The following is a 72089-nucleotide window of genomic DNA, read 5'->3' on the forward strand; positions in this document are numbered from 1 at the left end:
TCAGCCTGCTCGACAGCTGTCTCAGCTCTTAACTAACTCCATTCCAGGTTCCTCTTTTAACAGCCACTTGGCCTTATATAACAAATGGAAAAATAAGAATTGGAAATGTGAGGCTGGTTGCTTTAGGCTTTATGGAAACCCATTTATAATCGACAGGCTTTTATATTCAGTGATTATGACAAATTGACAGTCCCAATGAATTCTGTCCACCCTACCACTATTTGTCAATCTATATTTGTTTTTCACTTCGGTAACATGGGCCTGATTGCATTAAATACTTTGCCAACTTGTTATATTGATATTGGCGTGAGGATTGACTCTTCATACAGAATTACTGTGGTGTAACGGAATCGTGTAAGTAGTTTAGTTTCCCGTCAGGTGTATTTGTCTTTAGTCAATACAAAGCTACTAAACAAGTTTAGACTGAGGAAATCCTCTGTGAAAAAGACTTAACGATTCTAGGGTTTTCCTAATCAACTTCAGCATTTGTTGAGTACGAGCATATGGAAGTTGATGTTGTTTCTCTACATGGTACGATTGCAGGTGTCTGGATGTCCTCGGAAACAAAACCACTGTTTGTGTTCCAAATAGCACCCTCTCCCTTAGTGCGTTCTTTTCACCCCATTGGGCTCCGGTCAAAAGTAGGGCCGGGACGATACCAGTACCGCAATATTTTTTCCATCGCAAAAATGTAAACACAAAGCTCTTTAATACCTAATAAAGCCTGCTGTATGTAAAACAATATGTGCTATAGCTTAGACAATAAGTAAATGTGACTCAATAATTAATTATGTTTGTTTTCAACATTAGCGCTGTTTTCCTAAAGAAGTTCCTTGCCACGGCCCTAGTCAAAAGTAGTGCACTATGTAGGGAATATAGTGCCATTTGGGATGAAGACACTATCCTTTGTTCTCAACTACAGAACTATCTGATATGAGACGACACAATGTTTTTGGTTTCACCTCAAAGTGCACCACCTGTACACCTGTTAGTTACACCAGTTACCTTCCTAGTCTCTGATCCACTCTATCGGATCTATTGGACAGTAAGCTGACATTGATAGAAAGGCCAATACCATTAGGATTCGTTGTCCAATCAGTTATATGGCATTTTTTTTAACATAATCATTTTTGTAATTGACTTAAGACCTAATAAAAGGGCACAATCAGATTAAACATGCAATATTTGAATTACATTGCCTTCAGAAAGTATTCACCCCCCTTTTCCCACATTTTGTGGTGTTACATGGTGCGATTAAAAACAATCTACACAAAATACTCTGCCATAGACAAAATGTATGAAAAATATACAGTACCAGTCAAAAGTTTGGACACACCTACTCATTCCAGAGTTTTTCTTTATTTATACTATTTTCTACATTGTGAACAAATCCAAATATATTTTATATTTGCGATTCTTCAAAGTAGCCACCCTTTGCCTTGATGACAGCTTTGCTCACTCTTGGCATTCTGTCAACCAGCTTGATGAGGTAGTCACCTGGAATGCATTTAAATTAACAGGTGTGCCTTGATAAATAGTGGAATTTATTTCCTTAATGCATTTGAGCCAATCAGTTGTATTGGGACAAGGTGGGGATGGTATACTGAAGATATCTCTATTTGGTTTAAGACCAAGTCCATATTATGGCAAGAACAGCTCAAATAAGCAAAGAGAAACAACAGTCCATCATTACTTTAAGACATGAAGGTCAGTCAATCTGGAAAATTTCAAGAACTTTTATAGTTTCTTCAAGTGCTGTCGCGAAAACCATCAAGCCCTATGATGAAACTGACACTCATGAGGACCGCCACAGGAAAGACCCAGAGTTACCTCTGCTGCAGAGGTTATGATCATTAGAGTTACCAGCCTCCAAAATTGCAGCCCAAATAAATGCTTTAAAAAAAATCAAAATAAACTCTCTGCCATATATTCAATGTATACCATTAACTTTGGCTTCAACAAATCAAATCAAATCAAATCAAATTTTATTTGTCACATACACATGGTTAGCAGATGTTAATGCGAGTGTAGCGAAATGCTTGTGCTTCTAGTTCCGACAATGCAGTAATAACCAACAAGTAATCTAGCTAACAATTCCAAAACTACTACCTTATAGACACAAGTGTAAAGGGATAAAGAATATGTACATAAATATATATGAATGAGTGATGGTACAGAGCAGCATAGGCAAGATACAGTAGATGGTATTGAGTACAGTATATACATATGAGATGAGTATGTAAACAAAGTGGCATAGTTAAAGTGGCTGGTGATACATGTATTACGTAAAGATGCAGTAGATGATATAGAGTACAGTATATACGTATACATATGAGATGAATAATGTAGGGTATGTAAACATTATATTAGGTAGCATTGTTTAAAGTGGCTAGTGATATATTGTGTATATAGTGAAGCTTGTTGAGAGAATGCCACGAGTGTGCAAAGCTGTCATCAAGGCAGAGGGTGGCTACTTTGAAAAATCTAAAATATATTTAGATTTGTTTAACACTTTTTTTGGTTAGTACATGACTCCATATATGTTATTTCATAGTGTTGATGTCTTCACTATTTTTCTACAATGTAGATAATAGTAAGAATAAAGAAAAACCAATGAATGAGTAGGTGTGTCCAAACCTTTGACTGGTACTGTATGTTGATTATATAAATATTCACAACCCTGAGTCAATACATGTTAGAATCACCTTTGGCAGCGATTACAGCTGTGAGTCTTTCTGGGTAAGTCTGTAAGAGCTTTGCACACCTAGATTGTACAATGTTTGCACATTATTCCTTTTAAAATTCTTTAAGCTTCAAGTCAAGTTGGTTTCTAGACAGCCATTTTCAAGTTTTTCAAGACGATTTAAGTCAAAACTGGAACTAGGCCACTCAGGAACATTCAATGTCATCTTGGTATGCAACTCCGGTGTATATTTGTCCTTGTGTTTAAGGTTATTGTCCTGCTGAAAGGTGAATTTGTATCCCAGTGCCTGTTGGAAAGCGGACTGAACCAGGATTTCCTCTATGATTTTGCCTGTGCTAAGCTCTATTCCGTTTATTTGTATAAAAAATAACTCCCAAGTCCTTGCTAATGACAAACATACCCATAACATGATGCAGCTACCAGCGTACTTCAAAATATGAAGAGTTGTACTCAGTGATGTGTAGTGTTGGATTTGTTCCAAACATAACACTTTGTTTTGCAGTTTTACTTCAGTGCCTTATTACAAACAGGATGTTCTGTACAGGCTTCCTTTTTTTCACTGTCATTTAGGTTAGTATGTGTAGTAACTCAAATGTTGTTGATCCATCCTCAGTTTTCTCAAATCACAGCCATTAAACTCTAACTTTTAAAGTCACCATGGGATTTTCAATGTCTGCTTTTGTTATTTTAACCCATCTACCAATAGGTGCCATGGAAAACCACCCTGGTCTTTGTGGTTGAATCTGTGTTTTAAATTCACTGCTCAACTGAGGGACCTTACAGATAATTGTATATGTGGGGTACAGAGATGAGGTCATTCAAAAATCATGTTAAACACTATTATTGCAACTTATTATGTGACTTGTTAAGCACATTTTTACTCCTGAATTTATTCAGGGTTGCCATAAGATAGGGGTTGAATACTTATTGACTCAAGACATTTCACCTTTTCGTTTTTAATTAATTTGTAAAAAATGTCTAATAGCATAATTTCACTTTGACATTATGGGGTATTGTGTATAGGCCAGTGGCACAAAATCTCAATTGAATCCATTTTAAATTTAGGCTGTAATCTCCCCCTTTGGCTAGTGGCCTGAGAAGTGGTAGCAGGATCTGTCCTGGCATATCCGGCTTGCCCATGATGGATGGCTAGGTACGACTGAAGGCGTGTTTCTGGGTGTTGTATCAGACTAAGTACAGTGGAAAGAGATCAAATAATACAATACTGTATCAGTACACAGACATATGTACAATTCAGATGATGTGCTACTGTACTTTTGTATCCGCCCTTGGAACTGTCATTAAGAGGTTAGAGAGGTGATTGCCAATCTAGTTTATACTGTACACCTGCTAAAGCAGAGCAGAAGCCAAAGGTTTGCTCTGTTTAAGTCTACACAAATGAAGGACACTTCCTTATTGTGTTGTTGTTGTTGTGTAGTCGCAGTGCGTGATTATCACTTTATCACTCACACACACCGTCACCAATCTCTATCTACTTCCGATCTGTTGAGATCTGGCCACGGCTCTATGTCCGCACACCACAGGGCACCCAGCCTAGGGTTGAGAGAGGTGAGAGGTCTGAACTGCTATTACAAACCATTTTAAATTGATATCTGATTTTGAATACAGTACATGTATCATGATATGGAAAAAGTGGTACAGCTGGAACACACACTGCTGCGGTCACCATTTAGAGCGAGAGAAAAGCCATTGGCATTTTCTTATTATATTGTTCTGGAAGTGCATTTTTTTAACGAAAGCAGTTTGCTGTGAATGTGCGTGTCTGCGTTCTGTCTGCCGTGACTGGTTATCCCCTGAATCATCACCTCGCCCAGACAGACAGCTATCAACGTGATCATACAGAAGCCTGGAGGCTGGCACCTCTGGTGACCCACACTGCATGCCCCGTCTGACCCCTCCTCCGCCACACACACACACACCCAGCCCAACACCCCTCCTCCCACTCAGTGGAACAGAAACGCTGTTAATTTCCTGATTCCATAATTATATAAGCAGGTTGTTTGTGCCATCAGTAGATTTGCAGCCATTGTCTGGACTGTGTGTGTTTGTGTGAGATGAGTGCCTCTGATACACAGTCCCCGGCTCCGTGCTGATGGCACTATCTCAACCATCAGAGATTAGAGCCTTGCTCAATACACGCTCTCTCTCTCACACACACACAAACGAGGATACTCACCTCCAAAACACATCCACTCAAAAGACTAAGACACAGACTCCACACATAACACAAACTCACACTGCACACTCTTAGAACCAAAGCCTTCAAATAGATCCGTGTCTTTTCACAGTTACACACTACCTTTCCTCCTCTGAACTTTTATGGCCCTGAATTCAGATAAGGGTCTGTTAGTGTGGTAGGCATGGTAACGTTGTTGCTTAGGTTGTTGTCTCCCGTGTAAGCTGGGCGGAAGCGATGTTATTGCAGCGGGCGGATGTTTTCCAAAGCCAGAGGACAGAGATGCTATCCTGCCCATTAGCTGTAATTGTACTCGTTTGGGGAGGAGTGGGGTTGACAGGAAGAAGGCAGTGGAAAGGGAGGTGTCGTCCTCTCACATCAGAGATGGGGGGCTGTGACGGGAGCGGAGGAGGTGTGGCGGGAGAGTTGTGGTGAGGAGTGAATCGTCTGTAAGGAGGAAGTAGATGGGGGGGGGGGGGGTAATTTGGTTGGGGAAGGAGTGAGATTGAGATGATGAGCTGTGTTACCCTGGCACACCCTTCCCTTCCTGGGCCTTCCTGACGATGGTAATCGTCTGATTTGTCCAGGATTAAACGACAGACTCTAAACAAACACTTGGCATGATAAAGGGCAGGCGACTGAGGTGACTGGGACACTAAAGTGAGGGTCAGTGAGGCTGTTGGAAGGGCCCGTCACATAGTGGCTGAGGACTGAGAACCAACACACACACACACACACACACTCACAATACATGCGCATAAACACCCACACACAAAAGGAAAGGACACAAACACAGAAGTCTACACAAACAGACACACATCTACAATACACCCATTCACTGACCACACACAGACCAGTACTACAAAGACTCAGATACACACATGTACAACCAGTCAGTGACTGTTATCTCCCACATTGAGCTTTTAAAGCACCTTAAGCAGACACGTGTCGACATGTCAGCCTGAAGCAAAAACCACTGGGAACGTTGCCTTGTCTTGCCAGCAATATGTCTGCCAACATTCACATGCCCTACTTGACCTCATTGGCATAGCGGTCATTCCTTCAGAACGTCACACAGATAAGAGACTTGTTCATCTCTGTACCACTCAGAGCTTGGGCCTGTGTGACTTTGTATGTATTCACTTCAGACTCAGGTCTTCCCTTTGGCTTCTAGTCTACCATTTAGATCTTTGGCTTCTAGTCTACCACTTAGATCTTTGGCTTCTAGTCTACCATTTAGATCTTTGGCTTCTGGTCTACCATTTAGATCTTTGGCTTCTAGTCTACCATTTAGATCTTTGGCTTCTAGTCTACCATTTAGATCTTTGGCTTCTAGTCTACCATTTAGATCTTTGGCTTCTAGTCTACCACTTAGATCTTTGGCTTCTAGTCTACCACTTAGATCTTTGGCTTCTAGTCTACCACTTAGATCTTTGGCCTGGATGAGTTTGTATGCATTCTGTTTTGCACCAATCAGAGCTTGGGTCTATGTGAGTTTGTATGTGTTCCCTTTGGCACCTCCTCTGCACCACTCCTCTCTATGGTATGACTGACTGACTCTCTATCTCTGCTTCATCTGTGGCTCATCATTCAGCCATGCCACTTTAAGGTGGTGACTCACGCGTCCACCCCCGGATTAACACACTCATCTTGATCTTCATCTTGAGTGTATCTATGGATCACGCCACATGTTTTTCTCCCCAGAGGATACGCTTGTAACTAGGCTGCTAATCAGATTCTACAGCAATATAACTTTTTTTCAGTCAATAAACGTTTCCTCAATGCACTGAATAAATCAGCATTCCCTCACATAAAATGTTATTAGATTCTGATGAGAATTCTCATCACAACGACAAAGACTGTGTTTCGACCCATACATGGACTGCGACACACCCACGCCTCCAGTGTATCCTGGCCTGACCTGAGGCTTCCTAGCTGGGCAGTGTTAAGCAGACAGCTGCTTTGATTGAGGGGCCACCACAATGTCACGTCAGTTCAGGTCCTTCTGGCCTAAACCCAGAGGGGATGAGCTGCAAACCACCTGCTAAAAGTCTTTGCAGCCCAAGCTGAGGCCTTTAGATCCCTACGTTTGCTTTCCGACCTGGACTTACCTTTTTTTACCTGGGTTTAGGGCACTCAGTGTGTGGCCGTTTGGCAGGGTACAGGACTGTTTGTCAGGAAGCAGGGCCGAAGAGGATAGGATACCTGGAAAAGCCACCTGGTTCTGTCACACCTGTCCTGAAAACACCTGCAACCCAATTGTGACACCACAGGGAGTTTCAAGTTTTAATGTCACGTGCAGGGAAATGCCTTTCTTGTGAGTGTTTGTTTCTTGTTATTTGGCACCAGGTTAGTTATTCCTACCTGGAAATGTATATTTGTTGATTCTGCTGAACTTGAATAAGAGCAGCAGTAATTCCATGAGTAGCAAACCTAGGTTGCCCATGTGAATTGAGCTACCAGGTAACACTCACAAGTGGACGTGGCAGCTGAGTCGCTTATCCCATCTGCTTACATTTTATTTTTGTCTTAATTGGCTTTGTCCAATTTAAGTATGCAAAATGACAAACAAGGTTGCTGTGTGCTTCTCTCAGTCAGGGTTTTTCTTTAGGCACGTAATCACCTTGAGGAGGCTTGCTTCTCCTTTAGCTAACCTGCCAATCACCGGCAGGCCTGGCGATCCCTGATAAGCCGTATTTGTCAAACTAAACACTTGATCTGGAGCGGCGCTTCGGGATGAAGCTGAAGCTCTAAGGAGCCAGCCCACAGGGTTCAGGCAGAGACTTTAAAGAGGACAAAAGTTTTAGCTGGAGATTTGCAGATGCTTTTCTGGAGCTAATCCCCAGATCTCCCCCTGCCTCCGGAGATGCTCTGTGAGGCCTGGACCACTTGGCCTGGTCTGGGCTTAGTGCAGCTAAAGTGGCTCCAGGGGGCAACTGTCTGGCTTCCTCCAAAATGGCACCTTGTTCCCTATATAGTGCACTACTTTTGACCACAGGTCCCTGGTCAAAAGTAGTGCACTGTAAGGAATTAGGGTGCCATTTGGAATGCAGACAGTCTTGCAGACGAACTGTAGCCCACGGGTGCTGAGCTGTGTCAGGGGAATTAGTTGACTCTTTCTTGGAAATGTTTTTGTTTTGGTTTGCACTTCAATGACACATTCAATGATTTTCCTGTGATTTATAGTCACTGAGTATACAAAACATTATGAACACCTGCTCTTTCCATGACAGAGTGACCAGGTGAATCCAAGTGAAAGCTATGATCCCTTATTGATGTCACTTGTTAAATCCACTTCAACCAGTGTAGATGAAGGGGAGGAGATCAGTTAAAGAAGGATTTTTAATTATTGAGACATGGATTGTGTATGTGTGCCATTCAGAGGATGAATGGGCAAGACAAAAGATTGAAGTGACTTTGAACAGGGCATGGTAGTAGATGCCAGGCACACCGGTTTGTGTCAAGAACTGCAGCGCTGCTGGGTTTTTCACGCTCAACAGCTTCCCGCGTGTATCAAGAATTGTCCACCACACAAAGGACATCCAGTCAACTTGACACAACTGTGGGAGTCAACATGGGCCAGCATCCCTGTGGGACGCTTGAACAGTAGGAAGGTGTTCCTAATGTTTGGTTTCCCCCGTGTATATTTCTGTACTGTGAATTTGGAATAATACTGTTGATGACGATAATACCCTTTTAGGGTAAGAGCTGAAATTTCAGATGGAGTTTTGGCTTGTCTGGTGACATCACCCGGCAGTAATTTAGTTGGTAGACCAATAATGAAGAGAGTTCCAGGACTTCCGAGAGGTGCAGCGGTCTAAGGCATCGCAGTGCCAGAGGCGTCACTATGGACCTGGGTTTGATCCCAGGCTGTATCACAACTGGCCCAGCGTCGTGAGGGTTTGGCCGGGGGGGGGGGGCTTTACTTGGCTCATCACACTCTAACAACTCCTTGTGGCGGGCCGGGCGCCTGCAGGCTAACTTTCAAGTTAAGCGGGCGGGTGTTAAGAAGTGTGGTTTGGCGGGTCATGTTTCGCAGGACCCATTGGGGAGTTGCGGCAACGAGACCAGATTTTTTTTTACAAAAAAAAGACATTTCCAAACCTCTCTGCCAATAATCAGTTACTTTTTACTTTCCCCCTCTCCACTCAGACCACCAAGAAGCAATTTTTGTTTGTCTTTGATCATTTCAATTGAAAACAATCACAGTAAGGGACATAATTGTTACATAAATGATTTGATGTTGAGGTAAAAAAAAATTGTCTGCATTGGACCTTTAAACAAGTGCACAATCGGATAGTTACTGTATCTGATGCTACATTAAATTGGACCAGCAGTCCACTTACTTTATGACCAGTTCAAGCTAGTGCATACAGCCTAGTCGTGCATCCCCTTTCCCCATACTCATCTAGGGGGTGTTTAAGCCAAGATGACCATGTGTTAAACCTTGATGGTGTATGACAAAACACTAAAGGCAATCTCATTTTGTATTATCTGTGCACACAATTGCTGAGCACTCCATCGCTCTCCTCCTCAGCTCTTAGTTAAGCACACACTTATCATGCAATATGCCTGCACAGCAAACCAAAAATGCTTCTGTGAGAGTTCCCAGAACATTCGTTGAGTTGCGGCAAATGTTCTCATAACACAAAAACAGTTGAGTCATAGTGATGATTACAGAATGTCTGTATACAAAACATTCTGATGTTGCAAGAATGTTCCTAGAACACATTTCATCTGTTCTTTAAAGTGTCTCAGCATGTTTCATTAGGAAAGGGAAAGGGGATACCTAGGTTGTGGGAACTGTCTTGTGTGAACAAGAAGGGGACAAAATATTTGTTACCAAAACACAATGTGTCCATTTGTACAGATACATACAATGTTTCTGTTAGGGTGCAAAAAAACATTCACCTGATGTTATAATAAAGTCCCCAGAACACGTTTAATCTGTTCTTTAAAGGTTCCCAGACTGTTTCATTAGGTTGTGTGAACAGTCTGGTGAGAACATTGTGGGGACATCACAAAAAATAGGTTCCCAAAACACAAAAACTGTCATGTTGTGCAGATGATTCTACAATGTTTCTTTTAAGGTGTAAAAAACATTCACCTGATGTTACAACTACGTTCCTGGAACACATTACGTCTGTTCTTTAAAGGTTTCCAGAATGTTTCATTAGGTTTTGGGAAGATTGTATGGACATGACGATATCTTCCCAAAGCACTCAACTGTCCAGTTGTTCTGATTATTACAATGTTTCTATTGGGTTGCAAAAAAACACAGGCTCAGATATACTCTACTAAAAGAGGGAATCTCTTTATTTTGTCAAGATTCATAGATCCAGTCAGAAATGCATAATGGGTGATGGTGAATAGCCCAGTTAACAGTATTTCCCTGGGTTAATTATGTCTAAGACGGCTAAAAACGAAGAATGGATTTCCTGATTGACTATACTGCCATGGTTATATACTCAAAAAATAAGCCATAAGAGAGCTTCCCTGGTAGCGCAGAGGATGAAGGACCTGGCTTGGAAACCAAACATTCCAGGTTCAAACCCAACATGTGCAGATTGTCAACATATAAAGTGTATTAAAAAAATGTGGTTGTGTTTGTATGATTAAATGCTGTTCAAATGTCCTATAATTTAAATTAAAATGCCACGTGGCTCTGTGTCACTTACAATATAGTCCTCAAATGAGAATTGCTATTAAATCTGGAGAGAAACATAATGGAGATGTATTTGAATCTGCTTTAATTTGCATGCTGGGAATGGGGTAAAACCTAAATATAATATTTTCTAAATATTCTTAATGTACTGAGGTACTCCAAGACAATACATATTATGTGAACATCAATGCAATATCACGTTAAACCTAAAACACATATGCTATGAACATCATACAAACGTACTTATTTCATTCCTACAATATTAAGAGAATATCCTTTGCAACCTCGTTTAAACATTGTATGAATGTCATCACAACTGTATTTCTTGTAATGTACCCACACTGTTCCCACAACTAAATGACATGTTCTGGGAACCTTTAAAGAACTCTGAAAGGATGTTCTGCCAACATTCTTGCAACATCAAATGAATGTTTTGTGCAACAGGATACAAACATTATCTGAATGTCAGCACCACTGGAACTGTTTTGTGTTTTGGGAACATGTTTTGGGAACAGCACGATCATTACAAAGGTACACCTTGTGCAGGGGACAATAAAAGGCCACTCTAAAATGTGCAGTTTTGTCACAACACAATGCCACAGATGTTTCAAGTTTTGAAGGAGCGTGCAATTGGCATGTTGATTGCAGGAATGATGCATATGCATATCTGTATTCCCAGTCATGTGAGATCCGTAGATTAGGGCCTAATTAATTTATTTAAATTGACTGATTTCCTTCTATGAACTAACTCGGTTAAATGTTTAAAATTGTTGCATGTTGCGTTTATATTTTTGTTCAGTATAGAACTTAATGGGAATCTTAGCTAATGTTCTGGGAATGTTCCTAGTTTGCTGGGTTGTCAGCTGCTCTCTGGAATTGTCTATTACTGCCTACACATGGCATTTTTTCCTCAAGGATGTCCTGAACTCCAGTCTTTATCAGAGTTTTAGATACTTTTTAAAGAGCAAAGCATGTTTCCCACGTTAGAGAATGGAAACTACTGTGATCGTTCAGTTACCTCCCCTGACCAGTAGAGGGGATAGGCACTCCAAGTGTGGCTGTCCAGGCTGCTCGGTTCATTGTCTCACTGCGCAAGGTTGTCATTGTTCCTCCTCCCCATATCTAACAGCCCATCTGTATGTGGATTGATGTCACGCCTCATCACAACACAGCAGCAGGAGAGGAGTTGGCCATTTTGAACCGAACCAGCCTTCTCCCTCCAGTGTGTCTCTGTCAGCTGGTGCCAGTTCATTTGTCTCTGAATTAGATAAACAGAAACCTGGCAGTATTTGAGATGGATCTGTCTCCCTATTCACGGGTCAGCATCAACAGAGACCCACAGGGAAAACAGAGAAGCATAATCCCTTTAAAGGGGTGGTGGTGGTGACTGTATTGTTCCACAGTCTGTGTCCTAAAGGGCACCCTATTCCCTATATATTGCACTACTTTTGACCTGAGTCCTATTGGCCCTTTGTGCCATTTAGGACTCAGCCACAGATTACCAGGGAGTCTGTCGGGAGGAATTTCCTCATTGGCTCCCAGTGGCTTACACACACAGCGGAGCACATAATGGCAATCTTGTCACCAAGCTGCAGTGAACCTGAAGAGGGGAAAGGTGAAGGAAGGAGGCGGTAAGATGGTTGGAGCCATGGTGCTTGCCTTGGCCGGCCAGACATCAAATAGGCTCTGGCTTGAGGTGGCAATGGGCTTAGCTGGTGGGGGCTGGTCGGCAGTATGGGTATGGGGGGTGATGCGAGTGGCTAGTTATAGGATGTGGCTAGCGGAGTGTCATGGCGGGGTGAGGGGGCTGGCCCTGCCCTTACCAGACCTCCGTCATGGGTCGGCAGGTAGCCTAGTGGTTAGTGTTGGACTTGTAACCGAAAGGTTGCAAGATTGAATCCCTGAGCTGTCGTTTTGCCCCCTGTTCCAAGGCCGTCATTGTAAATAAGAATTTGTTCTTATCTGACTTGCCTAGTTAAATAAAGGTTAAATCACAAAAAATAAAAATCAGTGACGAGAGTAACCCTCATGTTTATATGCTTGTCTGGCGTGGCTTAGACCAAATGGCCTTAGTGTGTCACTGTGATATTGAAGCCGAAGTTAATGGTATACATTGAATATATGGCAGATAGCTTATCCCAGGGGAGAACAACTGCCTCCTCTTATTGAAGCCAAAGTTAATGGTATACATTGAATATATGGCAGATAGCTTATCCCAGGGGAGAACAACTGCCTCCTCTTATTGAAGCCAAAGTTAATGGTATACATTGAATATATGGCAGATAGCTTATCCCAGGGGAGATCAACTGCCTCCTCTTATTGAAGCCAAAGTTAATGGTATACATTGAATATATGGCAGATAGCTTATCCCAGGGGAGAACAACTGCCTCCTCTTATTGAAGCCACTGAAGTTCAAGGCCGACCGTAGTACTGCATGCATTGTTAGCAAAAAAACAGGATCCCCTTTATAGTGAACGGACAAATGTCAATTTTCCTGGTCAATCTTTGTATTCTAAACATTTGTTTCTATTTACACAATCATGTTACCAATAATTGCTTGTAATACACAAGATAAATGTTATAGAACCGATCATTAAAAAATAGCACACAGAAGTTAAGGACAATTTGGTTGCTAATGGCAGCCTGCAGTACCCTGATCGGCCTTCAACTTGAGTTACTCAGAGAGGGCAGCACTGGGCTAGCCTGCAACATCACTTCCTGGAGTTGCTCAAACGGTCTCCATGAGCAGGGACGGATTAAGAAATCATGTTTCCATTGCTTCTACGGACAGATTAGTCTTTTCCTTTCAGCAGTAGGCATTTGTTTTCCAAACTGTACGTTTTCCCCGCGATTGTATTTTGAAATCTGCAAAAGACAAAGTGACAGCTGCAACCAACCATAGCTGCAACCAACCACACCCTTTTAAGACACTTTATATTGGTGTTTCCTTACTTTTGTCAGATACTTGTATGTGCTTGTGATAAAACTTATGGAATCATGTGGTAACCAAAAAAGTGTTAAACAAATCAAATTAAATGTATCTTTGCGATTCTTCAAAGTAGCCACCCTTTGCCTTGATGACAGCTTTGCCCACTCTTGGCATTCTCTCAACCAGCTTTGAGAGAAGCACACAGCCAAAACAACACAGGAGTGGCTTCGGGACAAGTCTCTGAATGTCCTTGAGTGGCCCAGCCAGAGTCCGGAATTGAACCTAATCAAACGTCTCTGGAGAGACCTGAAAATAGCTGTGCAGCGACATTCCCCATCCAACCTGACAGAGCTTGAGAGGATCTGCAGAGAAGAATGGGAGAAACTCCCCAAATACAGATGTGTGAAGGTTGTAGAGTCATACCCAAGAAGACTGTAATCACTGCCAAAGGTGCTTCAACAAAGTACTGAGTAAAGGTTCTGAATACTTATGTAAATGTAATATTTCAGTTTATTTTTCATAAATTTAAAAAAAATGTAAAACCGTTTTTGCTCTGTCATTATGGGGTTTTGTGTGTAGATTAATGAGGGGAAAAACTATTTTTAATCCATTTTAGAATAAAGCTGTAATGTAATATTTTTTTTTTAAGTCAAGGGGTCAGAATACTTTCAGAATGCACTGTACACAGTCATTATCTTATCCGCATAGAACATCCTATTTTTCTTCTCTATTCTAATGATCACCGTTTTGTGTTGTTACTTTTAACCTCTTCTGCACCAATAAGGAACAACCTACGCTACCGTTCAAAAGTTTGGGGTCACTTAGAAATGACCTTGTTTTTGAAAGAAAAGCACATTTTTGGTCCATTTAAAATAACATCAAATTGATCAGAAATACAGTGTAGACATTGTTAACGTTTATATGACTATTGTAGCTGGAAATGGCAGATTTTTTAATGGAATATCTACATAGGCGTACAGAGGCCCATCATCCGCAACCACCACTCCTGTGTTCCAGGAGTTGTGTTAGCTAATCCAAGTTTATAATTTTAAAAGGCTAATTGATCATTAGAAGACCCTTTTGCAATTATGTTAGCACAGCTGAAAATGGTTGTACTGATTAAAGAAGCAATAAAACTGGCCTTCTTTAGACTAGTTGAGTATTTGGAGCATCAACATAAGTGGGTTCGATTACAGGCTCAAAATGGCCTGAAACAAAAAACTTTCTTCTGAAACTCATCAGTCTATTCTTGTTCTGAAGGCTATTCCATGGCCAAGAAACTGAAGATCTCGTAGAACGATGTGTAATACTTCCTTCACAGAACAGCGCAAACTGTCTCTAACCAAAATAGAAGGATGAGTGGGAGGCCCTGGTGCACAACTGAGCAAGAGGACAAGTACATTAGTGTCTAGTTTGAGAAACAGACGTCCTCAACTGGCAGCTTCATTAAATAGTACATGCAATACACCAGTCTCAACATCAACAGTGAAGAGGCAGAGTTGCAAAGAAAAAGCCATATCTCAGACTAGCCAATAAAAAGTAAAGATTAAGATGGCCAATAGAACACAGACACTGGGCAGAACACAGACACTTTTTTGGGAAAAGGTGTTATGGACAGACAAATCTAAATTTGAGCTGTTCGGAACACAAAGAAGAACATTCGTGAGATGCAGAAAAAAATGAAAGATGCTGGAGGAGTGCTTGACACCATCTGTGAAGCATGGTGGAGGCAATGTGATGGTCTGGGGGGTACTTTGGTGGTGGTAAAGTGGGAGATTTGTACAGGGTAAAAGGGATCTTGAAGAAGGAAGGCTATCACTCCATTTTGCAACGCCATACCCTACCCTGTGGACGGTGCTTAATTGGAGCCAATTTCCTCCTTCAACAGGACAATGACCCAAAGCACAGCTCCAAACTATGCAATAACTATTTTGAGAAGAAGCAGTTAGCTGGTACTCTATCTATAAAGGAGTGGCCAGCACAGTCACCGGATCTCAACTCTATTGAACTGTTGTGGGAGCAGCTTGACCGTAGGGTATGTAAGAAGTGCCCATCAAGCCAATCCAACTTGTGGGAGGTGCTTCAGGAAGCATGGGGTGAAATCTCTTCAGATTACCTCAACAAATTGACAACTAGAATGCCAAAGTTCTGCAAGGCTGTAAATGCTGCAAATGGAGGATTCTTTGACGAAAGCAAAGTTTGAAGGACACAGTTATTATTTCAATAACAATCATTATTTATAACCTTGTCAACGTCTTGACCATATTTCCTATTCATTTTGCAACTCATTTCATGTATGTTTTCATGGAAAACAAGGACATTTCTAAGTGACCCCAAACTTTTGAACGGAAGTGTATGTGTCCCTCAAGTTGGGGGTACTTGTGTAGGTTTTTTTCTGGGAATGTATTATTGTTTTGTGTAGTGATGGGGGGGGAAATCGATACAGTTACATATCGGGATATTATTTTTGGATGATATTATATTCTTATTGATATTATACCACCCACCACTGCGACCTGTATGCTCTAGTCGGCTGGCCCTCGCTACATATTCGTCGCCAGACCCACTGGCTCAAAGTCACCTAAGTCTATGCTAGGGAAAGCTCCGCCTTATCTCAGTTCACAGGTCACGATAACAACACCCACCTGTAGCACACGTTCCAGCAGGTATGCCTCACTTATCATCCCCAAAGCCAACACCTCATTTGGCTGCCTTTCCTTCCAGTTCTCTGCTGCCAGTGACTGGAATGAATTTCAAAAATCACTGAAGTTGGAGACTTCTATTTCCCTCACCAACTTTAAACATCAACTATCTGAGCAGCTAACCGATCGCTGCAGCTGTACATAGTCCATCTGTAAATAGCCCACCCAATCTACCTACCTCGTCCCCATTTTGTTTTTATTTTATTTACTTTTCTGCTCTTTTGCACAACAATATCTCTACTTGCACATCATCATCTGCTCATTTATCACTCCAGTGTTAATCTGCTAAATTGTAATTATTTGCTCCTATGGCCTATTTATTGCCTTACCTCCTCATGCCTTTTGCACACACTGTATATAGACTTTCTTTTTTCTACTGTGTCATTGACTTGTTTATTGTGTTATTGGCTTGTTTATTGTTTACTCCATGTGTAACTCCGTGTTGTTGTCTGTGTCACACTGCTTTGCTTTATCTTGGCCAGGTCGCAGTTGCAAATGAGAACTTGTTCTCAACTAGCCTACCTGGTTAATTAAATAAAGGTGAAATAAATACAAAATAAGTAAAAATATTTGATTTCAAGTAAACCCTTTTTTTGCAACTGTAGGTAGCGTTAGCTAGCGCTAATCGGCTGTACCTGACCCAAAAGCTTGTTCTCCATCTTCTTTTTCAAATAGTGCGGCAACAGGTTTTCAGCACTTATTTCCCAGACTGTCCGAAACGCGTTCTCATGCTCTCTCTTGTCCACCTGCAGCAGACATATAGTAAGCAATCTGTTTGGAACATCAAATCGCATTTAATTCACAGTATCAGATTGCAATACATATAGAATTGTGAGAATCGCAATACATATCATATCTTCACCTAAGTATAGGGATAATATTGTATCGTGAGGTCCCTGGCAATTCCCACCTCTACTTTGTGTGTGTGGTATGTGAGTGTGTGTGTGTGTGTGCGTGCATTTGTGAGAGAGAGAACTATAGACTTGGACACTGTCATTGGGCATGTTTGTTGTTTTCCTTGTGCCCACTGCTCAGGCTCAGGGACATTGCTGTTTTCGTGGCTGGAGCAGGGATAGAGGAGGAGGGAGGAGAGGGTAGGGAGACAATAAGAGAGGTGCTGATTGGCTAAGGAGACTCAGCCTTGGCAAAAAAAAACGGGAGGAGGGAGGAGGAGAAGAATGCTGGACACGCAAACCTCTGAAAATGAATGTCTCACCCACACAGTGTATACTCGTGCAACATCACACACATATTCCAACACACACACAATACATTCACTTCGATAAACACTGGCTTTAATCAGAGCTATGCGGAGAAAGATGAGGTCATTTTCAGACCATGCATCTGCATCATCAAAGCAGTTCAGAGCCTCCTTCCACCACAACAGCCCATAATGAGATCCTGTTCTGTTTGCTCCCTCCAACAACGTGCATATTTCGCTGAGCTGAGGTAACTATGGATTTGGATGGCAACCCGCTTCTACCACGTTATAAGTGCTGTGCTCTGATTGGTTTTAGGGCCAATTAGATTGAGCCGTAATGCTAAAGCAGAGGGTTTCAATCTTAGTTCTTAAAAGTTCTAGAGCTTGTTTGTTCTGTGTTCCACTGCCATCACCATCATTCTACTCACGTTGCACAGCGACGACTCAGCGATCGCAACAAAGCTCGTGGAACTCTTACTTAATCTGCTGGATACAACACTTAATCCACACCCCCCATTTCATCCCTAACGCCCTAATCCAGGGAGCACTCACAATATAATTGTTCATTTTTACTGATGCTTTTATCCAAAGCCACTTATTAAAGTGGGAGCCCAGTTTCATACAGTGGGGTTTAGTGGAGCCCACCAGATGTAGGCTCTACCTTTGATCAAGAGACACCGCCACAGTTAAGTGTCCCACCACCGGAGAGTTGAACCCACCGCAGGCCCCGCCCCCCCCCCATCAGCACACACACATCACATACATACATACACTCCCAAAACACCTATACACACCCTTCAGAAGGAAGAATTCAGAGTTCCTAGGGTTCCCTCTATGTGGTGTATTAGGTTGACCTCAAGATGGGTAGCTAGATGAGTTAGAGGAGGATGTGGGACGATGCACCAACGCCACCACTCTACTGGCCTCCTACATCTTCTACCTGCCTACCCTACCTGGTGCTCAGGGCAGGGAAATCTCTGTCTCACCCCACCAGCTCCAACGTCAGTGGCTTGAGGGAAACACGCCAAACCATGCTGCACACACACTCCTCCCACCGTCCTCTTCTCTCCTCCCTCCTCCCCCACAGCGGATCTCTCTGCATGTGGATCAAATCAGAATCATCCACTAATTGACTATTTACAGGGCACCAGAAAGGCCGTAATGGACTTGTTATTAAATCCCCCCTCCACAATTTAAAGCGTGTTTTCAGAGTGCCTGGGCTGGGCTGAAGGAGAGAAGGAGTCAGAGATTTTTTACAAGGCAGCCCAGTTAAGCCCATCAGAGTGGGTACCACCCAGCCCAGGTGTGTGTTCAAAATAGCACCCTATTCCCTATGAAGTGCCCTACTTTTGACCAGGGCCCATATGGCTCTAGTCAAAAGTAGGGCACTATATAGGGAATCGGGTGCCATTTGGAACATACCACCAGGCAGCTCTGAAATGGGATTATGGGACGACAGCGGTATGGGAAAGAAAGGGCAGTGTGGAGTGTAGAGAGGCAGGGGAAAGAGGCACCGGCACAGCCAGATCTCAGAACCAATGAGTTCCAGATGGAACCCTAGGCCCCCTGTCAGGTTCTCACAGATAGGTTGCATCCCAAATTACTTTTGAAAGGTAGTGCACTATAATGGGAATAGGATTCCATTTGGGACGGAGACATGCAAAAAAAGAAATGTCCTCTCACTGTCAACTGCGTTTATTTTCAGAAAACTTAACATGTGTAAATATTTGTATGAACATAACAAGATTCAACCACTGAGACATAAACTGAACAAGTTCCACAGGCATGTGACTAACAGAATGGGAATAATGTGTCCCTGAACAAAGGGGGGGGGGTCAAAATCAAAAGTAACAGTCAGTATCCGGTGTGGCCACCAGCTGCATTAAGTACTGCAGTGCATCTCCTCCTCATGGACTGCACCAGATTTGCCAGTTATTACTGTGAGATGATACCCCACTCTTCCACCAAGGCACCTGCAAGTTCCCGGACATTTCTGGGGGGAATGTCCCTAGCTCTCACCCTCCGATCCAACAGGTCCCAGACGTGCTCAATGGGATTGAGATCCGGGCTCTTCGCAGGCCATGGCAGAAGATTGACATTCCTGCCTTGCAGCATTGTCATGCTGGAGGGACATGTCAAGATGAGCTTGCAGGTAGGGTACTACATGAGGGAGGAGGATGTCTTCCCGGTAACGCACAGCGTTGAGATTGTCTGCAATGACAACAAGCTCAGTCCGACACACCGCCCCAGACCATGACGGAACCTCCAACTCCAAATCGATCCCACTCCAGAGTACAGGCCTAGGTGTAATGCTCATTCCTTCGACGATAAACGCGAATCCGATCATCACCCCTGGTGAGACAAAACCGCGACTCATCAGTGAAGAGCACTTTTTGCCAGTCCTGTCTGGTCCAGCGACTGTGGGTTTGTGCCCATAGGCGACGTTGTTGCCGGTGATGTCTGGTGAAGACCTGCTTTACAACAGGCCTACAAGCCCTCAGTCCAGCCTCTCTCAGCCTATTGCGGACATTCTGAGCACTGATGGAGGGATTGTGCGTTTCTGGTGTAACTCGGGCAGTTGTACCTGTCCCGCAGGTGTGATGTTCGGATGTAGCGATCCTGTGCAGGTGTTGTTACACGTGGTCTGGGTCTGCCACTGCGAGGACGATCAGCTGTCCATCCTGTCTCCCTGTAGCGCTGTCTTAGGCCTCTCACAGTACAGACATTGCAATTTATTGCCCTGGCCACATTTGCAGTCCTCATGCCTCCTTGCAGTATGCCTAAGGCACGTTCACGCAGAAGAGCAGGGACCCTGGGCATCTTTCTTTTTGAGTTTTTCAGTGTCAGTAGAAAGGGCTCTTTAGTGTCCTAAGTTTTCATAACTGTGACCTTAATTGCCTACCGTCTGTAAGCTGTTAGTGTCTTAAAGGCCGTTCCCCAGATGCATGTCCATTAATTGTTTATGGTTCATTGAACAAGCATGGGAAACCGTGTTTAAACACGTTACAATGAAGATCTGTGAAGTTATTTAGATTTTTACTAATTATCTTTGAAATAAAGGGTCCTGAAAAAGGGACGTTTCTTTTTTTGCTGAGTTTAGATACACTGCCGTACCTCCGCAGCTCTAGAGTGGGGATACACTGTGCTCTGCAAGTGGCTTAAACTTGGCTTCTTTATAACAGAGATAAAACACAGTCTATGTGGAAAGTTAGTATAAATGTAGGTCTACTGCTACGTCTGTCTTTTTATGCTCTATTCGAGCTACAGCCGAAAAAAGGTCATCATAAATTTAAGAATGAGAATTAAACTTTTTTCCCAGCAGGTTCTTAAGAGTGGCTTTTGGTTGTTTCCTGTTTTACAGAAGTTTTTTGTTCAAACCACATGATGCTTTTATTTATTTGTCCTCACCTCTCACACCATAGCACGGTTTCTGTTAGCCATCGTTGGCCTCTCAGCCATCGTAGGACAATCAAATCAATTATTTTGTAGTCAAATAACTCTTGACTTAGTCTGAATTACTTAGTTTTCTGATTATAACATCGTCAAATTCTGCTCAATACTCCAGACCTATTGTCCCTCCCAGTAGAACCACCTGTGTTCAGTTGGACATCCTCCATAGACACATGGAGGTCAGTCTAACTCCTCAGCTTCACAACCACCATACCCTTCACACATACACGGCCATCCTAACCATATTTCCTCCTGGTGTGCACATGTGAGAAGAACACACTTGTGTATATTACAATACACATGGTTTGTTACTAATTATAAACTGGGTGGTTCGAGCCCTGAATGCTGATTGGCTAACAGCCTTGGTATATCAGTTCGTATACCACGGGTATGACAAAACATTTATTTTTACTGCTCTAATTAGGTTGGTAACCAGTTTATAATAATAATAAGGCACCTCGGGGATTTGTTATATATAGCCAATATACCACAGCTAATGGTTGTACCCAGGCACTCTGCATTGCATCGTGAATAAGAACAGCCCTTAGCCGTGGAATTATTGCTTAATTATATCCTGTATCTAATTTTTGTCATACATGTGATTTGTATGATGCTCTATGTCATACATATGTCTATTAATGAATTATATATGTTTATTTAACGTTTGTATAACTAGGCAAGTCAGTTAAGAACAAATTCAAATTTTCAATGACAGCCTACCCCTGCCCAACCCTAACCTAACCTGGACAACGCTGGGCCAATTAGTGGTTAGGTTCTCTTGTGTAGACACACTGCAAGGCCCCACATCCAATAATTTCTACATCCATTTCAGAGAGGAAATTATCTTTATTTATTTTATCTGTGGTGTATGTATTGTGGGATGTTTGTCACACCAGTAAAAGTGTATACTTAACCTAAGTTGCCTATACAGCATATGGGAAAATACATGCATAGCCACTGTCATTTTAAGTACAAATGTAATTAATGTTCAAGATACTAACATGATCTCTGTTTACAAAAAATAAGCACCTCTCACCCACCGTTTGACAAGGTAGACATTTCATCCTGTTTGAAGACCCTAGATCTCTGAACATTGATTTGTTGGAGTGGGAAGTTCTCCTAGAGACAGAGAAAGAGAATGAGGGTGAGAGAAAGAATGAAGGCAAGAGAGAGAGAGAACAAGGAAGAGAGAGAGAGAGAGGAGGCACTGACAAGAGCCAGGGCAGAACCATAACTCAGGACCCTAATGATTGCTGTGTGTGAGAAAGCAGAGGGCTACAGTACCGGTATGTATGTATGCCCTGGGATGTTGTCCTTTACCTCACCCATTCATTTACATACTGTACTGTCCAGCCAGCTGCCCTGACACACATACACACACATACACTGACATATGACATACACACAAATTATCTCACTTGACAGATAACTAACTAACCCAGTCAATGTTCATGGTTTGATGCCATTTAGGTGGGTGTAGTTGTTAATGTTTAAAAATGTCGTTGATAGCTTGATTGGTTTTTAATAATAATAATTTGGTGGGTGCTTATTTGTCCTATTACACAAATGTACAACTGTGAATTGGAAATGTGTTTTTTTGCATATCCCACCTCTCCCCGAGACACCCTCGGTGAGTGGGGTCATGGCCAGGATTTTCCATTATCTGCGGCGACCCTGGAGCAATTAGGGTTAAGTGCCTTGCTCAAGGGCACATCGAAAGACGTTTCACCTTGTCGGGCTAGAGGATTCAAACTAGCGACCTTTTGGTGACTGGCCCAACAATAGAAATATAATTTATATTTCTGTGGGCCCAACGCTCTAACCTCCTAGGCTACCTGTCGCCCGTAATGATTGATGTGAGCCTATGTGTCTTAGATCACCAATGACAAGAAGTGCTAGTGGAGGATAGACGGAAGTTAAATTCAGACTGAATCCAAGATAGCCAAGGTAATAACCATTAACATTATTACCAGTGCAATACATCCGCAAAGGTACTCTGTTGACTGTTTATTTGTTTTACATAACGCTAAGCAACAATGGGAGGCATTCAAATATTTATTTCATCATGTTTGGGAGAAAAAAAAATCAAAGAAGTTATATGGAGAAAAAACATGTAATAATGAAGAGATAATGTGGGTCTGCTAGGTAATAGACCCACCATATTGTTCTATTATTACCCATCCCTACTTATCAAGGTCAGACAGGCCGGGCTGAATGTTACCCAGTCGTCCCTGCTTCAGTTCAGCTCAGCTTGACTTCACAATGTGGCTCCTCGCCCGCCCCACTCGGGCTGTTTTACATTTGCAGTCTTGTAAGGATTTTTCCAACGCAGTCATTTGGGGCTGGGATTTGTGCGGAGCTCTGTGTTCTGCACTAGCGTTGGCTTAACAATGATTCCTTAAGCTCCCATCTGGTTGGCCAGGGACCTTCTCTGAAGTCTCACTTCAACAGGCGGGAACGCTGCTTCGGAACGGACCGCAGGTTTGGAGCCAAAGTGCTAAGCGATTACTGCCCTATTGTGGTTCAAAGACTTGGGTTACCGCTAACTAAGGGCCGTTTGGCTTCATGCTTAGTAGTGTCACGCTAGCTTACAATATGGCTAGCAGAGGAGTATGGTTGAAGATGAGATCTAGAACTACACTCACTTAAGCTCTGCTCAAATGGACTGCATGGGTGGGCTTGTTGTGTAGTTTACCTGCAGCCCATGTTTACAAGTTCAACAGATTTCTAACTGGCAATGTATCTCAATACAAGCAGAGATTGCAAAATTAAATGAAGGCTTTACTCAAAGTTTCAACAAAACACTTGGCCTGTTACTTCAATCTCTTTACACATACACATCCATGTCCCACTCCCTCGTTTGCTGATAATAATATGATCAAGTTTTGCATTTAAATGTTTTTCTTAGAAACCTTAATCAATTCATTACTGGTACTTGTCCATCTTTACCATAAACACACTACTTCAAAGGCATAATGGATATTTTTCACTTTGCTGAACACATCTCCTTTTGGCAGTTTGACATTGAACGTTTTAGATGATTTTTTTAAGCCATTATATGGCAAGCTTTTGCATAATTCTATAGAGGGGTTCTTCCTCTGGAATACTCATTATCATCATCACAGGCACAATGCTCCTCCAGTCAGGACAACATGGATCTGAAGGAGCAGATCTTTTAGGCAGATGTAGGCTTCTATTGGAGTTTGGTCACTCTGATCTGCTTCTCCTCATGCTAAACTACTATGGCTTCATCATGGTCATCATGGCTGTATTTCAACATAATCTAATTTCAGATGCCTCACAGGCAGTTCAAAGTTGGCTGGCTGGCTGATTCTGAACTGACCGGATGGGTGGACATTGCCGCTGCCTCAGGAGCCACACAGCACTCCCTAGCCCTAGCTATCATTCCAGTGGGCCCCTACACTGCTCTGCCCCATCTGGTACTGGTAGGACGGGTCCCGGATGGATGGGAGGGTGCTCTGTGTTGGGAAGGCCGAGAACTCCCTGTGAGGCCGGAGAGGAGACCCAGGCCCAGGCTTCCTGTGGTACAGAGGAGGATGGACCACCGGCCTGCTACCCCTGGAACCAGGAACCGGTGGAGAGGAAGACGAGATGGAGGACGACGAGGGGATGGTGGCCAGGCCTCGCTGTGCTGTGGCTGGACTGTAAATTCCTATGTCGGACTGGGGGCGAGGGGGTCCGGTGGGGGTGTGGTGGGGCACCACGGAGGTGGCGGTGGCAGTACTGGTGATGTGAGCAGTGAAGGGCTGGTAGGGGACAGCCTCCACTGTCTGCACGCTGTACCGCGGGTAAGGCTGCACCGACGCCCACATGTTGCAGTTCAGAGAGGGGGGAGCCAGGTCGTCAGCACCCCCAGCCCCGTGCCCGTTCTCTCCCTCCATCCCTCCGTACATACAGGCCTCCCTGGAGCTTATGGCCTCACCGCAATAGGGGTGGGACAGCAGTGGAGGCTCGTAGGTGGGAGGAGAGCAGAAGTAGTGTTCCTCTGAGACTGCTGGAAGTGCTGTGTCCAGATATGGCCGTTTACAACCCAGTTCCAAGTGCCTGGTGTTATCTGTAAAGAAATTAAGATTAAATCATCATCACTGAGTGAAAAAACTAAATGTATCAACCTTGTGACCTATGATGCTTCTTTATACTGTTTGAAACTGTGTACCAAGCCATTTATATTGTGTGATATTGATGTGTAGCACCAAAAGATGTGTTGCAAGACAACAAAGTTTTCTGAAAGACTAATGAGGACTGCCCATTTTCTGTGATTGACAGGTGTGGAGATGTTCAGGTAGGCCTGTATCTAACCCACCTCTGTGTTTGAAGCAGTGGTAGAGCAGGCTGGGCTCTCGGCTTGGAGGGAAGGAATTGGAGATGTGTTCCTGGTGGTCTGAGTTCCCCAGGGGCACCCCACCCTCGTACTGGTAGTGGGAGAGGACCTGGGGGTGCCCCGACAGGTGCACCCCAGCTCCCAGCTTCCCCGTCCGGTGACCATGTGAGGAGAGGAGCCTCTGGCGAACCATGTTCTTAGAAATCACTGGGTAGTCTTTTCTACGGAGAGGAAGAAGGGAAAACAAGAACGGAAGGATTAGTGTTAGTGTTGGGGAAGCTACTCTGAAAATATAGTTTATCAAGCTACCAGTTACTTCACACTGGAAGAAGTTAACCTACATAAAAGCTACCCTTAAGAAAAATATAGCTTACTTAACTCAATTTTTCTTAGAAAAAGTGGTTAATTACATCCAAACTACTTCTAAATCTAAAATGTCAGACCACAAATTGCAAGAGCAGTTCACTCTGGAGCCAGCTGTTAACAGAATGTGTAAAAAGTAAATTCTTGCCTACTTCACCAATATTTTATTTTTGTTAAAGTGTGTCTGTAGTTCCAGTAGTTAGCTTCACCACTACATGGTAAAACACGACAAAGATTTGAATTTAGTTCAACTACGACCAAGCTACTGCAAAATTTAATTAAATCACTAGTTGAACTAAACGTAGTTCACCACTACTTGCGTTACAGATTCTACTTAGCAGAGAGAGAGTGCTGTATTAAAGGAAGCAAGCACAGATAAAGGAAGAAATGGAACAAGTTCCAAAAGGAACAAATGGTTCCAAGGAATGATGTACTGTCCCAAAATAATAATTGTTTCTATGATAAAGTAAGTATTCCATATACTTTTTATTGAGTGGCACATTCCCATAAACATACAGAACATACCCCTGGAGTCTGGAGACACGCAGGTCCCCTTCGTCGCTACCACGGAAACCCTTGGCAAACGGGTTGTTCTCGATCTTCAGCTGAGTTATCTGAGAAGACAGCAACATATCTTGTCACTGCACTTGAGACTCATCATGAAATGTGCAGCTAGGTTCAGTCAAAAATAGTCTTTCTATAATTTGGAACATTTCTCCTGCAGATAGTGTTTTGAAGACATGCTCTCGTATTACTGACATTAGAAACGTGTCAGACTGTGTGTGCAGCAGACGTTGAACATCAGATAGCAGGTGGCACACATAACATGGGTGGCACACATACTGTACCTTATGGTTCTGGTAGGAGGTAACAGAGATGAAGGCTGTCTCGTGAAACACGTGAGTGCAGTAGGCTGTGTTCTTAGACCCAAAGGCGTTGTTCTCGTCGGCCTTGACGATGTGGAGCCGAGGCTGGTACTTGTGCATCGAGTTCAGGATGATCTATCAGGGGGAAAGATGGAAAGTACAGGGTCAGACGAACGACAGCTGAGTCGATCACAGCACACAGTCCTCTTAGTGGCATCAGTGAATGACCAGACACCACCACAGGTTTAAGACTGTTTAAGACGTTTTTATTTCTTTTTTAAGGCTAGTTGTTCCTCCTTTAAATGAATGGTTGTCCCTGGCCTAGATGTTAAATTCCAAGTGATGTAATTGTATTGACTTGAATAGATTGGGGTGCTTAAGATGCTCAGGTTTTCCATGGCTAGCCTTTTTAGCAGGTAGGCCTATTGTAATACTATTGGAGTCAGCATTAGTGGGCATACAATGCCCAACTTTGTCCATACAATGTGGAAATTTGTCAATATACATACTGTAGTTCAATGTGTTGATACTGAAAAGTGGGCACCCCTTTGTCACACTTGAGTTGCAACTGTATAGTGCATCAATCAGCACGTGTGGAGCGTGCTCAATGTTTGGGTTGGGCGGGGCTAGGTCAGCACATCGGCACCAGTCTGCTCAGACTAGCCCAGTAGCCTAGCCACGTGCTCACTAGAGTGTCAGCAGGGTTGGAGCAAGGGTTATCTCCAGCGCAGCTCTGTCAGGGCCGATGAGCATCAAGCTCTCCCCCACTCCCACCTCCCCTACATTCTAGACTCACGGACCAGTAGTACAAGGGCATTATCTTAACAGGCGAACCCCTCCAGGAGGCTACCACAGAGAGGGGTTAAGACTATCAAGCACAGGCGGGCCGGTTCACCATAATTGGGGAGGATGGGCTCATAGTAATGGATGGAACAGTATAAATTGAATGGTATCGAACACATCGCTACAAATCACTTAAGCTATAGACTTATATCTCCTGCTCTAACTTTAAGCATCAGCTGTCAGAGCAGTTTACCGATCAGAGCAGTTTACCGATCACAGCCAATCTGTAAAAAGCACACCCAACTACCTCATCCCCATATTGTTATTTATCTTTTTGCTCTTTTGCACCCCAGTATCTCCTTGCACATCATCATCTGCACGTCTATCACTCCAATGTTAATGCTAATTTGTAATTATTTCGCCTCTATGGCCTATTTATTTCCTTACCTCCCTAATCTTCTACATTTGCACACACTGTACATAGATTTTTCTATTGTGTTACTGACTGTACGTTTGTTTATATGTAACTCTGTGTTGTTGTTTGTGTCGCACTGCTTTGCTTTATCTTGGCCAGGTCACAGTTGTAAATGAGAACTTGTTCTCAACTGGCCTACCTGGTGAAATAAAGGTTAAATAAAAAATAACATCAAACGCATTTCCATGTGTTTGATACCATTCCATTCACTCCATTCCAGCCATTACTATGAGCCGTCCTCCCCTCAGCAGCCTCCTGTGCTATCAGGGCACAGGCAGCCGGGGTCATAGTTGCACCCTGAACAGCACAATGCTCACATGCCGTTGCACCCTTTTGCTGAGGCAAGGTTCAGACAGAGATAAACAATTGGTTCATTGGCTGCCTAGAGACCTGAGGCAGAAAACGGATAGAGTTAAGCTACTGGTTGGTTGACTAGAGACTCTCTGGTGATGACCTTTGTCTAGTCTGCTAGTCTGGCCAGTGTCTGTCTGGGGGGAGTGCAGGAAGGAGTCTGACTCTCTCTGTGCTGTCTGGTTGCATTGAGCAGGACAAGCCTTCCTTGGATCAATCCAGAACCAAATCATGCATTCTCTTTTTTATCTTGTGGGTGAAAATGCCAGCCCCAGACAGTCTGCTAACTGTTTTTTAAACCAAGACACTCAGTGACAGCTGGGAAGTGACAGCATTTCAGGAGTGATTCCTTGGACCATCTCTTGGTCAACAGTAGCATGGGTCAGTGGGAGCCCAGATCCCAGATCAGTGATAGTGTTTTTACTGCTGATGCTGAGCAGGTCAGCCTCAAAGGGAAGGGAAGGGCAGAGTTTGTGGGGGATGGTCAGAAAGGGGAAGGTCTGTCATAGATATGAGACCCCTGGGTTGAATCAAGCTGACGGCCATCCTGCTCTGGACTGGACTAGCAGCCATGCTGACCCACATACTTGCACACACAGTCATGCAGACCGCATACTCTCACATATATAAACACACTTGAAAAGACACACTCTCAAATGCACAAACAACAGAGTCTGTCATTGACTGTCATTAGCTCACTTCATTCACAGGCTGTTTTATTTTGGCTGTGGGTCAGTTAAGAGCAGTGGTGTCAAACAAATTTTTCACCGGAGAATGCATTCAGTCTTCAATGAGGTCCGGAGGGCTGCATTGAAAATATTTTCAATGCTCCCTGACTGTCTAACTTTCATTTCAGTGATTATTAGCGAGCTGGATTTAACCCCCCATGGGCCGTATGCTTGACACCCCTGGTTTAGTGGGTCAGGTGGGTGGTGGATCCAGTGCTATGCAGGGCAGGGAGGAGAGGCTCTCTGGCTCCCCTGCTGGCGTGGGCTGTTCTATGGCCATCAGCAGGGCTTAGCTAGACCTGGCCCCTCTCTCTCTCTGTCCTCATTACTCGCCCTTATCACTATCCAGGCGGCGGACTCAACCTGACAGCGGGCCCCGCCGCTGATCCCAGAGGTTATGAACCTAATGAGTTCTCCTTCTGACGGGATGGCTTTGGACAAGCCTGCTCAGAGTTCCTCTGGGCAGCACTGCTGCCTCCGTCACAGCAAGACACTCACTTTCTCTCTCTTTCCCTCTCTTCTCTCTCTGTCACTCCCTCCACTTCACTCCCTCTTTCACCTTCTGTACCTTTTCCACTCCGGCCATCTTTTCTCGACTCCTTCCCCCTCTCTCCTCTCTCTCTTTTTCCCTCTCTTCTCTCTCTGTCACTCCCTCCACTTCATTCCCTCTTTCACCCTCTGTTCCTTTTCCACTCCGGCCATCTTTTCTCGACTCCTTCCCCCTCTCTCCTCTCTCCCTCTCCTCTCTCCCTCGCTTTCCATAAAGACAGCTTCATGACTCAGTCTCTTATTAAAAAAACGCTCTATCCTGCTGTTGTTTTAACGCCGGTCTGTTGAAGTCTCATCCACTGTGTAGTTTTTACTAAATGAGCCGTATCCAGTCACCTCTCTTGTTTTACATGGCCAAGAGAAGTGAGAAGCTATATTGTGTGAAATGACCCAGTGCCTTCCTGGGATGTGACCTACATTGTGAGGCCTCAGTAGCTAACCATCCCCCTCGCTCTCACTCTCTCTCTATTCCTTTACAGTTAATTGAGCTTAAAGATTATAGACGTTGTTGACATTATTCAGAGCAGTCAAGCTGTTGATCAGTTGCATCAGCAGGGCCAAGTGATGTGACAAGCAGAACACTTCGCTCTATGACAAAGAACTAAGTGGCTTTAAGGGCCAAGTGTGAGGTCACATGGCCAAAGTACCTGTTGTTGTTGGGCAATTGTCCAGTATATACCCATAGTTTAGTTGTGTACTGTTACAGTTGAAGTCGGAAGTTTACATACACTTAGGTTGGAGTCATTTAAACCATTTTTTCAACCATTCCACAAATTTCTTGTTAACCAACTATAGTTTTGGCAAGTCGGTTAGGACATCTACTTTGTGCATGACACAGGTAATTTTTTCCAACAATTGTTTACAGACACTAGGTTAAGCTAGCTAGCTTCTGTCCTCCTCTGGGTACATTGACTTCAATACAAAACTTAAGAGGCTCGTGGTTCTCACCTCCTTACACAGTAATTATGACAACTTCCGGAGGACGTCCTCCAACCTATCAGAGCTCTTGCAGCATGAATTGACATGTTGTCCACCCAATCAAAGGATCAGAGAATGAATCTATTACTGATTCATACGCTACAGCTAGCTAGCACTGCAGTGCAGTGCATAAAATGTGGTGAGTAATTTCCTCAAAGAGAAAGACGATAGTTGAACAGTTTTGAACAAATTTCTTACAAAATTAAGGAGAAGCGAGAGAGAGAGAGCTATATTTGGTTGTATTTTTTACATTTTATTTCACTTAGCTAGCAAATGCAGCTAGCTAGTTTAGCCTACTCAAACAGAGAGGGATGCTATGTCAGCTAGCTGGCTATGGCTGTCCAACACTGGAACTCTTCCACGTCAAGGTAAGCTTTTGGTTTTATTAATTTATTGCCACCGGGGTCCGCCGGTGTAACTGTAAAACTACTTTCTTACTGTACACTGGGTTTACTAAAGCATTAGTTCTTGTAGTTCTAGTTGACTATGACGTGGCAATGATGTTGGCTGTGTGTAGTGGTTTAGCGGTCATGATATGAAGGTTTTTTCGTCTGGTGTCAGACAGCTGATGTGCTGTGCACTGAAGTCCACAAGCGAAGGGAAAAGGTGTATCACGTGTGCTATGAAAGTGAACTGTTAGTGTGTTACCAGGGGTCTATTCATTGCACCGATTCTGTTTAAAAAGGTTTCTTAAATGGAAGCAAACGGAACGAAACAGTGATAAACATACCTGAATTTGTCCAACAGAAACTCTCATTTGCAACTGTTGGACTAATGATTACACCCTAGATCAGCTAGATGCAGGCAAGGCAGTATTGAATGTGTCACTGTCTGTCACCTTGATTACTCAAATTTCTCTCAACCTGTGCACCTGTGTCATGAAGGGTACAGGGAAAATTTGAGTATCATGTAGTAGCCTAAACCTATCACTGTTACATTGAACTGGGTGAATGGAATATGAATGACAGTCATCCAATATGCTATAATAGAAATAAGGCAGTGCTCATAAAAAATATATATATAATCCTCCCTCATCTTAAATGGCACCGACAGCCACTGATTTGAGTGAATGTTAGCCTGTGTGCTGGGATGCTGTAGGTAGGTAAACTGAGGGTCACTCACATGCCCAAAGGGGTCCAGGTGATTGTTGGTGAGTTTTAGCTTCTGAAAGGACACCAGCTGCCTCATCCAGTGGGCTCCTGTAGCTGGGGAGTCTGGGTGGACATAGAGCCTCCCTGGCATGGCCGGCTCCGCCTTGCCTGCCACCATCCTGAGTAGAAAAAGGAGGAGAAGAGAGAAGAACGAGAGTGGGAAAGTGAGAGGGAGATGAAGAGACAAATTAAGGTGCAACATCATCATCCTCATAAAGACCCCTTGGCTAGCAGCAACCAATGGTCATTACTCTGCCAAGATGACTCAGCCATTGCGGTAATCCTGCAGCCATATACAACCCAGCAGCCCTGTGATCTACCAAACCATATTGTCACAGCATGGCCAAATCCTCCAGCAGCCACACGACTCCATTCAGGCTCACTGATAGGCCACTGAGACTTAAGGATCCCTTTTTATACTAAACACATGTAGCTACAGTCAGTAATCATAAAAAATTACAGCCGTTTCAGCCCTCACTCCATGGGCTATAGGAACCATTCTCTCAGACTGGAGATGCTGGTGGTTGTTTCAACCGTAACATCAATGCTAATTACGCTCCTCCAAGGTGTCGCTGAGAGAATCCAGAACACCACACTGGCAAACGCTGGGATTCCATGCCCTCCCAGGCCATCCCACAAAGATCTGGAACAAATGGCCGTTAAAAAAAATAAAGAATGGCAGCTGGAGAAAGCAAAGCACGGTGGTGCATTTTATGGAGGCTTTGTCTAAGTCTCAAATGGTACCCTATTCCCTACATAGTGCACAACTTCTGACTATGGGCCCTGCGATTAGGGTGCCATTTGGGATGTAGATTTTTCATGGCATGACTAGGGTTCTGGTTTCAGTACACCCTACCCTGGATATGGTTGTTTTGTCATTTGCACGGCCGGCAGTGCTAATGATTGATGCCGCTCCGGTGGGCAGTGGCAGATGCAGGCTGTGGTGGCATCACTAGTCATGGCTAGAGGAATACAGATTATGTCAAATTGACTTCAAAAGTAGATTTGGTTTTGCATTTTAGCTAACCCTAACCCTAACCGTAACCTAATTCTCCTAACCTGCTAAGTTAATTATCCTAACCTGCTGCGTAAGTTGCAGCCAGGCGCTCCTTTTCACAAGAGCAATGGTTAAATTGACAGAAACCTGTCAGTTTTCCTCCTTATTCAACCACAACAGACTCAATGTTACGAAAAGTCAATTCTTTCTGGTCAAATTAATTTTTTTACCCCTTTTTCGTGGTATCCAATTTGTAGTTACAGTCTTGTCTCATTACTGCAACTGCTGTACGGACTCAGGAGAGGCAAAGGTTGAGAGACATGCATCTTCCAAAACACGACCCCGCCAAGCTGCACTGCTTCTTAACACAATGCTCGCTTAACCTGGAAGCCAGCCGCACCAATGTGTCAGAGGAAACACTGTATACCTGGCGACCGTGTCAGCATGCACTGCGCCTGGCCTGCCACAGGAGTCCCTAGAGCACGGTGGGACAAGGACATCCCTGCCGGCCAAACCCTCGCCTAACCAGGACGACACTGGACCCATTGTGTGCCTCCCCATCGGACTTCTGGTCATGGCTGGCGTCGACAGAGCCTGGACTTGAACCCAGAATCTCTGGTGGCACAGCTAGCCTTAGAACACTGCGCCACTCAGGAGGCCCTTGTTCTGGTCAATCTGACATAAGCTGTATCCCATCTAGTCAAAACCGGCATCACCCAAGGTATAGGGTCACTGGAAGGACAGCGGGTACAGCCCAGCAGGCAGCTTGCTAATGACAATCTGCAGCTACAGTTTAGTTAGAGCAGCGACTGAGACATGAGGCACTGATCTTGCTGTGCTCAAGGAGCATGCATGGTTTGGCATAATATTATAACATGACCTCAATAACAACAAAGCTGTCTGTGGACAGACTTGTCACAAAAAAATATTACAGTACTAGAGATTTCGATGATCATCATACTGTTTTTGTGTCCTCTCTCTCTCGTTCTGAGAAGTGGTGAATTTCTCTGCAGCCAGGCGCTCCTTTTCACAAGAGCAGTGATTAAATTGACAGAAACCTGTCGGTTTTCCTCATTATTCAACCACAACAGACTCAATTTAGGCTGCTTGCTGAAGGCAGCAAGTGCCTGGACTCATACTCCATCTCTCCATTCCATCAATGAATGTATACAAATGAACGAATGAACAGATGAGTTGGAGATGGACATCACACATGTTGGTCTTGAACACAAAGAAAATGTTGTTAACCAATACACACACAAAAATAAGGGTTCCTCAAGGGTTCTTTGTGAAGGGTGATGGTTCTATGTGGAACCATACTGACCCAAATAACCCTTTGAGTCGTTAAATGGTTATTTGTAATTAGCAGAGTCAAAAAAGGGTTCTTTCCTCTTTTAGTGCTAATTAAAATGTAGGGGTGGTGGATCATTAGAAAAATTTGGGGGCGTGGTTTGAGCACTGCTCTTTTTGTAAAACCGAGTGTCATTACAGTTTATCTCATCTTTTTTGCTATGCCATATTGAAAATGACTATGGCCAATGACAGTGTTTTGTGAAAGACTCATGTATGGCCTTGTGTCAATTGAGAACTGTTGCTTCAGTCAGTGGTTCTCAATTCTCTCCTTAAGGGTCCTTAAGGAGAGAATTGAGAACCACTTACTGAAGCAACAGTTCTCAATTGACACAAGGCCATTCCAGAGCTAGCACACCTGATTAAGCTTGTCAATGAACACAACAATAAAACCTATGGAATTTTAACACTTTAATATGGCTAACCAGAAAAAAATAACCCTGTATGGTTCTTCAAAAGGTTATTTGGAGAACTTTTGAGATTGATTATGGTTCTATAAAAAAAAAACTTTCTCCATATAGGTTCTATAAAGAACCATCAAGGGTTGTAATCATAACACCAAAAAGGATTCTGCTATATAGAACCTTTTATAGTGCTTTATAGGAAAGGGTTCTTTATAGCAACATAAAGCTTCAATTTAGAACTGTATTAGCATGGTTCTTTATCGAACCTTCAAAAAAGGGTTCTATATAGCACAAAAAAAGGGATTGACTGTGGTTACAACCCTTTTTGGTGCTGTATGGTTCCACATGAAACAACGTTACATTATCCAACATGACATTTGTGGGGGGGGGGGACATGCAGAAAACATGGTAATTTCTACCCTTCCATTAATTTGGTTTGCATAATGATGTCACAGCATGTAAAGTGTTTGTTCAAGAGGGCCCTCTGCCTGGGATGTGTGTGTGTGTGTGTGTGTGTGTGTGTGTGTGTGTGTGTGTGTGTGTGTGTGTGTGTGTGTGTGTGTGTGTGTGTGTGTGTGTGTGTGTGCATGTGCGCACATGTGTGTGTGTCTGTCTGTGTACTGTGTATACTGTATGTGGGAGGCAGCATCACCTGAAGCATATAAAACTGTCTGTGAGTGTTAAATGTCTCTCTCATTTGCACCCACCGTTAATGTCTACTCTACAGCGTTGGTGATTATTTTCCTACGGTGAGAGGAAGGCCTCTGCTGAGTGGTGGGGGTGAAGCTGTGGGGTTGAGAAGATAATAGCTACTTTCACCTTCCTTAAGCTCACCGCTCCCTCCCCACCCTCCCTAACCTCCCCATTTCTTTTGACCCCCCTTTCCATTTCAAAACATCCCTGACTCCTGAGGTCTAAAACCAAGCAGCATCTGAGACAGAGATGAGTAGGTGGATTTCTCATAACAACCATTAAGGATGTTACTAATCTAAGCCCTGAGCTTAGAGAAGAACTTGAGCAATAATGCAAACTGGAAGAACCACTCTGACAAGGTTTTTGGCAGGATTTTACAATTGTCTATGTATATTTTCTATTATGGTGTATTGTATGTATTGCTGTATTGTCTGTTTTTAATATGTACAGTTGAAGTCAGAAGTTTCTATACACTGAGGTTGGAGTCATTAAAATAATTTTTACAAACACTCCACAAATTTCTTGTTAACAAACTATAGTTTTGGCAAGTCGGTTAGGACATCTACTTTGTGCATGACACAAGTCATTTTTCCAACAATTGTTTACAGGCAGATTATTTCACTTATAATTCACTGTATCACAATTCCAGTGGGTCAGAAGTTTACATACACTAAGTTGACTGTGCCTTTCAGAAAATTACGTCATGGCTTTAGAAGCTTCTAATTTGAATCAATTGGAGGTGGACCTGTGGTTGTATTTCAAGGCCTACCTTCAAACTCAGTGCCTCTTTGCTTGACATCATGGGAAAACCATAAGAAATCAGCCAAGACCTCAGAAAAAATATTGCAGACCTCCACAAGTCTGGATCATCCTTGGGAGCAATTTCCAAATGCCTGAAGGTGCCACGTTCATCTGTACAAACAATATTACGCAAGTATAAACACCATGGGACCACGCAGCCGCCATAGGAAGGAGACGTGTTCTGTCTCCTAGAGATGAAATGTACTTTAGTGCGAAAAGTGCAAATCAATCCCAGAACAACAGCAAAGGACCTTCTGAAGATACTGGAGGAAGCAGGCACAAAAGTATCTATATCCACAGTAAAACAAGTTCTATATCGACCGAACCTGAAAGGCCGCTCAGCAAGGAAGAAGCCTCTGCTCCAAAACCTCCATAAAAAAGCTAGACTACAGTTTCCACTGCACATGGGGACAACGATTGTACTTTTTGGAGAAATGTCCTCTGGTCTGATGAAACAAAAATAGAACTGTTTGGCCATAATGACCATCGTTATGTTTGGAGGAAAAAGGGGGAGGCTTGCAAGCCGAAGAACACAATCCCAAACGTGAAGCACGGGGGTGGCAGCATCATGTTGTGGGGGAGCTTTGCTGCAGGAGGGACAGGTGAACTTCACAAAATAGATGGGATCATGAGGAAGGAACATTTTGTGTATATATTGAAGCAACATCTCAAGACATCAGTCTTGAGCTTTGTCGCCAATGAGTCTTCCAAATGGACAATGACCCCAAGCATACTTCCAAAGTTGTGGCAAAATGGCTTAAGGACAACAAAGTCAAGGTATTGGAGTGGCCATCACAAAGCCCTGACCTCAATCCTATAGAAAATATGTAGGCAGAACTGAAAAAGCATGTGCGAGCAAGGAGGTCTATACACCTGACTCAGTTACACCAGCTCTGTCAGGAGGAATGGGACAAAATTCACCCAACTTATTGTGGGAAGCTTGTGGAAGGCTACCCAAAACATTTGACCCAAGTTAAACAGTTTAAAGGCAATGCTACAAAATACTAATTGAGTGTATGGTAACTTCTGACCCACTGGGAATGTGATGAAAGAAATAAAACCTGAAATAAATCATTCTCTCTACTGTTATTCTGACATTTCATATTCTTAAAATAAAGTGGTGATCCTAAATTACCTAAGACAGGGAATTTTTACTAGGATCAAATGTCAGGAATTGTGAAAAACTGAGTTTAAATGTATTTGGCTAAGGTGTATGTAAACTTCTGATTTCAACTGTACATTTTTGTATTGACTGTATAGCTGCTGTCTTGGTGACCAGGTTTCCCTCATAAAGTAGATTCCTTAAGGGTCTTCCAGATTAAATAAAGGATCACATTTTTTAAAATGTGTCTCTGACTAAACTCACCACTTGTTGTCACAGAACTTGTAGCGATGGTCGTCGGCGGGGACAATGTCTGTGAGGAGGATGTACTTCGTTTTCGGGTTCATGCCCGTCACTTTAACCTTGTAGCTGGGGAACATCCTCCTGTGAAGGACACAAGAGAAGGGTCTTACATTAAATTAGACATTTCCTAATGATGATTCCACCCACCATAATACCCACTAGACCTAATGCTCGCTCCCCAACTCACTCAAACACGAATTGGGTCAGCAATTAGTTATTGGTGACAAAGTCACCTCATCCTGATCCAATTTGGAAAGACCTGCCATTAGCTTCTAAGCACCTTTAGTATCGTAAGACCCGTAAATACGGAGGTTTATTTAATGCCTTATGTCTTCGTGCTGTCCTCACACCTTGGAGCTTTGAGGGATGTTGAACGGGAATCAAGGTGATAAGACGCTTTGGGCAATGATGTCACCCAAGCTTTTTGAGCACCTAAGTATCTTCCCTCACCTAGCTACCTTACACTGGAAAAGATTTCCCTCTTCAGATGAGCTAATGAAAATCACCTTTAGCCCCAAGGTGTCTCTCCATGGGGCTGAGTGCAAAGGGTAAACATGCATAAGAGGCTCTTCTCCGGCTTTGCAGGAGGGTTTAAGCCAGCCCTGAGTGTAGCATCAGCACGGAAAGTGTTCTCCCCGCGGCAGATGAGCGGACGATTAGCACTCAGAAAGCGGCTCAAGCCAGGCTTAGAGACTGATTGGGACGGGTAAGGAGCTAGAGAGGTCACAGTAGATCACAGAGTTGAAGGAGGTATGTAACCACAAACTGGTTTAATCAACTTTATTTGTCAACATATTGTGGTGTGGAAGCTATGTGGAAAATACATTGGATTTGAAAAATGTAATCAATGTAAAAGTATGTTTTGAGGGTGGAAATTCAACCACAATATTGTCATCATTGTTCAACATAGACAAACCTTGTATCAAATATGTTGAATTTGTAAGTTTGAAACATTATATCCACTATCAGAAAGAAGACTATAGGCTGGGTAGTATCTCCTACTGGAGAGTTAATCTATCTACTGCTATTAATTTGGTCTCCCATCCAGGGTTTTGACCAATCCGAGCCCTGTTTAGCTTTTATATGTGTCACTGGCTACTACCAATGTGCTATCATGAGAATGAATACTGAGCAATCTCTAAATAACTAAATCTATTCACTATTGCTACCGAAGTCATTCCAAGGGATAGCTTTAACAGAGCAAATGAAATGTAACCATACTTTATAAGTCATACTGTATATCATCAATTACACTAGTTAGGCATATATAGCATTTGCAAAGTCATCAACAGCTTTTTTAAAATTATTTTCTTTATTTTTTAAATTATTATTATTTTTTTTTTTACCTTTATTTAACCAGGAAAGGCTCATTGAGATTTAAAATCTATTTTTCAAGAGCGTCCTGCCCAAGATGGGCAGCACCAAGTCATTACAAAAATTACAGACAAACAACATGAAAAACTACAAGTAATCTAGTAAAAACCATAAAATTCACAAGAGTATAACAAAAATAAAAACAGCAAATTAAAAACATTGACAGGTCAGGGAATCAGTCACAAGATCATTCATCAGTGATTTAAAAATACCAATTGGGGCACGTTCTTCCAGTTTAAAAGTATTTTGTAAGGCGTTCCAAGACGATGGCGCAGAGCAGCTTTTGTTCAAATTCAACCCAGGGTTCAACTAAAAGTATAAACTGGGTGGTTCGAGCCCTGAATGCTGATTGGCTGAAAGGTGTGGTATATCAGACCGTATACCATGGGTATGACAAAACATTTATTTTTACTGTTCTACTTAAGTTGGCAACCAGTTTATTATAGCAATGAGGCACCTCTGGAGTTTTTGGTATATGGTCAATATACCACGGCTAAGGGCTGTGTCCAGGCACTCTGCATTGCATCGTGCTCAAGAACAGCCCTTAGCCATGATATATTGGCCATATACCACACCCCCTTGGGCCTTATTGCTTAAATATCCAATACATGTACGCTTAGAGTTTCAAGCTTTAGTTGATTTCAAATCATCTTCAATTGAATCATTAATATGTTGGATTCACATCTCCATCTTAACCAAAAATACTCTCTGTCTATTATCTATGCATAGTCACTTTATCTCTACCTACATGTACATATTACCTCAATTACCTTGATTAACCTGTGCCCCCACTTATTGACTCTGTACCGGTACCCCCTGTATATAGCCTCGCTACTGTTATTTTATTGTTGATCTTTAATTATTTGTTATTTTTCTATTTTCTTATTTTTGAACTTTGTTAACACTTGCTTTTTTTAAACTGCATTGTTGGATAAGGGCTTGTAAGTAAGCAATTCACTGTATTCGGCGCATGTGACAAATACAATTAGATTTGATTTGAAATCAAGTCAAACTTTAAATGCACTTTACATAAAGTTTGATTTGATTTAGTCCTATTCTTTCAATTTGAATCTTGGTTGAGATGGAGACGTGAATTTAACAAATCAATTATTAATTTGTAGACGAACTGGAATTAAAGCCAGACTAAGTCAGCGGCACAAAATATACATTTCCTTCAAATGTTGATATTTGGTTGCATTGACAACAAAACACAATTCAATATGGGGCCGATTCCAACCCGAGTTAAGCGCGCGTAAATGGAACATAATTCCCTTTTTATGCCCTTTTCTCTCTCCGCATATACTGAATTTGAACTTAAGCATGCTATTCACCCGCTGTTATTTTGGGTGGGGATCGAATAAATGAAGGCTTGGCAAAGGTGTGTCTGATATGCCGTATTCTGACCTTGACTTAATTCCCTCATAATTCCACCACATTTATGTGCAAAGAAACCATAAATAATGTCTAGCCAACATACCGGTTCCAAGTGGAAAAAGCATCCTTTTTTCCTGATACAAATAACACCATTCTCCATGCACTGTAATTTACAACTTGATGAGAGCTATTGATAAGAACTAGGTAAATGAGTAATCCGTTTGAATCAGAGAATTGTAAATATAAATTATATATTTTACCTTATAATCGCTGGAGACAAATGTGAAACCAGTCATATGGCAGCAAACTGAAGCATATCAACATATCAACTTTCCCACAGTAAAGATTATGAAATGCAGAATTTAAATTGAAAGACATTTTAACTTGCACTCTCAAATGTCTTAATTATAGGCTACCCGACATTCTCTGTATCCTATTTCTATCAGGTTAAATATTACCCACTACTGGGTAATTTAATGTTAATTCCCTTCAGTTGGTATAGCCTACATTATCATTCCATTTAATTACATTGTTTTGTTTACAGCCGTGTGGTTGTTGCTGAGGATTATTGGTAACAGTTGATAATATATATATATATATTTAAAGACATGTAGGCTAATTAAATCGTTATGGAGTAAAGCGCAGACCAAGCCGTAACAGTTTGAACCTGATGCATGGTGCAATACTCGGCTGTGTCATCACACAATTCCATGGTTAGTGCAGGCAATAGACGAGGGTATAGCCTGCTATTGTACACTATTCTCTCTATTATATTTCTATGTACACTAATCTTCCAACATTACCATGGGTTGAAGAACTGAATGTGAACATTTTCAGAATGAATCAAAACACTGTCTTTTTTCTTTCGTGCATAAATGCTCTCCTATCCTGTTTTTTTATGATTCCTAAATACTTCCTAACCCTAAATAATTTATTCAGCATGAGAAGGAATCACGCCTGAATCACGCCTGCAAATCCTGTTTCATGCCTACACAAGGTAAGTCTGAATACTAACTACTGAGAAGTGTGTGGGAAAGGTGTTCCTAAATCAGAATCGGGTCTTTCCCTTTTGTAATACCGTAAATAGCCTATTAACGTGTCAATAAATGAACAAATTATATGTTGGATTCATGTCTCCAATTAAATCAAAAATAAAAGTTAAAGAATAAGATTAAGCCAGTGGCTTAGATGAAACTATCCACTATCCAAGCATTAGATATCCATAAAATGTTGATATTTGGTGGCGTTGTCCACCAAACACAATTAAATATTACTTTTGTAATTCAGTAATACAGACTAAAGTTTAAGCTATTTTACAAACTAATGTAACAGTATTTATTCAACCTTAAAATAAGTAACATATCCATGGCCACATTTTGAAGTTAGTCTACAGTAACTATAAATGTCTTCTTATGTTCTTATGGGCTTCTGAGTGGTGCACTGGTCTAAAACAGTGCATCGCAGTGTAGGAGGTGTCACTACAGTGCCTGGTTCAAATCCAGGCCGTTGGCCGGGGTAGGCCGTCATTGTAAATAAGAATTTCTTCTGAACTGGCTTGCCTAGTAAAATGTATCATAGAAAGATAGCATGCAAAAGTTGCAGGTATGTGGAGCTTGACACAGTTTCTATAATAATCTGTGCAGAATCAGTATTGATGTACTTTTTATGCAATCCAGGAAATTTGGTTGTGCTATTAGATTAAATAGAGTGATAATACATTAAGTTGTTGTATAAATACAAAATATCTGACATTGTATTACTATTTGAACTTTCTGTGCTTTTAAATGGTTGAAAGCGCAGTGATAATACATTTAGATAACAGCGACGGAAAATCTGACATTTTTCCATTGGAATTTGGTTGGGCTTTTCGATGGTGGAAAGCATAGTGCTAACACATTGGGAATTCAACAAACTTATGGCTGTCTTTTTGAGTGGGTGAATAAAGGTTGAAATTGAATTGATCCAACATTTCAACCAAACATTACTCACATTTCCACGTTGAAATGACGTGGTGTGCCCAGTGGCATGTTCCTACATTTCACCTGATGGTTTTTGAGAGTGCATCGGCAGCACCGCCAAAAAAAATGTTCTCTGAGAGAGAGCAAGAGAGAGAGACTCGGGAATGATAGACAGAATATACTAATATAGCAGACAAGGCCATAAAACACATGAATACCCCTACCTTCCGTGACCTCTTCCCTGTGAAACGGCCCTCTTTTTCATCCCTTCTGCAAAGCAAAAAGTTGCAAAGGGATCTGCAGCACCCCTTATAAACCCCTAAGTGCTTTTTAATGGCGGTTCGGATCGGACAGCACTTTGTACATCTGACTTGTCATCGTACCGCATCCCCCCCTGAGAGTATGGTCGGTCAAAGGGTCTGTACTCCAGTACAGTTGATCTGCTGCTTCCCCTTCTACCGACAACCGGTTAAAATAGTGGGAGTGTGAGACACACTTGTGAAAGACTGACAGTGACATGCTCTCTGAATAGATGAGTGTAAGAGCGGGCAGATAGCTGGCCCCCTAAGCAGGCCAAGCATAAGGCTCTGGATGCATCAAAGGTAGTGCACTATGTAGGGAATAGGGTGCCATTTGGGACTCAGCCTCTATCTGTTGCTAACGCACAAGGCTTCAAAGGACCCATCCAAGATCTTTCTGGCCTGACAGCAGCCCTAGCTAAAATTTTGTTCATGGATCACATTACTGTAAATACTCAACCCGCCCTGTACAGTAGAGGGGATTGAAGGCAGGTAATCTCTCTCTGTCTCTCTCAGGCTCCAAATCAGTGAGGAGATCAGTCCTGGTGTCATGCTCACAGAAAGACCTTTTAATCTGAGGGGAACATCCAAAACAGATCTGCAGCTCATCCCAGCCCCACTCACACCATCCAACCAGGCCCATATTGAGGCCTGTGTCAATAGATCAGGAGGTCTCCAGAAGGATATAAAGCTATTTCTATGTAACCCACCCTACCATTATTGCTTTTGGCTTTTCAGCACATCCATGATTCCATTTTCCCACAAAGACATGACTTGATCGAAATAGTGGTGTACAGTAACCCCTCAGTTACTGTGGAAACATTGTTCGATCGGGCCCTAGAATTACCATCTCCCTATCTGAGTCCATTTCCAAAAGACTCCACGAAGGGGTAACACAGCACAGCTCTGCGAGGGGGCCCACACTGGATCACATAGCATGTCTAATGGCTAATCGGGGACCTCAATGGCTCAGCCACCTCAGCCCTGCCTGATGACAGATGCTGTGGTTTCCATGGCAAAGCTCCCAAACAGCCATGATAAAATATCCAAGTTGTACTGTCCATCCCCTTGAAGTGCAGCACTTTACTCAAAAGCACGCCTTTGTGTCATCCAAAACAGATTATGACAATGTATGAACAATGGAATAGGGATTCATTTGTTAAAGTGAGTGCCTGTCAAAACTCAAGAGCAGTCAGGACCAGCTGATTGCCACATAATCCCAAGGCATGCGTTTTCTGTGCACGTGCGTGTCTGAGAGAGTGTTTGTGTGTGTAGAGGACTGGAGAGAATGAGAAATGGAGATGGAGAATGTGTATGATATCAGTGTCAGTGTGTGGGTGTGTGTTTGTGTGGCGTGAGCCAGCTGTTTTCCTAGCAGCTCAGCACTAGGAGCCTCCCTGCCTCCTAGGCCCTCCAGTCCAGGGATCTATCCAGGCTCTGTTCCAAATGGTACCCTATTTCATTTATAAAGTACTACTTTTGACCAAGGCCCATAGGGCTCTGATCAAAAGTAGTGCACTACATGGGGAATATGGTACCATTTGGGAATCCCATCCAGTCTCTGGGAACCTCCAGCACTGAGGGAGATCAAAAGGAGTGGCGGGGGGATGATGGAGCGTTCCAGGCCCCGCTAGACCCAGCTGAAAGCGGGCGCCGGGGTCCTCTAATCACCCCTCCACCACCGCTCCCACTGACGGACTGTGTACAGAGAGAAAGAGAGGCGAGAAGGAGCACCGTGTGTACAGATAGGGAGAGAGGGGAGAGTTGGAGCACTGCCTGGGTATGTTAAAGGGCAAGGATTAAGACTGAGACTGTGGCACTCACAATAACAAACTACATCTACGTTCCTCAGTCAGGAGTTCACTGACTGCACTGTATGAGGCTGAAGGGCCAAGCTGCACTGTAAGAGGCTGAAGGGCCAAGCTGCACTGTATGAGGCTGAAGGGTCAAGCTGCACTGTAAGAGGCTGAAGGGCCAAGCTGCACTGTAAGAGGTTGAAGGGCCAAGCTGCACTGTAAAGAGGCTGAAGGGCCAAGCTGCACTGTAATAGGCTGAAGGGCCAAGCTGCACTGTAATAGGCTGAAGGGCCAAGCTGCACTGTAAGAGGCTGAAGGGCCAAGCTGCACTGTAAGAGGCTGAAGGGCCAAGCTGCACTGTATGAGGCTGAAGGGCCAAGCTGCACTGTAAGAGGCTGAAGGGCCAAGCTGCACTGTAAGAGGCTGAAGGGCCAAGCTGCACTGTAAGAGGCTGAAGGGCCAAGCTGCACTGTAAGAGGTTGAAGGGCCAAGCTGCACTGTAAGAGGCTGAAGGGCCAAGCTGCACTGTATGAGGCTGAAGGGCCAAGCTGCACTGTATGAGGCTGAAGGGCCAAGCTGCACTGTAATAGGCTGAAGGGCCAAGCTGCACTGTATGAGGCTGAAGGGCCAAGCTGCACTGTAATAGGCTGAAGGGCCAAGCTGCACTGTAGGAGGCTGAAGGGCTGAACTGGTCATATGTTTCCCAAGCCATGGTCTAGTCTAAAGACACAGCCATAACTTCTTCCTAGTCCTGCCACTCTGCCCCTTCCAAGGAGTGCTGACCGGACACTGCCCGCCCTCTATAGGGTGTTGACCTCTCACTGTCCTGAGAACCTTCATTCATTAATTTATTAATTTGTTCATTCATTCATCCTTCATGTACTGACACTGATTAAAACCTGCTAGCTCATCAGAACCTTTAGCATCTAGCAGCACCTAGCACCACTGCCTGATGCTCCTTCCAGATTCCTCTATGAAAAAGTCTCTGCTGGGATAAATTGGCATTGAATTGTTTTGGCAGTCTCAGCTGCAACTTGAACAACAATATGTCTGTTAGAGAGCAAAATGTCGAGCAAAATGTCTAGCTAGAGCTGGTGTAGCAGTGAAGCAGCCTTGCTATATTTACTCGTCATTTTTGCATAGAGATTCAGATTACAATTTTGGCACCTATAGTTTTTTTATAACATTCTCAACAAAACCAACTCTCGCCCACTGTGTTGAGGCCTACAAGTAGTTAAATTTACAATACATTTTTATGTTCAATAACATTTTATACTTCACATCAGTTCAGACAGAGTTCATTCTTAGAATTATTGAATTACGTACTGTAGCTGCTCCTGCTCCATTACGGAGCAACATAAACCTGGTGTGCGTCCCATATGGCACCCTATTCATGCTCACCATGGGCTTGAGTCAGAAGTAGTGCACTATAAAGGGAACAGAGTGCCATTTGGGAAGACGCCCTGCTTTTCTCTGGCTTCTTAGGCTGACTGACTGGATAAGCCTAGTCAGTCAGTCAGGTTTTCCAGCTGAGTGCAGCTGGCGGAGCTGCGTAGCTAAGCGTCACTCTGAGGCCGGGCCCTTCAAAGGTTTTAAGGAATTCTCAGCACACTTTATCAGCTGGACAAGGGAAAGCCCATCTTTCACAGTGATGCGGCATTAAAGAAAAATGGTGGTGACCTTTTACATTTTGGACTGGGAAAAAAGCCCCTGTGAGGAATGAGGGGTGGGCAGAGGTTAGTTAGAAAGCATCTAGTCATCTTCTGGTTAAAGTCCAGGTTAAGGGCCAGACTGTCTAATCCACGGGGCGGCATTCAATCTAACACACAGAGCAGGGCTGTGGGTTTGTGTTTTCAATTAGATATTCACTGGGGCAGACATGACGACTCTACCACTACCTGAGACCCAGGGTGCCATAACTGTAGCATGGTGTAATTGGTTGCCTTAGCTCCAACAGATGGTCATAGCTGCTCAAAATGGAGGTGCCGTAATGACTACATTTTAACACTATTGAAAGCAGCTACGCAATTAGCAAAAGTAACCCATATTTTTGGAGAGTCTCAGATGAGTCTAGTACAGTTTAGCATAGTGTAGTGTAGTATATAATGTTGTGTATATAATGTTGTGCTAGTCTACTAATATGGTATAGCCCATGTATTGCTGTGATATATGAACTGTAGGTACTCACCTGCCTGCTTTCGTTATGATCATCTCTGTTCCCGCCTCATGGAACTTCTTCCACAGCTCCCTCTCATGAAGAAGAACCTTGATGTTCTCAATATTCTAATAGAGAAAGGTAGAGACAGCCATGAGGGTTGGCAACCTGTTGTGGGCTTATAGACAACTCAGATTATACCATCTGCATTTTTAAGTTAAACCAGTTCATTCTCAATAAATCATTCCCAATTGATAGGGTATCCACCGACTAGAAATAAAAACACCCACAATTTAATATGGCCAATAATTTTGTCAAGTCAACATTTATTGAAATTGAGAGCAAGGACACATACCCATTTGGCCATTTCCAAGAATAAGAAACTTCTGAACATACAAAACCTTTGCAGTTGTGGTTCTGGCTCTGTGTTGAGAGCCTACAATACCCATGATTACCTGGTCTGGCTCATTGCCCTGGGGGGTGCTAGGAGTTGTAGGCAGGCCCAAGTGTGAGGAGTCAGGGCTGAGATCTGGGGGCCCTCCAGATTGGACCCCAGTCACACTGTCATCCGTCACAGCTGAGGCCTTCTCCTGGAGCATCTCTGAGATGAACAACGGCTTCAGTTCAATACACAGACTTACAATACACAGACTTACAATACATGGACCATAGAATTACATATAGAACTTATATAGAACTTATATAGTAATGTAATAGAATATATGTGACACAGACTTACTATAATACTAAAATAAAACAAAGCATCTCAACAGATACTAACAGACTTACAATACCAATACTACACTGTCTCTTAAAATACTTAAATATATCACATTTCCATAAAATGGACTGGACAAAATATGTTCCAACGAAATTCACTGTGCACGAACAAAATGTAACATCCCTTCAAGCTACAAAGTTGAACCCCCCCCCCCCCCCAAAAAAAGTAGTCTAATATTATATCATGGCTAAATATTTAGCTATTATTTACTTTTTCAACTAGTAATTGACATTAAATACATTTAAATAATGTACTTGTATAGCAATTGCTATTCATTTTGTATTTCTACATTAATTATCCCTATTAATACTGTAAGGAAACATTTTACTGGAAAGCTTCAAGGATAGATAAGTCAATGCCTCATTCTTGCACTGCATTAATACACACTTGAATGTGCGTACTCAACTAAAAATGTTTGCAATGAGAGAATATAAATATTTTTTACATTAATTCAGGCATGCTCTATCATTGTGGGATATTTCTTGGAATTCATTTTTCCGTTCTTGGAAACCAGGTCACTGTTTTGTCCCCAAGCTACTAACTATTGTTAATAGAAATATCTGTTGAATTGTGTAGGCGAAGTCATTTCAAGGTGGATCACTGCAGCAAGGGCCATGTGCCATTGGGGGAATTTGGTCACAATGACCCAAATATGATGATGGGCCCTCATTCATGCAAAATAGAGCTGATCTAGGTTGGCAGTGAGGTTCCATGTGAGTTTACAGGAGGACCTGCGTCTGAATTGTCTACTGCATACTGTACCCTCAGCTCTGCTCTCCATTCATGTGAAAAGATGGAAGAGTAGTGAGCAAACTTGGTTGTTCCACACATAGAATTCAAATTACTGGACCCATTCAAGTGAAGTTGTTCACACATACAACTACACTGTTGTGCTTGTTAGGTCATCATAAATACACAACTATTAGGTAATCATAAATATTCAAGCAACATTCTGGCCATAGAATTAGAATTACTAGAATGGACAATCCCATTCCACTCTGCACTCTGTGATGGGTGGACCAGCAGCCATATTGAATACTTATATTTCTGTTATTTTGGTACGATCGCCATTTTGATTCTCTGACGTTAAGTTTGATAAATAAAATTCCTAATATATATTTTCATATTAACTTAAAAATCATAAGAAACTCTAGACATAAGCTAATTACTCAATCTGCATGCTTGGAGACCACAATAAAAAACACACAGGGTCAAGATTAATTGTTCGTCAGAAGAGTTGGATTAAATATTTACTCTTATAGCATTATGGCGGGATAGTTTTATGTAACGGCTCCTAAACACTGTTCATTCCATTAGTCCAGGTCACCAACTAAGCTTCGCTTTCTCACGGCTCTAAACCCATCTCAAAGACAAACATCTTTCATGAGAGACACAGACACACAGACAGCCTGGTATAGCCTCGTCTGCTCCATACAGTTCAGTTTCACAATGCCCTCTCCTCTCCCATAGCAACCATTCCCCCAGCCATTTTACCATACAGACTCAAACTGTAGCTCCACGTCCCAAATTGCACCTGATTCTCTATATAGTGCACTACTAGTCCTATGGGCGCTTTTCAAAAGTAGTGCACTATATGGGGAATAGGGTGCCATTTTGGAAGTACATATAAAGGTCTACAGTGTACATTTCGGAGAGTTTTACACTCACCCCAGCCCCCCCTTAATCTCAGGCATGTAAACAATTAGAGTGCTCTCTCTCAGGATGAAAGAGAAGGGGCTCCAACTGTAAACCAACGCAGACATTTGCTAAAGCGAATAAAGATAAGGCGCGCTGCAAATCAGCCGTGGTACTTTTTTACCCTCCTGAACAGGGCCCTTTCACTTACCCTGTTTAACTAAACACACTGAGCTAGCCCTCTGTTTATATCTGTGTCACTCCCAGACATATAATCCACTAAACTATTCATGGCAGATTGTCCTGTGTGAGTGTGAGTGTGAGTGTGAGTGTGAGTGTGAGTGTGTGTGTGTGTGTGTGTGTGTGTGTGTGTGTATACCCTGGGTGCAGTAGGGAGGCTATTCTCAGTGATGAGTCTGATATGCTGGGAGCTGGCCAAACTCAATTAGCAACTGTTGCTTTTAGGCAACTCCTGAGTTTTTTATGAGGAGCAATACCATGACAGTAAATGGAGGGGAGAGCATGCAATGTACTGTATCTATATCTCAGTACATTTTGTGTGTGTGTGTGTGTGTCTTTGCCTGTATCTGTCTGTGTATATGTGTCTGTGTTTTTGCCTCCCAGTCTGAAATATAGATATGATGCATGTTATTGAGACAGCTGCCATAAATTCAAACCTGACCTGCCATTTTGTGCAGAAGCCAGTCTCATGCATCTGGTGTTGTGTTGCAGAGAGAGGGGGGAGGGGGTCTGACTGTGCATCAGTACATTGCATCTTTGTTGTTGTATGTTTGTCTCTGGCAGGTACAACTCAGCTATGTCAGTAGAATCACATCACGTAGCCTTGGGCTTAGGGGCGGCAGGGTAGCCTAGTGGTTAGAGTGTTGTAACCAGGAGGTTGCAAGTTCAAAACCCCGAGCTGACAAGGTACACATCTGTCATTCTGCCCCTGAACAGGCAGTTAACCCACTGTTCCTATGCTGTCAATGAAAATAAGAATTTGTTCTTAACTGACTTGCCTAGTTAAATAAAGGTTTTAAAAAAAGGCCCGCCGTTAGTGCAAATAGTTATGAATGTGAAACTGACCTATCACAACAAAAATGTAATGGTACCAAAGTAGTAAGTGAGTATGGTGCTGTAAAATCTCTCACCTGGAAAACAGCTCTCTAATGTTGGATTCCCTCCGCAAAATTAGGCCTGTTTATTATTTATTGGCTACAAATATCAGTATCCTACCTAACAGAACATCTCAGGATGTAATGTTTAGAACAAATAAAAAATAAAATATGAATTATAGTCCACATTTTAGCGACATCCCACATCATTGTTCGAGGGCTTTGTATTTTGGTATTTCTTATATTAATGTAAATGAAAATGACATTATTTAGACTCCCATATGTAGATAACATTATTTGTTTGTAATTTGTGATCATATAATTCTAAAAGCATATTCTAAAATCATTATCTGGCAATCGGCCTGTATAAAAAAATATATGAATAAGATGAATAGTATTTGCATTATCATTTTGAATGGTTAATGATACTAATAATAATATTTGTAACATTATTTAAGGATAATAACTCTAATAAGAAGACAGTCTTTTTAATCTTAAACAGAACAGATAGAATTGTTGTTTGTTTAACGTTCTATATTAAAGCATGAATCCATAGTTGCTACATCCATTTTGGACTTAATACACCCATTGATTCTTGAAGGATATAACTTACAAATGCCTCATGAGCTTAGTTCAACTGTCTTACCCCATCAGAACCTAAAATAAAACGTTTTTTTACTCCATGTTTCTATACAATGTAAATGTTAACAAACACTGTATAGCCTCAAAACATGGTTAAAACTATAATTTTAATACAATGGATGGTCAGTCCTTGCATCCATAGTTCTCATTACTTTAATGTCAATACACTCTGAATACCTTCACAGGGCCCTGAAACATACATCAGACTGGTATTTTGGTGTTTAATATGACATTTCATGTCATTTCTACACAGCATATAGGCTACTATCCATAAAGAAAAGTACAATCTCAGACAAGGGCTCTCTCCTGGCATTTAAAAAAAAAAAAATGTAAATATCTGTTCTTAACTTGTGATTTCGTCATATTTACAGTAACCTAAAAATCATATTGTGAAAATAATTATTATTTAGCATATATCTTTTTTGGGTATAGGTGAAATGTATAGAAATTGTGACTTTCAAATGTGACTATAGGCTACATGTTCATATCAGTTAAAATTTCATTTTTTATAGACCGTGTGACCATATACTGTTATTCATCTCCATAATATTATACCGCAACATACAACAACGGTTTACTGCTTTAGCTTGTATTGTTGAAATAGGCTACAGACACAGCGTTGTCACGTTCAACATCACTATCAAGGCAGTCAAATAACGCGTGAATAAAAGAAAGTAGAAAGTACATCCTAACACTAATCGCATTAAAGAAGCTGAGCCTATCCAACTCCGCCGTTTTCAGATTGACTCTACTATGCCTGAGCTTGTTTACAAAGCATGTAGACAGGCAGATTACACTGAAGATAAGCAATAACATTATTATATTACCTCATGAAATATTAAAAGCTTGAATCCATTTATTTTCCAAATGGTAATTTTCTGTCTTCACGAAGGAAATATCAGAAAGTTACGTTCCATTGAGACGTAGTTAGGGCAAGTCGTCCAGCATCTCATCTTAATAGACTTGCTTATCTTTCTCCGGTATAACGGTTCTCGAGTAAACTCCCGGTCACGCGTGAGCGCCCGTGTTAACCCTGCCTTGATGTGATTCAACAGCTCGTGAACTGAACTGTAGCATGCTCTGCGCGTTAGCAGTGCGGTTTGAGCGTTAGAGAGAACGAACTTGGTGCGTGATTTTTTCTTGGAAACACAAAAAAGAATTTGCTCAACCCCTTGAATTGTTAAAACACCGGGACGAGTGAATTATTTGGCTCGTTCCACCCCTCTCCCTCCCTCTCACCGTCGCAGACCTGACGTCGCTCCCCTACCAACGAGAAGAGTTTACAGCGCGATGCACTGCTCCTCTGGAGCCAGAATATCTCCACCAACGACTATTCGACTAATAATCGTGGTGTATGACATGAATACAACCTCATCTCCTTCGCCATCCCACTGTCTATTGGTTACATCTTTAAAAATACTAACCCCATGCTACGTGTTGCCTATAAATTGATATAGCTGCAGAGTTTGATAGGGCCTATAGGCTATTAATATGCATAATATAGTACACATATAGGCTTCATAAATAAACTATTCTGAGAATAATACATATTTTACCCGATAGACCTTTGCTACTAGATATTATTTTGTCAACCAACTCAGAATAGCACAACTTGATCATTGAAACATCTGCTCTGACTCTTTGTCAATCAGGTGTCACTGTGAAAACAGACATGTGAGGAACTGGGTTACCTGTGAGGTGAACCATGTCCAAATCGGGATTGTTGGGTTCGAAATGAGGCTCCTCTGTTCCAAGGCCACAATGAAGACGAGTGGACTAGCCTATAGCCTACCCATCGTCTGGTTCAGTTAGGCTATAGATTTGATTTCTTTATCGTTATTTCGCAGGCCATGTTTTCCTTTCAAAACAGCAAATGACCTCTGAGGACAACAGTGAAGACGAGTGGACTAGCCTATAGCCTACCCATTCAGTTATAGATGGTATTTCTGGACCGTTATTTCGCACACCATGTTTCCATTCAAAACAGCAATAGCCGTCAAAGAATGATGCTAAAACGCTCATACATTTTCAGGTGAAATATGGTTGTGGTTTTGGAGTAAATGGGTCGAAGCACGAGGCTGAAAGACCAATAAATCAACAATAGAAGTTGGCGGGTCGGGTTGGTCGGTGAGAGTTTGACTTATATTTACTGGTGACATGACCAAATGAACGAGAACAGCCTAAATGTCCTTCCCGCGACCGTTTGTCATTTCCCCCAATGCGTTTTCAACCCTTTCAATATTTCTCAGCCAAAATATGACTGGTGAGGAGGCATCGAATGATCAAACGACAGTGGTCCTTGTTTGAGTCTGTTGAATGTTTGGACATGGGTGATGCATTTTATCAGTTAATGGCAGGTTTTAGAGACTTATTGATGATTTGTTGGCTCATAACATATTTTCATATGCATTCTAATTAACAAATGGCTTGATTTTGGTATCATTTTGAGCACAATAAATTGCATCTAGGCTGACTGTATTTGTCAGTTTGTTGAAATCATAGGCTGAAATTTAATACACTAGTTGCCTTTAATTTATTTACTTTGTCAATGGGGTGATTTTCGTTTTTTGTTCGTCCATTTAACTTATGAATGAACAAAAACTGTACGAATAATAGTTTTAATATTTCTTCATTGTGAACATAGCCTACTACAATTACTAATAGCTTACTAATAGGGTAATTATCATAGGCTAATATAATTGAACGCACACATGCATTTTTTTCGATAGGCCTGTCATCATTATTGTATGATTAATCAATATAATTAATATTAACGTTTTTTGTCAGGGAACAAACATACAGAATAGTCAGTTTTCTATGGTCTTCCATCTCATATGGCTATGTCAACCAATTTGCTGAATGGGACAGTAATCTTTCCTTGGTTATGTGGCGCCAAAAGGCCAAAGCCTCTTGAGTTCACGTGAAGGCCTTTTGTTCTATATTGAACATACAGTCCATCCAAGATCGAACGCAGTCCTCCAAACATCAGTCATTTGCGCGGGAAGAACATATTTAGGAAAACATGTAAATATTGACCTTAAATTCATTGCATCATATAAACACAACGCCGGGCTGTGTTAACGCATAGGCTATGCTAAGTTTACACAAAAGCCTCGTAAATATATATTTACCTACCTCATGAAAGTGAAAAAGCAATGGATTGACCATTGACCAACAACAAATATGCTAAATGTAAAATTACCAAAGGCACATACTAAATTCTGTGTAACTGGCACTCACAAACATAACACGTGATGTAAAAGTAGCCGTTCTTACCTCCACGTTATTGCTCTGCCCTTCACACGAACTTGACCTCTGCTCTGTACTCCCCTTTAGCTGTGCTTTTCTTCAGGGAATCTTAGTCCCACAAGGACCAACCTCATTCGCCGTGGTATAGAAGATGCCTCTGTTATAAAATGGTTGAATTTTTTTATAGGAGCTGAATTGAGTTGGGTTTCTGAAGGAGTTTAAATTTGACTCACTCCCACCGTCACGTGGTGTAGAAATTAGGAACAGGAGTCCAGTGGAGTTGTGGTGGGCTCGTGCAGGGCTGGGTGTTGCTGGGGGGACAACGTTCAAGCGTCCTTAAAAACTCCCATATTATATACGTCGATTCCTTGGCGTTTTGGTCTCTGGCCCGAAACTTATAGTATTTGTTGGTTTAGAAGTTATACTATATTGATGTTTATGAGAAATACTAAGCAAAAAGATATAGACATTTCCTTTTATTCACGTGTCAATAGGTTACCTATGACTTTGATGGGTCCATTAGTAATCCTTGCTAATGTCATAATTTTGGTTTGAATAATGACAACATCAGTTGCCAAAACATTAATTCCAATACATACATCAGCTTGTTTTCACAAGTCGTATTTGTATAGTCTATTTTGAACCATTTTAATTCGTTATTTCGATATCAAATTAAACCAGAAACTTTAAGAAAAAGACATGTATGATGAATGAACATGTCATTGACCTTTGGCCCTGAGTAGACAAGCACGAAGTGCAGTAGTTGCAAAAAAATTCAGGATGTGAGTATGACATTTCTAGGAGCATCCTTAGAATATAATAGTTTGCTTCATGGAGGTATACCACTATTTTACCTACACATTGTTATTTATTTATAGCAGAAAAACATAGGCTTCATTCAAATATCAGTGAAATAAAAAAAATTAAAGGTTACCTGACATTTTGACTTCTAAACCCTACGTTTTTTTGTAGGATATGTATTTTTTTTCTTCGATTTTCAGCATTTAGAATAGCAGATGTTTTAGTCATTATCATGATTGGATGGATATACACTAACTGTATATGATATTGTTGGTTGATGCCTATTCAGAACCAGTTACGCATCTCTAACGAATTTGACATTACCAATGCAGTACATAACAATGGGATATTTTCATATATCTGCCAATTTTACTCTAAACTCTTTGATGTTCCTAACATTTATACAATGTTGTATGAGTGTACATGTTCACTCCATCTATTCCATCTGACTGTATGGAAGTAGACGGAGCTCTGTAATGAGTTGTTTACACTAATTTAGTTGACCTTTGCCCTCTCTGATATACTTCCATACAGACATTGTATTATTTAGAGGTTTGACACCACTCCGCCTCTTATGGTTTCAGAATAGTTTTTATGTTTTGTGACATGGACTTAAATTGGGGTGTGAGGTTAAAATAGGACACTGCATGTATAGCTGGAGTTGTGTCTTTGTGATATTGTATAACTAGGGTGAGCGTTGATGTCACAGCAGACAGAGTAGTCCACTGGCTGATTTATGTCGGACGGAGTCAGGGTTTTTCTTTCCTTGGGAAAACATTTTCCCGTGTAATTGGCAGTGGGTGAGAGAGAAAGGGGTCTCGGCTAATAAACAACAAAAGAGGAGGGGACATGCTCTCTCCCTCTCTCATTGCTGTCTTCTTTCTCTTTATAGCCACACTCCGTAAGGTGTGCATGTGTCATATTTTTCTAAATCAAGGATTACATAATTAATTAGTTGAAATCACCTTACAGACTGTTCAATCTTGCAGCCTGTGCCTCTCGTTGCTAATTTGTGTGCAGTCAAAATGGCGGAGATAGAGTGGTGGATTTGTTCTTATTACTACTACAGTCCTTAGATGCCTATTAGTTTTAGTTTAGCAGTTAGCACAGTGCTAGCTAGCACACAGAGGCTATTTCTCCCACTTACCCTGATATACTGTATGTGTGCCCATCACCCACCATTACTCAGATTCCAATTGGACTGATCCTTTCCCCTCCACTGGCCAGTCTGGGGGATAGAGAGCCGGTCAGACCAGCTGGATCTACAGGGAGAGAATAGTCACTTACACTTCCTGTGTGAGCAGCCAGTCAGAACCAGGGGTTTGCCTAAATTTGCCACCCATGGTTCTGTTTGGCTGCTCACACAGGAAGTGAAAGTGACTATTTTCTCTCTATAGATCCATCTCTCTTTCCCCCAGGCTCCACTCTATGGCCATGGTGCATCATGGGAAACCGGAAGTGCCCAAACATGGGGCAGATTAACTGTAGAGGGGGCTAATGTTACGCCCCTGTTACATCACGTTAACTTTAAATGTTCATCGTTAAATGTTAAGGATGTTACAGAGACACACACACCATGTCCCAATTGTCACAGCTCAAGTGTCCCTTGACTGTTCATTTTGGTAAACCTTCAATAATGGATTGTGTGTGCAGTTCCAATAGGTAATGTACCAACTAGTATCAAATGATATTATTCATATAATCAATATCTTCTGATTTAAGATTACTTATCATTTTTCATTTTATTTATAACCCTAACCCTTCTTGGTGCTCTAGGAGGTGTTTCAATCTAAGGGGGCTGGTGGGAGAAGCTATAGGAGGACCTGCTCATTGAAATGGCTGGAATGGAATAAATGTGGTTTCCATATGTTTTACGCTTCTGCTACTCTCTGTTCATCATATATGCATAGTCACTTTAACCATATCTACATGTACATACTACCTCAATCAGCCTGACTAACCGGTGTCTGTATGTAGCCTCGCTACTTTTATTGCCTCGCTACTGTATATAGCCTGTCTTTTTACTGTTGTTTTATTTCTTTACCTACCTATTGTTCACCTAATACCTTTTTTGCACTATTGGTTAGAGCCTGTAAGTAAACATTTCACTGTAAGGTCGACATCTGTTGTATTCGGCGCACGTGACAAATACACTTTGATTTGTTTTGATTTGATACTGTTCCATTTAATCCATTCCAGTCTTTACAATGAGCCTTCCTCCTATAGCTCCTCTCACCAGCCTCCTCTGGTTTCAGTCCAACCACAAGCAGGCTGGTCTACCCTGAAACAACAACCTCAAAATAAGCTTTAACCCTACTATTTTTTTCAAAGAAGACTTCATAAAATGTTTGTTTATTTCCATTTTAAGTGACACACACTATTAGGTTGTTTGAATGTCAAAAATTAAGTATCCTTAATTTGGGAGGTAAAGTTGAGTCCAAATAAATGTGTGGTTGGATTAAAACAAGCATAAATTCCCAAAGGCCAATTAATGTAGAAGTTCTGCTTTGTTGAAAAACATTTTAAATGCAGTCAAAGGTTATCACAGATAATGAGGTTGACAATTATAAGAAGTTAACTTTCTCTTTTCCCCCAATTTCTGACAATCCTATTCACTTTAGGATGCATTTATAGATATTTTGCCAAGTGATAAATTACAAACTCCAGTATTCTCTCTGGTGAACATTAGCCCAAATATTGAATATGAAGTGCAGATGATTATACTGTATGACAGTGTTTCCCAACTGGTGACCTACAGGTGGAATTTGGCCAGCGGGTGGTTTTATTTGGCCACACAGTTTTTCTGAGAATTTTCTTTTTGGAGGGTGGAGGGGGGGGGTAAAATACAGTGCATTCGGAAAGTACTCAGACAGTCACACCCTGATCTGTTTCACCTGTCCTTGTTAGTGTCTCCACCCCCTCCAGGTGTCGCTTGTTTTCCCCCAGTGTATTTATCCCTGTGTTTCCTGTCTCTCTGTGCCAGTTCGTCTGGTATGTTTAAAGTCAACCAGCGGTTTTCCCCATACTCCTTTTGCTATTCTCCTTTTTCTAGTCCTCCCAGTTTTGACCCATGCCTGTTTCTGGACTCTGTACCCGCATGTCTGACCATTCTGCCTGCCTTGACCACGAGCCTGTCTGCCACTCTGTACCTCCTGGACTCTGAACTGGTTTTGACCTTTTGTCTGTCCACGACCTCTTGCCTACTCCATTTTGGATTATTAAACACCTTAAGCTCCCACCATCTGCCTCTTGTGTTTGTATCTGGGTCTCGCCTTGTGTCATGATAGTACAAACTGGCCATGACAGACCCAGCAGACTTCACCATGCTGTCTTCTTGCAGGGAGCCACCATTGGGAGACATGCAGAGCTGTTACAGGACCTTCTGGAAGGGCTTTGTTCTCTGACAGAATGCCACGACCAAGGGTTTAAGGCTACTATGGAGCTAATTGGAACTAGCTATGGAGCTAGTTCGTGAATTATCAACAACGAGTGAGTTGGATTCTCCTGAGCCTATGCATTTAGGAAGAGCTAGTTTATTGGTTGGGGAACGCTCACGTACGCTCAATTCCAACTGTTGTCTGTACTGTGGTGGGGCAGGACATTACACAGCTACAGTGCCTTGCGAAAGTATTCGGCCCCTTTGAACTTTGCGACCTTTTGCCACATTTCAGGCATCAAACATAAAGATATAAAACTGTATTTTTTTGTGAAGAATCAACAACAAGTGGGACACAATCATGAAGTGGAACGACATTTATTGGATATTTCAAACTTTTTTAACAAATCAAAAACTGAAAAATTGGGCGTGCAAAATTATTCAGCCCTCTTAAGTTAATACTTTGTAGCGCCACCTTTTGCTGCGATTACAGCTGTAAGTCGCTTGGGGTATGTCTCTATCAGTTTTGCACATCGAGAGACTGACATTTTTTCCCATTCCTCCTTGCAAAACAGCTCGAGCTCAGTGAGGTTGGATGGAGAGCATTTGTGAACAGCAGTTTTCAGTTCTTTCCACAGATTCTCGATTGGATTCAGGTCTGGACTTTGACTTGGCCATTCTAACACCTGGATATGTTTATTTTTGAACCATTCCATTGTAGATTTTGCTTTATGTTTTGGATCATTGTCTTGTTGGAAGACAAATCTCCGTCCCAGTCTCAGGTCTTTTGCAGACTCCATCAGGTTTTCTTCCAGAATGGTCCTGTATTTGGCTCCATCCATCTTCCCATCAATTTGAACCATCTTCCCTGTCCCTGCTGAAGAAAAGCAGGCCCAAACCATGATGCTGCCACCACCATGTTTGACAGTGGGGATGGTGTGTTCAGGGTGATGAGCTGTGTTGCTTTTACGCCAAACATAACGTCTTGCTTTGTTGCCAAAAAGTTCAATTTTGGTTTCATCTGACCAGAGCACCTTCTTCCACATGTTTGGTGTGTCTCCCAGGTGGCTTGTGGGAAACTTTAAACGACACTTTTTATGGATATCTTTAAGAAATGGCTTTCTTCTTGCCACTCTTCCATAAAGGCCAGATTTGTGCAATATATGACTGATTGTTGTCCTATGGACAGAGTCTCCCACCTCAGCTGTAGATCTCTGCAGTTCATCCAGAGTGATCATGGGCCTCTTGGCTGCATCTCTGATCAGTCTTCTCCTTGTATGAGCTGAAAGTTTAGAGGGACGGCCAGGTCTTGGTAGATTTGCAGTGGTCTGATACTCCTTCCATTTCAATATTATCGCTTGCACAGTGCTCCTTGGGATGTTTAAAGCTTGGAAAATCTTTTTGTATCCAAATCCGGCTTTAAACTTCTTCACAACAGTATCTCGGACCTGCCTGGTGTGTTCCTTGTTCTTCATGATGCTCTCTGCGCTTTTAACGGACCTCTGAGACTATCACAGTGCAGGTGCATTTATACGGAGACTTGATTACACACAGGTGGATTGTATTTATCATCATTAGTCATTTAGGTCAACATTGGATCATTCAGAGATCCTCACTGAACTTCTGGAGAGAGTTTGCTGCACTGAAAGTAAAGGGGCTGAATAATTTTTCAGTTTTTGATTTGTTAAAAAAGTTTGAAATATCCAATAAATGTCGTTCCACTTCATGATTGTGTCCCACTTGTTGTTGATTCTTCACAAAAAAATACAGTTTTATATCTTTATGTTTGAAGCCTGAAATGTGGCAAAAGTTCACAAAGTTCAAGGGGGCCGAATACTTTCACAAGGCACTGTACATGCCCTGTTTGGAAACCCTTGTCTCTGGTGGATACTTTGATCAGTCGTACTGGGAGTTCCCTAATTCCCATCATCCTCACACCTTTCTTTGTGCTTGTGCTGTGGGGAGACCAATCTAAGTCTCTCCTAGTGCTTATTGACTCTGGGGCGGATGAAAGTTTTATGGATGCTACTATTGCTTCTGATCTAGGTATACCCATTCAACCTCTCTCGGTTCCCATGGATGCCAGGGCACTGGATGGCCGCTCAATAGGTGGAGTCACCCATTGTACTGTGCCCATTCAAATACGGATTTCCGGTAACCACAGTGAGACCATACAGTTCCTCCTCATTGCATCTCCCCATGTTCCTGTTGCCTTGGGGTTTTCCTGGCTCCAAAAACATAACCCTGTTATTGACTGGACCACGAGCTCCATCATGGGTTGGAGCCCATTTTGCCATTCCCACTGTCTTCAAGCAGCACAGCCTTCCCCCAGATGTCTTCCTCAGGACGTCAGCAAGGATTTGGATGTTTGTCATTCCCCCTGAGTACCATGACCTACTTGATGTTTTCAGTAAGGCACATGCAACTTCCCTACCCCCGCACAGTCCTTATGATTGTGCCATTGATCTTCTCCCAGGCACCACACCAGCTCGGGGTCGGCTATATTCTCTATCCGGGCCGGAGACCAAGGCCATGGAGGAGTACATAGAGGAGTTTCTGGCTACTGCCGCCGTCCATCCGTCTGCATCTCCTGTCGGCGCAGGGTTTTTCTTTGTGGAGAAGAAGGACAAGACCCTGCATCCATGCATTGACTACAGGGGACTGAATGCCATTAACATAAAACATCATTACCCCTTACCACTCCTCTCCTCTGCTTTTGAACCTGTCCAGGGGCCACTATTTTTCTAAGTTGGACCTTCGGAATGCCTACCGCCTGGTTCGGATACGTGAAGGGGATGAGTGGAAGACAGCCTTCAACACAGCCAGAGAACATTATGAGTATCAGGTCATGTCGTTTGTACTCACCTATGCCCCTGCTGTCTTTCAGGCTTTGGTAAACAATGTGCTCCGGGACATGCTCAACCGTTTTGTGTTCATCTACCTTGATGACGTCCTGTTTTTTATTTTTTCCCGGTCTGCCCAAGAACATGTTCTTCACGTCAGGCAGGTCCTTCAGTGTCTCCTGGAGAACCAACTGTTCGTGAAAGCAGAGAAGTGTGAGTCCCACCACTCTACAATTGCTTTTCTGGGACATGTCATTGCTGAGGGTAATGTAATGTTCTCAATTCTCATCTCAGTTTTGGAAGGCGTTCTGCACCCTTATTGGGGCATCAGCCAGTCTATCCTCCGAATTCCATCCCCAATCAAATGGCCAGTCATAGCAAGCCAATCAGGACCTGGAGAACACCTTAAGATGCCTGGTCTCAACCCACCACACTACCTAGAGCCGTCAACTGGTCTGGGTGGAGTACGCCCAGAACACCCTTCCCTGTTCTGCCATGGGACTCTCCCTTTTCGAGTGCTCCATGGGGTATCAGCCTCCACTCTTCCCTGAACAATAGCAGGAGGTCAGCGTACCTTCGGCCCAGATGTTTGTCCGCCGCTGTCGACGTACCGAGAGAAGAGCCAGGGCGGCTAATCTCAAGACCAACTCCAGGTAACGTCGACAAGCGGACCGTCCCCCCCACCCTGATCTGTTTCACCTGTCCTTGTTAGTGCCTCCACCCCCTAAAGGTGTCACTTGTTTTCCCCAGTGTATTTATCACTGTGTTTCCTATCTCTCTGTGCCAGTTAATCTTGCATGCTTCAAGTCAACCATTGTTTTCTTCCATACTCCTGCCTGTGCTATTCTCCTTTTTCTAGTCCTCCCGGTTTTGACCCTTGCCTGTTCTGGACTCTGTACCTGCCTGCCTTGACCTCGAGCCTGTCTGCCACTCTGTGCCTCCTGGACTCTGAATTGGTTTTGACTTTTTGCCTGTCCACAACCTCTTGCCTACACCTTTTTGGATTATTAAACACCTTAAGCTCCCACTGTCTGCCTCTTGTGTCTGCATCTGGGTCTCACCTTCTGTCGTGATACAGACCCCCTCACCTTTTACCAAATTTTGTTACGTTACAGCCTTATTCTAAAATTGATTACATTATTTTTGTTACACATCAGTCTACACACAATGAGCTCAGGTGTATCCTGTTTCCATTGATAATCCTTGATGTTTCTGTAATTGATTGGGCATGCTTTGGAAAGGCACACAACTGTCTATATAAGGTCCCACAGTTGACAGTGCATGTCAGAACAAAAACCAAGCCATGAGGTCGACGGAATTGTCCGTAGAGCTCCAAGACAGGCTTGTGTCGAGGCACAGATCTGGGGAAGGGTACCAAAACATTTCTGCAGCATTGAAGATCCACAAGAACAATGATGGAGGTCCCCAAGTGGCCATTCTTAAATGGAAGAAGTTTGAAACTACCAAGACTCTTCCAAGAGCTGGCCGCCCGGCCAAACTGAGCAATCGGGGGAGAAGGGCCTTGGTCATGGAGGTGACCAAGTACCCGATGGTTACTCTGACAGAGCTCCAGAGTTCCTCTGTGGAGATGGGAGAGTCTTCCAGAAGGACAACCATCTCTGCAGCATTCCACCAATCAGGCCTTTATGGTAGAGTGGCCAGACGAAAGCCATTTCTCAGTAAAAGGCACATGACAGCCCGCTTGGAGTTTGTCAAAAGGCACCTAAAGGACTCTCAGACCATATGAAACAAGATTCTCTGGTCTGAAGAAACCAAGATTGAACTCTTTGGCCTGAATGCCAAGCATCACGTCTGGAGGAAATCATGGTGGTGGCAGCTTCATGCTGTGGAGATGTTTTTCAGGGACTGGGAGACTAGTCAGGATCGAGGGAAAGATGAACGTGTAAAGTACAGAGAGATCCTTTTTCCTTTAACGAGTGTGATGAGAAGGATATACTGCTTTCCCGGGAACAGGCCCAAATCCCCGTCTTTTGTGTGAAGAAAAGATGGAGGAAAAGAGGGCACAGATCGGGCTGCCTTCCTAGAATCCGTAGGCAAGCAAAAGAAACTCCCACTGCCATCCGTTCTACTTGCTAACATGCAATCATTGGAAAATAAAATGTATGACCTACGATTATCCTACCAACAGGATATTAAAACTGTAATATCTTATGTTTCACCGAGTCGTGGCTGAGCGATGGCACGGATAATATAGAGCTGGTGGGATTTTCCATGCACAGGCAGAATAGAGAAACTGTTAGGGTTTTCTTCCGTCGAAGGAGAGTCGGACCAAAATGCAGCGTGGTTATTCTGATACATGTTTAATAAAGAAGAAACACGAACAGTACAAAAACAACAAACGTAACGTGAAAACCTAAACAGCCTATCTGGTGCAAACAAACACAGAGACAGGAACAATCACCCACGAAACACTCAAATAATATGGCTGCCTAAATATGGTTCCCAATCAGAGACAACGATAAGCACCTGCCTCTGATTGAGAACCACTCCAGACAGCCATAGACTATGCTAGAAAACCCCACTAAGCCACAATCCCAATACGTACGAAAAACCCCAAGACAAAACACACCACATAAAAAACCCATGTCACACCCTGGCCTGACCAAAATAATAAAGAAAACACAAAATACTAAGACCAGGGCGTGACAGAAACTACGTCTGGTAAGACGAGGGGTTGGTGTGTGTGTCTTTTTGTCAATAACAGCTGGTGCGCATTGTCTAATATTAAAGTAGTCAAGGTATTGTTCGCCTGAGGTAGAGTACCTTATGATAAGCTGTAGACCACACTATCTACCAAGAGAGTTCTCATCTATATTATTTGTAGCTGTCTGTTTACCACCACAGACTGGTGCTGGCGCTAAGACCGCACTCAACCAACTCTATAAGGTCATAAGCAAACAAGAAAATGCTCATCCAGAAGCGGCGCTCCTAGTGGCCGGGGATTTTAATGCAGGCAAACTTAAATCAGTTTTACCAAATTTTTACCAGCATGTCACATGTGCAACCAAAGGAAGAAAAAAAACTCTAGACCACCATTACTCCACACACAGAGATACATACAAAGCTCTCCCCCGCCCTCCATTTGGCAAATCTGACCATAATTCTACCCTCCTGATTCCTGTTTACAAGCAAAAATGAAAGCAGGAAGTACCAGTGACTCGTTCAATTTGGAAGTGGTCAGATGACACGGATGTTACACTATAGGATTCTAGGACCTTGACAGTTCTACCCCCAAGCCATAAGACTGCTGAACAATTTTATTTATTTTTATTTTTTATTTTATTTTTTATTTTACCCCTTTTTCTCCCCAATTTCGTGGTGTCCAATTGTTGTAGTAGCTACTATCTTGTCTCATCGCTACAACTCCCGTACAGGCTCGGGAGAGACGAAGGTTGAAAGTCATGCGTCCTCCGATACACAACCCAACCAAGCCGCACTGCTTCTTAACACAGCACGCATCCAACCCGGAAGCCAACCAATGTGTCGGAGGAAACACCGTGCACCTGGCCACCTTGGTTAGCGCTCACTGCGCCTGGCCCGCCAAAGGAGTCGCTGGTACGCGATGAGACAAGGACATCCCTACCGACCAAGCCCTCCCTAACCCGGACGACGCTAGGCCAATTGTGCGTCGCCCCACGGACCTCCCGGTCGCGGCCGGTCACGACAGAGCCTGGTCGCGGACCCAGGGACTCTGATGGCACAGCTGGCGCTGCAGCTGAACAATTAATCAAATGGCCACCGGACTATTTACATTGACACCCCCCATTTGTTTTGTACACTGCTGCTACTCGCTGTTTATTATCTATGTATAGTCACTTCACCCTTACCTACATGTAGAAATTACCTCATCTAACCTGTACCCCCGCACACTGACTCGGTACCAGTATCCCCTGTATTTAGCCTCGTTATTGTTGTTATTGTGTTACTTTTGATTATTTTTAATTTTTTACTTTAGTTTATTTGGTAAATATTTTCTTAACTCTTCTTGAACTGCACTGTTGTTTAAGGGCTTGTAAGTAACTATTTCACGGTAAGGTCTACACTTGGTGTATTCAGCGCATGTGACAAATAAAGTTTGATTTGATGAAAACCTGCTCCAGAGTGCTCAGTACAACAACCCTAAGCACAGAGAAGAAAGGGAGAAACTCCCTAAATACAGGTGTGCCAAGCTTGTGCCAAGAAGAGTCAACGCTGTAATCACTGCCAAAGGTGCTTCAACAAATTACTCACTTACTTTTTTTAATATAAACTTGCAACAATTTCTAACAAACCAGTATTTAATACATTTTAGAATAAGGCTGTAACGTAACAAAATGTGGAAAAAGTCAAGGGGTCTGAATACCTTCCGAATGCACTGTACTGTAAAAACACCAAGAAATCAGTTCCAATGGATTACATTTTTGTAAATTTGTTCTCAATTATTCCCACGCATAATAGAGAGAAAAGTGATCGTATACAAATGCAAGGTTTGAAATGATTAAGTTTTAGTCAAATATTATATCTGTTTGGGCTTCTTGGGGTTCATTTGCAATCTACAACTTATTAGTAATTATGTTCCGGCCCCCCGACCATCCGCTTAAGAAGAAAATCATCCCACAGCTGAATCTAGATGATGATCCCTGCTGTATAATAAATCATCATATAATTCCTATGTTTTCATATACTTCTCATAAGTTGTCATTCCCATTGACAATATTTAATGATGAAGCTACTGCCTTGACATTTGCAAAGGCGCTGAATAGCCCTGCTTACATACAAATCACAACCCAAAACAGAGCCATTGATGACCAGTATGGGAAAACATTTGGATAAGAGGAGAAACTGGGGCTCACCCATACTGGGGCTCACCCCACATGGGGAAAGTAACTCAAGTGCAGTTGACATCTTCTGGCCTTCTGTCAAGGCAAATGGACAGTTTATACACATGGTTCAGAGCTGTCCGAAGCAGATGAAACACTGAGCCCTGGCTGTCAGCTAGCCGAGGGTGTCATGCTACAAATCTCAGTTGAGACCCACTAGGTTGTTTAGCTTCAGACTCAGGCAGAGGCAGTGAAGAGGCAAGGTTCACATTCCTATCTAAGTGTGGAGGTACTGGACTTGTACAAATGACCACGTTACATCTCTGCCAGAGCAATGTATTTCATTCAATATATATTTAAGCAATAAGACACGAGGGGTGTGGTATATGGCCAATATACCACGACTAAGGGATGTTCTTACACACGATGCAACGCGGAGTGCCTAGATACAGCCGTCAGCCGTGGTATATTGGCCATATACCACAAACCCTGAGGTTCCGTATTGCTACTATTAACTGGTTACCCACGGAATTAGAACAGTAAAAGGTAATATTTGGTCATACTCGTGGTATTTTTTATTTTATTTTTTTATTTCACCTTTATTTAACCAGGTAGGCTAGTTGAGAACAAGTTCTCATTTGCAACTGCGACCTGGCCAAGATAAGGCATAGCAGTGTGAACAGACAACACAGAGTTACACATGGAGTAAACAATTAACAAGTCAATAACACAGTAGAAAAAAGGGGAGTCTATATATACATTGTGTGCAAAAGGCATGAGAAGGTAGGCAAATAATTACAATTATGCAGATTAACACTGGAGTGATAAATGATCAGATGGTTATGTACAGGTAGAGATATTGGTGTGCAAAAGAGCAGAAAAATAAAAATAAATAAATAAAAACAGTATGGGGATGAGGTAGGTGAAAATGGGTGGGCTATTTACCAATAGACTATGTACAGCTGCAGCAATCGGTTAGCTGCTCAGATAGCAGATGTTTGAAGTTGGTGAGGGAGATAAAAGTCTCCAACTTCAGCGATTTTTGCAATTCGTTCCAGTCACAGGCAGCAGAGAACTGGAACGAAAGGCGGCCAAATGAGGTGTTGGCTTTAGGGATGATCAGTGAGATACACCTGCTGGAGCGCGTGCTACGGATGGGTGTTGCCATCGTAACCAGTGAACTGAGATAAGGCGGAGCTTTACCTAGCATGGACTTGTAGATGACCTGGAGCCAGTGGGTCTGGCGACGAATATGTAGCGAGGGCCAGCCGACTAGAGCATACAAGTCGCAGTGGTGGGTGGTATAAGGTGCTTTAGTGACAAAACGGATGGCACTGTGATAAACTGCATCCAGTTTGCTGAGTAGAGTGTTGAGTGTTTTAGTGTTGAGTATACGGTCTGATATACCATGGCTTTCAGCCAATCAGCATTTAGGGCTCAAGCCACCCGGTTTATAATAATAAATACACTGCTCAAAAAAATAAAGGGAACACTAAAATAACACATCCTAGATCTGAATGAATGAAATATTCTTATTAAATACTTTTTTCTTTACATAGTTGAATGTGCTGACAACAAAATCACACACAAATTATCAATGGAAATCAAATGTATTAACCCATGGAGGTCTGGATTTGGAGTCACCCTCTAAATTAAAGTGGAAAACCACACTACAGGCTGATCCAACTTTGATGTAATGTCCTTAAAACAAGTCCAAATGAGGCTCAGTAGTGTGTGTGGTCTCCACGTGCCTGTATGACCTCCCTACAACGCCTGGGCATGCTCCTGATGAGGTGGCGGATGGTCTCCTGAGGGATCTCCTCCCAGACCTGGACTAAAGCATCCGCCAACTCCTGGACAGTCTGTGGTGCAACGTGGCGTTGGTGGAGGGAGCGAGACATGATGTCCCAGATGTGCTCAATTGGATTTAGGTCTGGGGAATGGGCGGGCCAGTCCATAGCATCAATGCCTTCCTCTTGCAGGAACTGCTGACACACTCCAGCCACATGAGGTCTAGCATTGTCTTGAATTAGGAGGAACCCAGGGCCAACTGCACCAGCATATGGTCTCACAAGGGGTTTGAGGATCTCATCTCGGTACCTAATGGCAGTCAGGCTACCTCTGGCGAGCACATGGAGGGCTGTGCGGCCCCCCAGAGAAATGCCACCCCACACCATGACTGACCCACCGCCAAACCGGTCATGCTGGAGGATGTTGCAGGCAGCAGAATGTTCTCCACGGCGTCTCCAGACTCTGTCACGTCTGTCACATGTGCTCAGTGTGAACCTGCTTTCATCTGTGAAGAACACAGGGCGCCAGTGGCGAATTTGCCAATCTTGGTGTTCTCTGGCAAATGCCAAACGTCCTGCACGGTGTTGGGCTGTAAGCACAACCCCCACCTGTGGAAGTTGGGCCCTCATACCACCCTCATTGAGTCTGTTTCTGACCGTTTGAGCAGACACATGCACATTTGTGGCCTGCTGGAGGTCATTTTGCAGGGCTCTGGCAGTGCTCCTCCTGCTCCTCCTGGCACAAATGCGGAGGTAGCGGTCCTGCTGCTGGGTTGTTGCCCTCCTACGACCTCCGCCACGTCTCCTGATGCACTGGCCTGTCTCCTGGTAGCTCCTCCATGCTCTGGACACTACGCTGACAGACACAGCAAACCTTGCCACAGCTCGCATTGATGTGCCATCCTGGATGAGCTGCACTACCTGAGCCACTTGTGTGGGTTGTAGACTCCGTCTCATGCTACCACTAGAGTGAAAGCACCGCCAGCATTCAACAGTGACCAAAACATCAGCCAGGAAGCATAGGAACTGAGAAGTGGTCTGTGGTCACCACCTGCAGAACCACTCCTTTATTGGGGGTGTCTTGCTAATTGCCTATAATTTCCACCTGTTGTCTATTCCATTTGCACAACAGCATGTGAAATGTATTGTCAATCAGTGTTGCTTCCTAAGTGGACAGTTTGATTTCACAGAAGTGTGATTGACTTGGAGTTACATTGTGTTGTTTAAGCTCTGATCATGACCAATCTGTGTAGGGAGACAAAATGTTGAATATATTGGTATCCTGTTACTTGCAATCCTTTGTTTGTTCTAGTTGGAGCAGCTCAATGTTGATTGTGAACCGAATGAGCAGACTGATCACGTAACTCATGAAGCTGATTTTAGTTAGCTAGTCTCTGAAGTGTAAAGAGGCCTACATCTAAGCTGTGAGAGAAAAAGGGAAAGGTCACTCAACAGAACCACTCATATAATCCGCTATGCAAATAAGCACAACTGTACATGTCTCTTTAAAACAATTCACATATTTGGTGGTATTGCCATCAGTACTCTATCGCATCACCATCATAAGATCCTTAGCTAGTGTTATTATTAGAAAAGTCAAAAGTGCTATGCCCTCTGTTCTTCTGAGGTAAGCCCTTCAAGCTTTGACGTGAGATGGGGTTTGGACTGTTAGCGCTCAGTTCATGGCAGTGCTACTAGACATTAGTGCCAGAGTTAATTGGTGTGTTTAGTCCAGTTTAGTAGCTCTCTTGGCTCTCACTCGTGTTCAGTATGTAGGCATCAAGTGCTGTCCGATTCAGGATCCGGTCAAGCAAACCCCATAGTCTCACTAACACGACACACACACTTACTTACACAACACACACACTGTGACACACACACACACACACACACTGTAACATCTCGTCCTGTCCACCGCTCTCTGATCCCCAGCCATGTGACAAGGGAGACATGGGACCTTAGTTTGGCCCTCCGACATTACAGAAGCCATGGGGCTAGGCCTGCTCCACACGCTGTGTGTGCGTGCTGTGCTGCTTGGACCTCCCAGGGAGCCTCCAGCATCCCAGAATCCCCCTTTAACTTGATGGCCCCTTCCTTAGACTCCTTTTAAAACGACACATCTTCCTTGTCCTCTTCCTTGTCATCATTGGGCCACCACGAGCCAGAACAGCTTCAATGTGCCTTGTCATAGATTATACTCGTGTCTGGAACTCTATTGGAGGGATGTGACACCATTCTTCCATGAGAAATTCCATAATTTGGTGTTTTGTTGATGGTGGTGTAAAATGCTGTCTCAGGCATCGCTCGAGAATCTCACATAAGTGTTAAATTGGATTGAGATCTGGTGACTAAGAGGGCCATGGCATATGGTTTACATTGTTTTCATGCTCATCAAACCATTCAGTGACCACTCGTGCCCTGTGGATGGGGGCATTGTCATTCTATGGGGCCTATATAGGGAATTGGGTGTGATTTGGGACGCACACTGCGTTTCTTTTAGTATAGTAATTGAATATGGTTTGGTTCTGGTTAGCCTTTGGATGATGGGACTACTTTCCTAACCCCTCTCTTCTTTGTGTTGCTCTCTGCTCTATATACGTGGCATAAGGGAGGTCATTTGTCATGCAACACTTAGCTGGTTCCCTCCATTTTTATTGGGTGCGATTAACTTGTCAGTGGTCATCTAAAATGTATTTCAAAAGACTTCCCGGGTACTTAAGTCTTTGTTCTCGAGGGAAGAGAAGCGTTGAGAGTCGTCGATACACAGAAACACCTGGACTAGAGGAGACAGACACTAGACAGTGAAGAAAGCAACATGGGACGCCCACACTGTTAGCGTACTGGTGACATTGATACCCCATCAATGTGCAGGGATGGCGTGTTGTGAGATGTGTGTGTGAACACGTGAATGTGCGTTTGCATGGGTGCATGTAAGTGCATGCCTGCATGCAAGCTATTGAATAGAACTATGTGCGTATGTTTATGTAGTACACAGTGAACCAATATCTTTTTAAACTTCTGTCGTTTTGTAAATGACCCGGATTCAATCAGATAAAGCATTAACCGGTGATAGCTGACACCCGCAGAGCTGATGTTTTGGGGGTGTAACTGCGTTGGAGCTGTCACATTGGTGAGCAGCTGCTCTTGTGATTGTAACGAAGTAACACCAGTTCCACGTTAGAAGTTCAGAACAAGAACGTTTTTTAGTTTTTTTATTTCACCTTTATTTAACCAGGTAGGCCAGTTAAGAACAAGTTCTCATTTACAACTGCGACCTGGCCAAGATAAAGCGAAGCAGTGCGACACAAACAGCAACACAGAGTTACACATGGGATAAACAAACGTACAGTCAATAACACAATAGAAGTGTCTATATACAGTGTGTGCAAATGTAGTAAGATTAGGGAGGTAAGGCAATAAATAGGCCATAGTGGCAAAATAATTACAATTGAACAATTAAACACTGGATTGATAGATCTGCAGAATATGAATGTGCAAGTAGAGATACTGGGGTGCAAAGGAGCAAAAAACAAACAAACAAAAAACAATATGGGGATGAGGTAGTTGTGTGGGCTATTTACAGATGGGCTATGTACAGGTGCAATGATCTGTAAGCTGCTCTGACAGCTGATGCTTAAAGTTAGTGAAAGAGATATGAGTCTCCAGCTTCAGGGATTTTTGCAATTCGTTCCAGTCATTGGCAGCAGAAAACTGGAAGGAAAGGCGGCCAAAGTAGGAATTGGCTTTGGGGGTGACCAGTGAAATGTACCTGCTGGAGTGCGTGCTACGGCTGGGTGCTGCTATGGTGACCAGTGAGCTGAGATAAGGCGGGGCTTTACCTGGCAGAGACTTATAGATGACCTGGAGCCAGTGGGTTTGGCGACGGATATGAAGTGAGGGCCAGCCAGCGAGAGCATACAGGTCGCAGTGGTGGGTAGTATATGGGGCTTTGGTGACAAAATGGATGGCACTGTAATAGACGGCATCCAATTTGCTGAGTAGAGTGTTGGAGGCTATTTTGTAAATGACATCACCGAAATCAAGAATCGGTTGGATAGTCAGTTTTACGAGGGTATGTTTGGCAGCATGAGTGAAGGATGCTTTGTTGCAAATTAGGAAGCTGATTCTAGATTTAATTTTGGATTGGAGATGCTTAATGTGAGTCTGGAAGGAGAGTTTACAGTCTAACCAGACACCTAGGTATTTGTAGTTGTCCACATATTCTAAGTCAGAACCGTCCAGAATAGTGATGCTAGTCAGGCGGGCAGGTGTGGGCAGCGATCGGTTGAAGAGCATGCATTTAGATTGACTTGCATTTAAAAACAGTTGGAGGCCATGGAAGGAGTATTGTATGGCATTGAAGTTCATCTGGAGGTTTTTTAACACAGTGTCTAAAGAAGGGCCAGAAGTATGCAGAATGGTGTCGTCTGCATAGAGGTGGATCAGAGAATCACCAGCAGCAAGAGCGACATCATTGATGTATACAGAGAAAAGAGTCAGCCCGAGAATTGAACCCTGTGGCACCCCCATAGAGACTCCCAGAGGTCCGCACAACAGGCCCGCTGATTTGACACACTGAAGTCTGTCTGAGAAGTAGTTGGTGAACCAGGCGAGGCAGTCATTTGAGAACCCGAGGCTGTTGAGTCTGCCGATAAGAATGCAGTGATTGACAGAGTCGGAGAAGGTACGGTGGGATTCGAAATGGTCGGTGATCTTTTTGTTAACTTGACTTTCGAAGATCTTGGAAGGAAGGGTAGGATAGACATAGGTCTGTAACGGTTTGGGTCTAGAGTGTCTCCCCCTTTGAAGAAGGGGATGACTGCGGCAGCTTTCCAATCTTTGGGGATCTCAAACAATACGAAAGAGAGGTTGAACAGGCTAGTAATAGGGGTTGCAACAATTGCGACAGATAATTTTAGAAAGAGAGTGTCCAGATTGTCTAGCCCAGCTGATTTGTAGGGGTCCAGATTTTCCAGCTCTTTCAGAACATCAGCTAT

The 72089-nt window shown here is 42.9% G+C and overlaps 1 protein-coding gene across 1 annotated transcript; it reads right to left on the reverse strand.

The window, feature by feature from the left end:
• Nucleotides 1-22890: 22890 nt before the first annotated feature.
• LOC110503840 (T-box transcription factor TBX4-like) lies at nt 22891-53992 on the reverse strand. The gene is made up of 9 exons (XM_036962006.2): nt 53490-53992; nt 46496-46641; nt 46074-46168; nt 37046-37165; nt 31406-31553; nt 26402-26554; nt 26079-26167; nt 25173-25411; nt 22891-24923 (listed from the first exon to the last, which is right to left on the reverse strand). The coding sequence occupies exons 2-9, from the start codon at nt 46637-46639 to the stop codon at nt 24244-24246; spliced, it is 1668 nt and encodes a 555-aa protein (XP_036817901.2). The 5' UTR covers nt 46640-46641; nt 53490-53992; the 3' UTR covers nt 22891-24243.
• Between the last annotated feature and the right edge of the window lie 18097 nt (nt 53993-72089).

This window comes from Oncorhynchus mykiss, chromosome 24, assembly GCF_057628025.1.
Source record: "Oncorhynchus mykiss isolate SJ-2025 chromosome 24, ASM5762802v1, whole genome shotgun sequence".
In the NCBI taxonomy this organism is placed as follows: Eukaryota; Metazoa; Chordata; class Actinopteri; order Salmoniformes; family Salmonidae; genus Oncorhynchus; species Oncorhynchus mykiss.

Excerpts from the sequence above, each read along its gene's own strand:
- LOC110503840 (XM_036962006.2), bottom strand. The coding sequence starts at position 46,639 with ATGCTCCAGGAGAAGGCCTCAGCTGTGACGGATGACAGTGTGACTGGG. Across the intron at positions 26,555-31,405 it reads ACCTGGACCCCTTTGGGCAT|ATCATCCTGAACTCGATGCA; the intron begins GTGAGTGACCCT and ends TCCCCCTGATAG. Across the intron at positions 24,924-25,172 it reads CCACTGCTTCAAACACAGAG|ATAACACCAGGCACTTGGAA; the intron begins GTGGGTTAGATA and ends ATTTCTTTACAG.